This window comes from Centroberyx affinis, unplaced genomic scaffold (assembly GCF_046629955.1).
Source record: "Centroberyx affinis isolate AG114_WGS23_722 - 3 ecotype Tasmania unplaced genomic scaffold, CSIRO-AGI_Caff_v1 ptg002465l_1, whole genome shotgun sequence".
NCBI classification, from domain to species: domain Eukaryota; kingdom Metazoa; phylum Chordata; class Actinopteri; order Beryciformes; family Berycidae; genus Centroberyx; species Centroberyx affinis.
In genome coordinates, this window is record NW_027280698.1 from 52186 (window position 1) to 124274 (window position 72089).

Below are 72089 nucleotides of genomic sequence, written 5' to 3' on the forward strand. Positions count from 1 at the left end.
TTCATGCAATTCATATTAGAAAACTTTTTATTGGCACAATAAAAAAAACAAGTATAATGAACTTTTGTGCAAAACAGATTTTAGTGCAAATCAGATAGACACATATATGCATCCAAATGCTGCTGCGTTTTCGAGTTTGGCCCACTTTTTTTTTTTTTAATCCAAACACGTCTACCTCTTGTGACCGGCTGGTTCTCACTGTTCACGTAAAGGAGAGTGGATTTTTACCTTGCGAGGCAGCTGGATTCGCGAGATCACGATCATGCGAGACCATCTGGCGCGTCAGGTTAAGTGGATTTAGGGCAGGCATTGAAATTTGGGCACAACGATAAAAAGAACGGCTCACCAAGTACGACTCGGTTCCCTTCGTTCGTACCAAAGAGCCGTTGAAAAGAGGATTTGTAAGTATTTATTATTATTTTTTATTTTTTTTGTAATTAAATGTTTTTTATTTTTAGATTTTGAAGTTTCCCTTTTAGGGGGTGAATGACATACATAGAAGCATACAAAATAGTACAGATTACATTACATTTCATCCCCTACCCCCCTCCCACCTACTGTCCCTCCCTCCAAGGGGTACAAAAAAAAGAGAGGTCAGGTCCTAAAATAAAGGAAGCAATATCCAGTTAAATGTAAAATAATCAGGCTTAGGGTATTAAGTACATACAAAGTAAAATTGCAGTTGTACAAAGAAGAAAAAGGGGGATGACAAATAAAAAGAAAACACAAGGACACTTTAAATTCATGTCAATAGCATAGTTTTAACATCCTCTGCAGCATTCCTCCACATGTCCAATGTTTGTGTTTTAGCACTATTAACCCTTGCTGATGACAACTCCAAGTATATCACATCAAGGAGAGCTTGTAACCAATGCTTTAATGACAACTGGTGGGGAGGTAGCCAAAACTATGATTTTTTTATGATTTATTTATTAATTATTAAAGATGCAGATTATACCATTTTCTCATTTTATTTCACTGTCTAAGAGCTGCGATGACACATTGCTTAATTCAACCAGTGGCCTCAATTTTCTGCTTTGTAGTTATTCATTTTCACTCGTCCGCAAACATTTTGACTTTCTTTTTTGGTTGAGATGTGTGATACATAGGGACGGCTGTGGCTCAGGAGGTAGAGCGGGTCGTCCACTAATCAGAAGGTCGGTGGTTCGATCCCCGGCTCCTCCGGTCCGCATGTCGAAGTGTCCTGTGGGCGAGATTAGGGCTGGGCGATATGGACCAAAAATCACATCTCGGTATTTTTAGGCTGAATGACGATACACGATATATATCTCGGTATTTTCTACGAAGTGTTCAGTTGTAAGTAGGGCTGGGCGATATGGACAAAATCAAATATCACAATATTTTTGACCAAATACCTCGATATCGATATTGACAATATTGTAGGGATGACTATTGGTTTGCTTTCACAAAATATTTACACAATGAGATTTTTGATAAATAATCATCAGTAATGTGGATATAATGACTAAGTGGGTAAAGGCTAATAATAGAACAGCTAGAACAGTCTGGTAAGTTCAGAAAATGACATCACTTTACTGTAATGCAGCCTTTAAAACCAGGAAAAGACACTTATGCCATATCACCATATTACGATATCCAAAATATAAGATGATATCTAGTCTCATATCACGATATCGATATAATATTGATATATCGCCCAGCCCTAGGCGAGATACTGAACCCCAAATTGCTCCCAATGGTTGCGCCAGCACCTTGCGTGGTAGCTTGCCGCCATTGGTGTATGAATGTGTGTGTGAATGGGTGAATGTAGGCATATTGTAAAGTGCTTTGAGTGGTTGGTAGACTAGAAAAGCGCTATATAAATGCAGTCCATATGAGAGGAAATGATCAAATCTACTAGTAGATGGCCCTGAGTACTCATTCATGTTTAAATGTAGTTATTATTTATTTTTTTGTTTTCTTTTGTAGGAACATTTCTATGATCCTGTATCCCATAAAGGATTCATAGAAATGAAGCTACGGGATATCAGACAGAATCTAGAAGAGGGCCAGAGGCGTTGCGAGAAGAGGAAGTTGCCTTTGTAGTGCAGCGTCAGCAGCTCAGCCTTCAGCGGATGAAGACCCAAGTGAATGGTTGACTGTCATCAAAAGAATGAAGCCATCACCAGAGAACATGGGCCCGATGGAGACGGCGACGGAAAAGACTTTCAGCCATCGCAAAAGAAAAAGCCATCGTAAAAGAAAGCTGAAAACGTATCCCTTCACTTAAGCCTTTAACTCGCTCTGACTTTCCTGATACAGGCCTGAAACTCTTTTTTTGCACTTTGCTTCGCACTTATGCACTGCTGCACTTCTTTTAAAATGTTGTATTCTACTTGCTTTTATGCATTCTATGTACTCTATTTCTTAACTTTGTTTTTATTATTATTATTCAGTGGGTTTTATTTTCCATCTTACGTCATGCATTCCTCATTTTTATCTTATTTTTACTATTATTATCAAGTGGGTTTTATTCACCATCTTATTTTACATTAATTATGGAATTCTATCCCGGTTTTTATGCTCATTCTATTTTCATGTGAAGGTGCATTTTATGTATTCTATTCTCTGTATCTTAGTTTCACTATTATTATCAAGTTTTATGTGAAGCACTTGGTGCATGTAATTTCTTTGTTGTAAAGCACTTTGAGCTGCATTTCTTGTATGAAAGGTGCTCTACAATTAAATTTATTATTATTATTATTTTTATTATTGCCGAAATTGGATCAGCACCCAGTCACCTACAGTTGCAGACATTGTCCAACAGTACCCTTGTTTCATAGACATAGACACTCTCTCCTCTCTTCTCCGTGGGACACACAAACCACTCTCCAATTATATATTATATTATATATATATTATTATAGTAGTGGGATATATACAACCCTACACACACAGTGGTTGAGGCCTTAAGGCCGATATAGACTTCCACATAGGTTCTTCATCTGCGGGGGTTTGAGCAATTATAGTTCCACGAGACGTTTTTGCTAATCTCTCCTCCACATGAGAGCGAGGTAAATGCGGAAATGCACGGCTCAAGGCAAGTGGGCCAATCATAGCACTTGCGGTGCTGCGTCGCCCTACGCTCAGTTACATTTTGGGAGAGGTGCACATAGGCTCTGCCGGTAGGCTCCTTGGCCTACGCCAGGACCAGCGAGACCTCTGACGGCATTTTCACATTCGAGTATAAATTAAACTTTACTACTGCATTGTCCTTACTTTGAAAGATCATAACTAAACTAATAGAACTGAAGAAATCTTGGCAAATTGTAGGATATGTCTACTTTTGCAGAATTACAATCTGCATGTCAATATCAGTGGAATTCCTTTTTAAGCTGTTATGGGATCTCTCTTAACCCGGTATCCTCAGAAATGCAGAGGTTGCATTGTCTAACACTGACATCTGATGTCAGCGCCTTGATTTTTGCCTATCATCTCAAATGTGATTTACTGTTTGTGAAGCACATTCAATATTTGGAATGTTTTGGGGTTGAAACCACTGATAAATAAGTTTGCTGTGTGTGTTTTTCTTTTCTGCAAGCATGGGACCAGCATCCCCTCCCTTTGTAACAGCGATGGCATCCTTGAGGACCCATCAGCAGACCCATCAGCCACAGCTAGTGTGCATCGGCCATCTGACCAGCCAAGCACGCCAGTTCGTCATTGTTGCCAGAAGTGACAAGGTCGCCATTCCACTGCATGATGACAGCCTAACCTGTGCCTTGGATAAGCTGTTCAAGTTTTACTGGGTATGCAATGTTGCTTATCCTACTCAGCTTGCTTCAGTTTTCATCTTTCTCGAATATATCTATGACTTGCCAGTGTCAAAGACTGCGAGACGATCCAAAGTGTTGGAGCTCATTGGCAAGCTTCAGGCTTTGGCCTAAATCAACTCAGCATGTGTCATTGCCCTATATGCAGTGCTGGAAAGTAACTAAATACATTTACTCAAGTACTGTACTTAAGTACAATTTTGAGATACTTGTACTTTACTTGAGTATTTCCATTTGATGCTACTTTATACTTCCACTCCACTACATTTCAGAGGGAAATATTGTACTTTCTACTCCACTACATTTATTTGACAGCTTTAGTTACTTTTCAAATGGAGATTTGACACAATGGATAATATAACAAGCTTTTAAAATACAACACATTGTTAAAGATTAAACCAGTGGTTTCCAACCTTTTTGGCTTTTGACGTCTTACAAAAAGCAGTGTGTAGTCGGGTCACATTTCAGATGTCTATGAGTTGTTAACAGCTCCACCAAATAGTGATTTTTCTCTCTAAACCTCACATGGTTTCATTTCAATAAATGTTCAAATGATCCAATATTTCAGCAAAAATCAAAGATTAGAGAAAAAGTTAAAAAACTGAAAACAGATTTGTGTATCAGAACTTGTTTTTTCTTCTTTCCTCTCCCATTAATCATCTCACGACCCCTCAGATTTATCTGGTGACCCTTTGGAGGGGCCCGACCCCTAGGTTGGGAACCACCGGACTAAACTAGCTAACTGTATATAAAGTAGTTCAAACTAGCTCCACCTCCAGCAGCTACAACAGTAACATGCTGCTTACACACTGATGCTTCAGTATTAATAATCTAATGATGTCATATATTATAAAATATCAGTCAGAGGGACCAAACCACTACTTTTACTTTAATACTCTAACTACATTTTGCTGCTAATACTCACGTACTTTTACTTAAGTAGGACTTTTCATGCAGGACTTTTACGTAATGAAGTATTTTCACATTGCTGTATTGGTACTTTTACTTAAGTAAAGGATCAGAGTACTTCTTCCACCACTGCCTATATGTAAACAGCCAGTTCCTGGTGAGATCAGGAAACTTCGATGGCATCTCCGTGTAGTGCATTCTCTATCTGACAGTCAGGACTATACCATTATCTGCAGTATAATCTGCATAATCTGAATTCTTACTTGAGGCATCTTTTGAGAGAACATTCATCTGGGGACACTTACGCAAGCAATTTGTCTAACCAGACTTTAGATGACAATACAACCACCATCAGTGAAGAAACTGACGTGATACCGGACACTAAAACATCAGATGAGGATATTGATGTAGATACCGACTTGTCTTCATCTAAATCCAAAGGTCCTGCACTAAGTAGCTATGCACAGCATGGCCGCAGGTCCTTAAAAAGTCTTAAAATGTCTTAAATACACATTTACTAATAAAAGGCCTTAAAAAGTATTAAATTGTCTTAAATTCAGATTGGATGGGTCTTAAATGTTTTTTAGTCACGTCGTCACCGCGAGAAATTCCAATATGCGCACAATGCCCCTATTTTCGCCCCCTCTACGCATTTAGATCACCTGACGCAATGAGTCTGCAACGTTAAACTAAGGCCTTGCTAGCCAGCCTGTTCATTAGTTTATGGAAATGCAAGTTTAACGACAAATGGCTTGAGAATAACGATTACTCGTGGTGATTAAAGCCGGTGCCTGGAGATGCTTATGAAGCAAACTGCGCTGTTTGTCGAAGGGGTTTCAAACTTGGGACAATGGGGATCAAGGCGGTTAGTGTGGTACAGTGGCTTCTTTGCAGTCCAAAAGCTGCTGGAATTGTTTTTGTTTTTTCCTTCAAAAGAACAGTATTGTTCTAGTTACTTAATTTGATTAGCATTTTTTCAGGGGACCTAATTTTAGACCAAGGCTCCACATATGCCATTACATGGTGAAGGATCTGGTAAAAGCACTTTGGCCTTTGGTTTGGTTTGTACGGAGCCGCTAAGGGGACATGGGCAAAAAAAAAATCTTTACATTTCTGGTGCGCACAGAAAACTATCTGTTTTTTTTTTTTTGCCCATGTCCCCTTAGCGGCTCCATACAAACCAAACCAAAGGCCAAAGTGCTTTTTGCTTTTTGCTAGTTTTCCGTGTGCACCAGAAACTTAAAGATTTTTTTTTCTGAAAGAGTTTCTCGTGAGCACGGGAAACTTTCTTTAACTATCTGGTGCGCACCAGAAACTATCCCGTGCGCATGCAATACTTTCTCGTGAGCACGGTATACTTTCTAAAGATTTTTTTTTTTTGCCCATGTCCCCTTAAGGGCTCTGTAGGTTTGCACACAACTCTGTCAATTTTGATTTCTGGGTTATTGTCCACTGATATTAAATGTTCTGAGAATATTGTAATAATAAATATCATTTAGGACAAAGATGATATTTTTGTGTTTTCTGTTCACATTAATAAACACATTTGGACAATGTTCTTAAACTCAACAATTGTCATTTTACCTTACTGTTCATTTTAAACTGACATCAATGTGTTTACTTGGAAAGAGTATATTTTCACTTTGGAATGTCATGGTATAGAGATTGAGATGAAAGGAGAATTCACACTTAATGTATGGAACAGTGTGCCTGTTTACAGGTGACAACCTAGCATGTCATTCATTGTGTGGTTATTTGGAAAGCTTTTCTGCCAACAAGTTCTGCCATTTTTGCCTTGGTGATAAGAATATTCACAAATGGTGTTTGATGAAGATGAGCTTGAAAGGCGAAACAGAGACAATTACCAGCAGCATGTTGCTTTAAATGATGGAACTATGACAGGAATTAAAGTCGATTCATGTTTGAATACTTTGGAATACTTTCATGTAACAGAAAATGTGGGTGTTGAACATAATGCATGTCCTCGCGGGTGTTGCACCTTTAGAGGTAAAACTGTTGTGCCTGGAACAGTTAAATGAAAAATCGTCAGCTTTGATTATGGGTATTCAAATGAGAAAAACAAACCTAGTGTCATCCTCAATTTGAGGACATCCGAGACTGCTCTGATGACCACTTTTATGCTTATGCAGTGGAAAGAGCTGATGAGTTCAAACTTGTACAGATTCCTGGTGATTTGTCTGATTTTAGACCACTTGACTTTACATGTTTACATGTTTTAAGGGAAACCAGATTTATATCAACCCTAGATATATGGTTTTGTAAAGATCTTTTTTTTTATTTCATGGGTTTAAATGTTGACTAAATGTCTTTTTAAGATGTTTAAAATAATAAATAATTTCTCAAAATAATTCCAAGTGTTTTTTTATTCATCGTATTCAACCATTTGTGTAGAGTAACACATGCTTGTGTTGGGTGAAGTGAGATTTCTGATCACAATGTGTAATTTTGAGCAACACATGAATGTGTTAATATTTGCACATTATTATATATCAACAAACACATAACTGTGTAAGTATTTACGCATCATTACACATCTCTGTGTTAATCTATCTGACACAGTCACTGTGTTAATATCTTTGACACACTTAATGTGTCCCAAGTAAGATAACATGTGTTGTCCCAAATTCAACTCATTGATGTGTAGGAAATTAACACAGGTTGTGTTGATATTGACACATCTGAACTGCAGTTCAGTCCAATTCTGAGACAGAGTAAACTGTGTGTGTGTGTGTGTGTGTGTGTGTGTGTGTGTGTGTGTGTGTGTCTATGTCCTCATACCTCAGCAGATATTATCCATCCATTAGGGAACCAGACAGTTTGTTTCATTTTTTCTCCAGAACAAAGAAATAGGAGCTAGAGGCAAAGTGAGAAAGAAGGAAGAAAAAAAGAACAAAAGCAAGAGAGGTAGGAAAGAGAACAAAACAGAAAAAAGAGAAAGGAGATAAAAACAAAGAAAAAAGAGGGAAAGGAAAAAAGAACAAGTAAAACATACCAAGAAAAAGAAAAGAATGCAAAGAGGAAAGGAAACATAGCAACATAAGAAAGGAAGAGGAGGGAAGACAGAAAGAAGGAAAGAAAGAAATGAAGAAAGAAGGAAACAATAAAAGGAAGAAAGAAAAAGAAACAAACAAAACCAGAGAGAGACGTTTGATCCCTTCTGTCTTTAATATAGACTTCAGGAGAAAAAAGAGAGTATAAATAGCACTTACTGATAAATAAACAATATTGAGTTGTAACCAATATTTAGAGGGGCTGATATTGTAGTCAATTAGTGTAATAAATGAGTAGATGTTGCACCATAATGAGCAACATCTACCTGTAAGACACATATTTCATGTTTGTCAGGTAAATTAGCTGCTGATAAATGTGTAGAAAGATCCAAATAAAACCAGGAAACTAATGTTAAGATGTTGTAATATTAATGCACTGTGCTGCCTGCAGTCCATGTTACACATTACCCAACCAGCAACAGTAAACAATGTTTTTCCATTAAGTGGTGGGATGATTAAAGGAGCAGAATAAACACACACAATAAGCAAATTATAATTGCTTTTTTGTCATAGTTTCCAAAACAACATCAGTGTACAGTCTCAGTGCAGCTCTGCCTGATAGTGAAGTAATGAAGAGCAGCTTGTGTTGAGCTTCACTCTATAACAGAGCTACGTTACTCACATGTGCACTGGCACATTTGGGGGAAAAAACAGTTATATTAATCAAACAGTAGCGCCATGCATCTGCTTTCCACCCAGCAAGCCTGCAGGATAACTGTCCCATCAGGCTGGGATGTGTGTGTTTGTCTGGAACTGAACAAAGAAGTCATTAGCAGTGATGACAAATGAGGATAAAAAAAGCAGCAGTTCTCCAGCAGGATGACTGGAAGTTTCCATGAGCTGAAGTTAAAGTCCCACTGAAACGGAAGTTAGAGCGTCTTTAGCTTCTGTACTGTGACGTATTTCCCAGTGAAACAGAATATTTGAGCGGTGTACAGTTACAAGAGGGATTTAAATCAAATCCTTCGCATTTGATTGGACCGCTAGACAGTGGGCGGGGCTTAGAGTTTAGCGCGATACGGAGCAACAGAGAGGAACGGAGCTACAGAGGACTGTTGGCTCCACACACACCAGGTTGAAGAATGATTGATGGGTGGATGTCATGATATTATTGGTTGAAATCGGTTGGTTCATGCTTACGTAAGCACACGGCATATTTTGTTTTACAGGAAGAAAACATGATTGGATTTTGATATAAGAATACAAAGAAATGGATTTTTTGTAATTTTTGTTGCATATATTGTTAAATAGGTGCACAATATGACCGAGGATGTGATCTAAAAGGGTTAAAAATGCATTTTTCATTTCATCTCGACTTTAAAGCTACACCAAGTGATTTTTTCTGAACACTAGAGGGCGACAGAAACCACAACACATTCGTAAACACAGCAAAACTACCGGGCGACGGAAGCCCTTAAGGACAAACCGTGCATAAAGGCTAATGGCTAAAATAAACGTACATATGGAGAAATATCGCCAGTTACTAAGGCTGGGTATTGGCAAGAACCTCCTGATACGATACGTATCGCGATACATTGCGATACGATATATATTGCGATACATTGCAATACTCTACATAATTTACTGAAAATTAAAAAATAGAGCTGAAAATACAACTTGCTACGTACCACCTGGGTAGTCTAATATGTACATCACATTATATTGATAACTCAGCGGACAAATTGAGCCAAAACTATTTAATTCAAAGGGATTTGAGGGAAATTTAAGGACATTTTAAATCCGTTTAAAACATGAATAATTTTTTTTTATGTATCGATACGAGGGGCTGGAAAATCGATACAGTATCATGGAAAAAAATATTGCAATACTCAGCTGTATCGATTTTTTTTGCACAGCCCTACCGGTTACCAGTCTCACTTTGCCAGATCTTTCTCCCGCTGAAGGTCACATGTCCCACAGTGAGGAGTGAAGAGGCAGGCAGCAAGTTTACTAGTTGAACAAGTTTACTCGCTCGCTTCAGCTATGACTCGGGCCGGACGTGACAACAAGCTTTAGGAAAGAGGTGAAAACAACAACACAGCAGCGTACTGCCACGGGTGAATTAAGAGATATGGTGCTAGCAGCTGATTTCAATACTGAGAGTATGGCTTATCATTTTGAAATTTTGACTTAATTTATTTTTATATATATACCTGGGTGGCGAAGGTATGTGTGCTGGTGTGTGTGTGTGTGTGTGTGTGTATGTGAGTATGTAGTTTATGTATGTATGTATTTGCATGTACATCTTTCTGTATACATTTTTATTTTGCCAATATTATTATTATTATTAGAATTGTATAATTTATTTATTTTAATTTCTGTCTGTTACTATTTTTAATTTGTTATTTTTATTTATTTATTTTTTTTTTCTAAGATGAACTTAGTATAAAATGTCAACCTCTTTTGCACATCATATTTCTGCTATGTTATGTTTACCTTTTTAACTGATTGTATGTCTGCACTGAGCTCCACTGCTCGTCTGTTAAATGAAAATAAAGTGTGTGTTTAGTTGGGTTTCTCTCTCTCGCTGCTGTGGCAGTCCCTACAGGGGTCAGAGGTCAGAGGTCTGATTGTCTGATGGAGTTGGTGCAGTGTATTTCCAGTCCACATCCTTCTAGCAGACTGGACTGTGCTAGTCTTGTTTTCTGATTGGTTGTTCCGATGATTCATGACTTTCCTGACATGACTCATGCCGTCATGTCATTTCCACTGGGAGTCTCTGTAGGAAGATGCTTTCAACGAGCCTTCGCATTTTTCAGTTATTCTTAAAGGATGAGGCTGGTGTTTTTTAATACATTTCTTACCGTCAACAAATCCTATGAAAATAACAAAATCAGCAATGAATTTGTTTTTGAAGTCTCGTCCATGTAGCCGGTGCCCAATGCAGCCATGTCTCAGCAGCCATAGAACTTCATTCTATTAAAAAAACGATTAAAAAACCGTCATATTTCATCATCACGATGCACCTTTTGTTTAGTTGTTTGACTTTTTCCTCAAACAACTTAACAAGCTGGCTGTAAACACTTTGCAATCTCAGGAAAGTAGTTCCGTAGCACAGAAAATAGTCCCCGGAGTAATGAAGAATTTGTTCCCATTTGAATTTGATTTGGTAATAACTACAACAGCCTGACTTTTCGTGGTAACAGTTAGCGATTTTTAAAATTGAAACTACTAGTGCAGTGCCCGTTCAAAACATGCCTGTTCAGAACGGGCCGATTGCTTGGCCTCTGGTGTTGCTGCTTGCAGCTTTCTGGAGAACCGCTCATCCAAACAACTTCACACTCCGCATCCAGTGGCTTGCTTTGAGCCCCGCTGCTGCACAGAGCGCTGTTCGCTTGTTTATTCAAAGTTTATTCATATTGAACGTGTCATGTGTCCAATCTGACACTGCCTGTCCTTGGGTCCCCAGCAATACACCCGCCGAGTGTGAAGTAGATCGGACGAACGGTTCTCGAGATATGCGAAGGACACACATACAGACAGAGATTCCTTGCTTTATAGTATGATAAGTCTCCCTCTTGAGCGATGAGGAGCTCTGTGACGAGACGATGAAGCTGTCGGCGCTCTGTTCTCCAGCAGAACATCATGAACCTTCATCCTCCGTTCAGAACTGACTCCTCCTCCTCTTCTTCAACAGCAAGCAGAGCATTCGCTAACTTTCTCTGCTCCACTTTTATTTTCAACAACGTTATCCTCTTTGGTACTTCAGGACAACGCTAATTAACGCTAATTAGACAGCTTGCAGGTTGTCAGACTGTGTTGAATAGCAGAGTGATGTAACGCTCCTTTGACCTCTTCCTCTCTCTGTTAACATGAAGCTCACAGCTGAGCTCAGCAAACCCTTCTTTTTCTTTTTCTCATTATCTTCAGTCGAGAAGACTTCGGCTGCATGCTGCCCAGACTGGAGAGAGCTTGAAGTTACAAATACTTCACCTTGAAATAACTTCAAACTGTTTTCTGTAGTTTCTAATAACAACAGGAGCTACGAGGAGCGCTTCTACCAAACGACTTTTACATTTGGCACCTAAAAAAAAAAAACAAGAGAACAATTTCTACTGTATTTCAGGATTCAAATATATTTTCCCCATGCTTCACTACAGTTTGCTCATCCTGGTGACAGTACAGGTTGTTCTCCTGCTTTCTGGGTTTCCTAAAGAGCTGTTAGTCATCTTTTCCTCTCTTTCTTTATCCCTCCCACACAGCTCGTATTGCCTCTCTTTTTGTTATCAGTTGTTTGTGCCGATTAAACCAAACTGAAAACCCAAACCAAGCTGCCTCCAGCCATGACAACATTGTGTGAATAAGTGGTATTCCTCTTTAATTTGCTTTCATCCTTGGCCAGCTGAAGTCTTCACTGCTGTTGCTAAGCAGCCACTAAATCACTGTCTCCTCCATTATTACTGAAATCACAATATTTCCTCATTAAAATATTTTCTTATTAAAGAAAACATTCGCCAGATTCCTCTCACCCAGCTCACCTCGCATTTCAACTCTTGCACTTGGAGCTTGAATAAAAGGAACAAACTGAACTGAAATTATTTTTTAGTTTTGTTATACTGTATTTCATTAAGACTTCACACATTTGATTTGGTTGTTTGAGGCTGTGTGCCGGTTGAGTCCGGCTCCATTTTAAACTAGTAAAATTCTTTGTTTATTATCAGTGGTGGAAAAAGTCCTCAAATCCTTAAGTAAAAGTAGCAATACCATAATGGAAAAATACTACAGTAAAAGTCCTACATTCAAAAGTTTACTTAAGTCAAATCTTCTTTTAATGCAATATATGAATTTTATCTTTTTCACTTTGTCTCGATGCTTTTAATGTTTTATGTAAAGCACTTTGAATTGCCTTGTTGCTGAAATGTGATATATAAATAAACTTGCCTTGCCTTCAGTAAGAGTATAGAAGTATTAGCAGTAAAATGTACTGAAGTATGGAAAGTAAAAGTCCTCATTCTGTCAGAGAGTTAAATTATTGAAGCATTAACCTGTCACAAGTATTTTAATGTTGTCGGTCTAACTGCTCCATATACTGTTGGGGAGTTTAAACTCTAACAATGCAACATATTTTATGAGCTCATCTTACGTTTTGCGTGTAAAACCTTATTCTGCAAAGTAACTAGTAACTCCAGCCGGCAGATAAATGTAGTGGAGGAAAAAGTACAAGATTTCCCTCTGAGATGTAGTAGGGGAAAAGTAGAAAGTCTCACAGAATGGAAATCCTCTGTTTATTTGTGGGTTGATTTACGCTGCAACACACAAAGTGAAACTCATGACTTGTGACTGACCTGGAGAGGCTGACTCAGCGGACTCAGGTGCTGGAGCTCATGTCAGCCTGCAGGGGAACGAGCCGGTGACTGGTAGAGAAACACCAGGAGGGAGGATCAGCGGTGACTTTATTCCAAGGTATTTCTGCTTTATTAGAGAAATGCCTGGCAGAGACACAGGAGAGATTAGGCTGCTGTGCGGCTGAAGGAGGACTCGTCTCTTCAGGACTCGTAAGCTGAGGGATCAAACTCCTGAGGGCCGAGAACACAGAACTAGAATGGATAGAACGGTCCTTCCACTGTTTGCATACTTGCCAACCCTCACGATTTTCATTGCCCTGTCCTGGTTTCCTCCCGGGGTCACAATTCTCATGTATTTCTCCCGATTTATGCCAAATTTTCACACTTTTTTTTCCTTTGCGTTATCACGACCTGTTTCTGGCACTGTACAGCGTGTATAAGCCCTACGCCTCTAAAATTATACTGTTTCCACCCAGACAACGATACAGCTACACCAAATGTATCGTTTCCATGGCGAAGAGAGCCTCTCGCCTCGTCCTCCTCAGTGAGTGACTGTCTTATTGACGGAGAGAGAAATGGAGAGTTCGAAGAGAAAGAAATACTCGAGTAAATTTCAGACGTCCTGGAAAGAAGAATTCCCGTTTCTTACGGAAAGTTTTAAAGGAAAGGGGCATGCGTTTTGTAAAATCTGCCGCATTGATTTTTCCGGCGAGCATAACTGTTGTTGTGTACTTATTATTTTGTTATTTTCATTCTTTAAAAGTCACCAGAATGCAGGAAACGAAGTCTCTGAAACTCAAATCTTTCTGGCCCCCTGACCCCCCCGCTTTGGTTTCGAAATCCTCCCTATTTTTGAGGTCTCAAGGTTGGCAAGTGTGCTGTTTGTCATGCTATTTTGGCTAGTACAGCATAAAATTACAGCAATTATAGAATTTTTTGTTGTTAGTTGCTATGGTGACAACACTGTCTGGACATTAAGGCTGTAAAGTCTGTCACACTGAGAACTGTGCAGATGAGTCTGTTAGCAAACTGTCAAAACTCAACTGAAAGCTAACGTTAGCGACGAGGCTAACGTAGCTTTATCACAGACTGTTCTCTCTCTAGCTCTTCTAGTCAACATTAGCATGTTAGCGTTAGCATGGCAGCAAGGAGACAGAGAAGTTGCTTTGGTTCTTGCTGTAAAACCTCTCAGCTCAGTGACTTGCTGCGAGTCGCTTTATACAGAAGCTAGTCCAACGGGTCACAGAGATTGGGTGTGAAATATCAGGAGGCAGGGCCGACTGATTGCAGGCCATGAATCTTTCTAACTGCAGGGAGAGAGTGTATTTTCAGAGCAATGGACCTTCGGAGCAATGGGCGTTTGTTTTCGGGATAACGGGCTGTCGGAACAATGGGCAGTCCCTGGACAGACAGCTTTGTCTTCGTCTCCCTGCTAACATGTCCATACAATCTCCAAAATAGTGATTACATCTGCTGTATGTTGAAATATACACTTGTCCATTCTGGCCTCTAAGGGCAGATACTATTCTAGTGATTGTATTTCTATGTTGAACTAATTATTACACCTTTTTATGTCCAACCCTCAGATGGAGGCATGAGCTGAAACCTCTGAGTACTTCTTATGCAAAGATCACTTTTATGTATTTCTCAGTTCCGCATGGAATAAAGTCTCTGTCATTTAAATCTCAGCTCTCTGCTTTTTTCAAAGCTGTGTGCAGGAACTCTTTGTAATCCACAACCATGCTAGGAAACGTGAAAGCGCTCATAGCACTGTGAGGCACTTTGGGGAAAAATGGCCCATCAAAAGGCGTGAAGAACTGGCTGACAGACAAACTTGAGCTTCCAGCACTGAACACATGGTACTGTTTGTGCTATACAATAGAGCGCCGGACAGGGATGACATCCATACTTTTAAGGAAAAAGGCATCAGAAAACTAAGACTATACTTTTAAGTCACAAAGACCTTTCTCTGAAACTTTGCATGAAATCAAAGTGGTGTAGAGTTGTTTTGTACTGTTATATTTCTTTTCACTTTGCATCAAGGCACTTGCAGTATGAGAAATTAATGAGTTCATTCCTCATTTAGCTTGTGGACTGAGCTACAGTTATTTCATGTGATGGACTCCAGCAAAGCCCCTGCAGTGATGTGTGATGTTAGACTACAGCAGGTCAATAACACAAGATTGATCTGAAAATAGAGGAGACGGTGCTGAATTTCCCACCTGGTCAGTGTTCACATGTTCACAAACAGTCTTCTCTCCAGGTTTTCTGTACAAAGTTTTATAGAAATGCTAATGACATTATTAAAAGAAAACCAGTCAAGTCTAAGGACATAAAACTCACCTTGGAAACCACAGACTGTCTTGAGATCAACACAGAAAAGAAAACATTTTATCACAAGGTTTTAGTCCGGTCTAAGGCCATAAAACCTCCACCAGAAACTTTATCACGAGCAACCAAACGACCTGGAATCAGTGTCAAATCAATCTAACTTTTTATGACTAGATTATTGCACCGTAAATCAGGCTCTACAAAGTATTAAACTCCCACTGAAACTTGCCTGGTGAATCTCAGTCTTAAGCACTTTTTTAATATACATGGTGATTCATAGCAGTCTGGACCGAGCCTATCCACTGGCATCTGATTGGATGGCAAGACAAACCTACTTATGACGTTGTTACAGAGGGACAACAACGACAAAAATGGCAGCTAGCAAAAGAATTGGATAGATTTAGCGATTATGTCAGTCATTAAAAAAACATAACGGATCGATGAATTAAAACAGGAACAATCAGCAGTTTAAAAGCTGGGAAGTGAAGACTGTTGTTGCTCTGAGGCGTTTCCACATTACATCGATCTGCTTTGCTGCTGTGATTGGTCAAAGATTTTGATAACTGGCAACTAACGGGAGAAATTCCCTCAGTTGAATCAGTGGTGGATAGGCTTGACCGGACCGACATGAATCAACATGCAGATTCTGACCTCAACCTGAAATTCGTGATTTCAGGGTGAAGTCAGGGTGATTTTGAGAACATTTCAGGGTGAGGTCAGGGTGATTTCAGGGAGATTTCAGGGTGAGGTCAGTGATTTCGGGGTGAGGTCAGGGTGATTTCAGGGAGATTTCAGGGTGAGGTCCGTGATTTCGGGGTGAGGTCAGGGTGATTTCAGGGAGATTTCAGGGTGAGGTCAGGGAGATTTCAGGGTGAGGTCCGTGATTTCGGGGTGAGGTCAGGGTGATTTCAGGGAGATTTCAGGGTGAGGTCTGATTTCAGGGTGAGGTCAGGGAGATTTCAGGGTGAGGTCTGTGATTTCAGGGTGAGGTCAGGGTGATTTCAGGGAGATTTCAGGGTGAGGTCTGATTTCAGGGTGAGGTCAGGATGATTTCAGGGTGAGGTCTGTGATTTCAGGGTGAGGTCAGGATGATTTCAGGGTGATGTCAGGATGATTTCAGGGTGAGGCAGCGTGTTTTCGTAACGTGTTCTTGTGATGCGCTCTGTGTTCCCCTTCGCTCAACACCACTGGGTTTTTACAGTTCTTCCTCTGTGATCTTCCGCTCCATAAGGCTGCAGTGAGGAGTGTGGCTCTGGACAGGCCGCTCTCACACACACACACACACACTTCAGTGAATGCTGGTTTAACCTGAAGTCCTCTGTAATGCACTTCAATGGGGGAGAAACCCTGTGTATTTGAGTGTGCATGTGTGTGTGTGTGTTTGTGTATGTCTTTGTATTGTGAGTGCATGTGTGTCCATTTATGTGTGTGTGTGCATGCACATGCATGTGTTTATGTGTCTTAAAGTGATGTGTATGAGTGTATTTTAGTGTGCATACGTGTGTTTATTGTGTGTATAGATAGGTGTGTATGTGGCATATGTGCACATGCAGTTGTGTGCATTAAGAGTGTATGTTCATCTCATGTTTTTTTGCGTGTGTGTATTGTGAATGCGTGTGTGTGCATGCGTGCATGCTAATGTGTGTGAGTGTGTGTGCATGTGCAAGTGTGGATTTACGTTGATGTGAATGTGAATCTTTGTGTGCGTGTTTTTATCTTATGTGAGTGTACGTATGCGTGTTTTGCGTGTGTGTGTGTGTGTGTGTGTTCTGCTCTTTCATCTGGTGTACTCTGGTTGGTGTTTTGAAGCGGAGGCTGTGCTGCATCCTGTAATTACTGTCAGATCAGGTGAGCCGGCTCCGCTTGACACGGCACACTGGCTGAATTGTAAAGGCAATTTCCCCTGTTTGGAGTATGATGTGCTAATGAGACAACAGCATGGGACGCTTCAGCTGTTTGACATTCTGTTTATTATTAGGAGCGCAGGAGGGGATGATGGGATACACGTCACGCCGCTCGCTCCTCAGATGGTAACAGCATCTGACTGTTCCTTCAAATTTACCTCAAATTCCTAAGTGGTTTATTTCCTTTACATTACCTGAGCTGCTGCCTGAGGTCGTGACAAACTGCTGTGAAAATTTAGACTTGTGAGTGCTGTCTGCTGTGCTGAGTGTAGTCACACTGATCAGACTGGTAATACATCTGATAATTACACTGTTAATACATCTGATAATTACACTGTTAATACATCTGATAATTACACTGTTAATACATCTGATAATTACACTGTTAATACATCTGATAATTAAACTGTTAAAGTTCCTGTGAAATTAACTCCCATTACTTTAGTTCCTGGAAAACAGAGTATCTTTAACACACGTTCATTGTGTATAAAAAATGAATGAAAAAAAGCTTTAATGGTTACCTCAAGTTTCTTGGTGATGTTCTCTCATTCAGACATTGTTGAAATGCCTAAATTAATAATTGATTAGGTGAAATTGTGCGCATGACTTTGTCATGTCAATTTTGTTGCAACATTAAATCATCCATGCAGTGGTTGTTTATTGTTATTATTATGGCTTTATTAATGTCCATTTGGGGTATTTAAGGTACTTTGGTCATTTAAATAACATGGGTTATCTCATTATGTGATGAATGTCGTTTTATAATAATATGACACCACCCAAATATGCAAATATTTTCTTCTAATACCCATTTTCAGTGTCATTTTAGACTGATTTATACTGACGTCCATAAGCGATTAGTTTTCTTAAAGATACTTAGATTATAAAACAAGAGGACCAAAACAATTTTATGAGTTGAGACATTCATTTGTGAAGACAGTTTGTACTAGAAATGTGGTAGCCAGGCGCACGGGTAAATTTTACTCGTTGGCGGTTTTGGGTAAACAGCGACCCCCGGTGGTTCCAGTGTTAACGGTGACAACATGCTGCACCAGGAGGCGACATAAAAACTCCAACCAATAAAACATCACAGATTTTCGTGTTCACACTGTGAGCGGCTCGGTCGATGTGTCGCTCTGTCCTGACAGGTTGTGGGCGGGGCCAGAGGCTGCAATTTCACCTATGTAGCGGTCTGCAGCTAAAACGTTTTCAACAAGCAAATCATGTAGTGACTGCGTTCTTTTCTTTCCCATTCCATTCCAGCGACACCAACACACACACACACACACACACACACACACACACGTACAGGTTTCACTTTCTACTGCATGTTTCCTGAGCTGCTGCAGCACTGTGGCTCTCTTGTCTCTTTTTGGCCGTAGGAAGTTAGATTTAAAAGTCTGATGCCTCTTATAAAACAGATGAGACACGCTCCCTGTGGGGAAATTGAGTTGTTTCAGTGGCACAAGATTAAGATACAGATAAAAGTACAACAGAGGAGAACAAATACAACATCTGTTACTGAAGATAATATCAAAGACAACACAGCAACTGGAGCATATCACAAGATAACACAATAAAACCTACTGAAGATAAAGATGAAGAATTGTCTGCGGCACTAATGCAGTCCTGATGCATGAAGGGAGATTTCTCTGCTTTACTTTGTGGGATTTGAATGAATCTTTTACATTGTGGTGAAGCTCTTTGTGCAGCACAGCACAGTACAGTAATAATGATAATAATAATAATAACTTTATTTACATAGCACCTTTAAAAACAGAGTTTACAAAGTGCAAAATAAAAGAATACTCAAATTATGAATTTAAAAGGCAATAAAACAATAATAAACAGGGATTTCTTTCTTTTTTTTGTACTATCTGTCTTATGTTGACAATGTTTTTTTGTGTGTGCGTTCTATCTCTGTTGTATTGTATATGTGTTTTTAACAGTGTTTTTACAAAAGCCCATCTAGGGATAAACATTGCAAATTAGCTTAGCCTATAAATGTTATGATATGTGACATCAGACTATTTTTGTTTAAATGTTCTATGTCTATGTATCTGTCCCTATTCAAATAAACATTGAAATTAAATTAAATTCATAGGACAGAGGTGAAAAAGAGCAAACATTCAAGTAAATAGTGGTATAATCGTAGGATGAAAACTAAAACAAAAAAAAAACTAAAAGAAAACTAAAATACATAAAATAATAGAATAAAAGTAAGATAAAAATTAAGATAGAGTAAAGATAAAAGACGTAAAAAGACAATAGAAAGACAATAAAAAGATGATTAAAAGCCGATAAAGAGACAATAAAAAGCCGATAAAAGATAAAAAGACGACATCACATAAAAGCAAGTCTATAAAAATGGGTTTTAAGAAGTGATTTAAAAGAAGTCACTGATTCTGCAGCCTTCTCTCCTCAGGCAGGTCGTTCAGAGCCGAGGGGAAAACCCTGATGGAAAAAACACGGTCAGCTTTAGTTTTAAGTTTTAAGTTCAGCACAGTACAGTACAGTACAGTACAGTACAGTTCAGTACAGTGCAGTACAGTTCAGTGCAGTACAGTGCAGTACAGTGCAGTTCAGTACAGTACAGTACAGTACAGTACAGTGCAGTACAGTTCAGTACAGTACAGTACAGTACAGTTCAGTGCAGTACAGCGCAGTACAGTACAGTATAGTACAGTTCAGTACAGTACAGTGCAGTACAGTTCAGTACAGCACAGCACAGTAAAGTATAGTACAGTTCAGTACAGTACATTACAGTACAGCTCAGTACAGTACAGTACAGTTCAGTACAGCACAGTACAGCACAATTCAGTACAGTATAGTACAGTTCAGTACAGTTCAGTACAGTACAGTACAGTTCAGTACAGTACAGCTCAGTACAGTACAGTAAAGTACAGTTCAGTACAGTACAGTACAGTACAGTATAGTACAGTTCAGTACAGCACAGTACAGTATAGTACAGTTCAGTACAGTACATTACAGTACAGCTCAGTACAGTACAGTACAGTTCAGTATAGTACAGTTCAGCACAGCTCAGTACAGTTCAGTACAATACAGTTCATTACAGCACAGTACAGTTCAGTACAGTTCAGTACAGTTCAGTACAGCACAGTACAGTACAGCACAGATCAGTACAGTACAGTACAGTACAGTACAGTACAGTACAGTACAGTACAGTACAGCACAGTTCAGTACAGTACAGTTCAGTACAGTACAGTGTGGTACAAGTCAATTAAAATGTTCCTGTCATGTAACACAGCACACAGCTTCACATCCTTCACAGGTCAACACATCAAACACACTCTGATCTCAACGTAAAATCACTGTCTGTAGGCGGAAATATGTAAATGTTAAACAGGAACGTGATGTCTGTTAACCTGTCAGCTGGTGTCAACATGTCAGTACAAGAAGCTTATAGGAAACTCTCCTGCATAACAGCATTAGCTTGTGTTTTCAGACTGAACGCGATGTCACTTCAGGCTCAGGACGCACTAGACAACTTTTAAAATCCTAATCGATTTTGAAAACTCAACACATCTTTAAATCACTTCTTAAAACTTACTTTTATTGCGAGGTGTTTCTGTGATCTTTGGCTTTTACTCATTTCATCCTTGCTGCCTGTTATCTGTTATTTATTCATCCCTTTTTTCTTTTATCTGTATGGATTTTCACTGTTTTGTACCTCATTGTTCTTTCAGACAAAACAGCATGTTTAGCAGCCGACTTGGAAGTCTGGATGTCGGACTTTCCCACCAGAACATGAACGCACAATCAATCCCCACTGTGAGATTTCAGTTTCTTACAGGGCGGAACCAGCATATCTTGTCAAACACTACCGAATGATGATTGGACGAGGGAGGAGCTTAGAAGCGGAGGAGGGGCTTCAACAGGAACATGCACTGGCTGTGCTCTGGTTAACACTACAGACTCATAGGATAACATTAAAAACATCAAAACTCTCCCTGAAACTAGTCAGAAGGCAAAAACATTATGTTTCGCTAATAAATACCTTAAACAGAGATGTTGCACCGGTTTAAACAGTGAAATTGAATGTAAAACTGGAAAGTTGCAGCTGAAGTTGGTTGAAAATGTCAACTGTCAACTCCATGTTTACCTTCTCTGTGTTGCTGCAATGAAACAACACACTGGAAGTGGAAACAGGGAGTGGGAATCTTCCACTCAGTAACTTAACTTAACAGTAACGGAAATTTTGACGATAAGTATTCCTTGACGTCATTTTATTTCATGACTAAATTGTAAAGACAACGTAGATGAAAAAAATATTGACAACAAAAATGACGATGAAATCTCTGTTCATTATGCTCTGTTCGGGCGGACAACCTCAAAGCATTGGCTGTTTTCCTTTTTAACCAATCACTTATCTGCAAGTGCAAGTCAAATTCTCACTGCCCCTGGTGAGCGAGCGACAGAGAGAGAGAGAGAGAGAGCGAGCGAGATACAGAGAGAGAGAGTGAGTGACAGAGAGAGAGCGAGAGACAGAGAGAGAGAGCGAGAGAGAGCGCGCAGACATTTTCTAGCAAACTTTAGGCATTCATTTTTATATGATATATGAAAGAAGTACGGTGAGTCAGTAACACATTCTCAGCCTAGATGACTAAACACATAGTTCAAGGTATTCTTACTTCTCATTGGAATTTCTACAGCCAGGAGAAATATCCTTCAGCAAAATCCATTACAGTATCATGAAACTGTCTGAGAAAATTATGACTAAAACCCAATTAGACTAAAATTAAAACTGAGCTCCACTGACTAAATCTTGACTAAAACAAAACAAAAAAGAGGCTAAAATGTGACTTTAAACCAACAAAAATTTTCAGTAAGCGACTAAGACTAAAACTAAATGTAAAATTCTCCTCAAAATTAACACTGCTTCTGAAGCAAAAATGTATATGTATACCTATCTGGCCGAGAAAAGGCGTTGCTCTCCAACCAAGATTTGTAACACTGATAAAAATCTTCAAACAAAAATCGAATCAATGCTGCAAACCAGTTTCTTTCACCACCTAAACACGCTGAACTCACTGTGCTCTACCTCAGCTCTATTAAAGGCAGAACCTGAGGTGTGCACACTTCACACTTCACACTTCACACTTCACACTTCAAGATCAAACTCCGGGTAGAAACAGAAAGAGACGACAATAAATAATAGACTCATGTTGCTTCTGACAAGCGGTGGAAATGATTCCGGGAGATAATGACGAGGAGACGACCGCGGGTTACGACTTCCCGTCTTCACCTCGTTACGCCCATCGCTCCCCCCCCCCCCCCCCCGGAGGAGAAAGGCAATTACACCGCCGCTTAACCTCAATTAACCAGATCAAATTAGCCGGGGAATCTTTGTCAGCCCGCGGCCCGAATCAGACGTTTAAGTCTTTTGTCTCTGATTCGTTTCTGTTGGAAATGTTTTAATTACTCTTGATTCGGGGCCTTGGACAGCAGGTTAAAACACTGGAGCAACAGTTTATTGATGTGGCGTACCTTCGGGCAGCAGAATACCTATCAGCTTATCTTATCCGTCCGCACACATGCACACACACACACACACACACACACACACTTTGAAGACGATGAAAACCTGTTGAAGTGTCCTTGAACAAGGCACTGCATCCCTATTAGCTGTTTGGTAGCTGACCTCTGACCTCTGACCTCTGACCTGAGGGATGAAAGTGAAAAGGCGATTTCCCTGCAGGGGATGTGATCATGGTCTTGAGCCATATAAATAAATGAATGAATGAATGAATGAAAACGCCTCTTAAAGACGCATGTTAAAGACCCATGTTGTGTGGCCGAGCTTTGTTCAAGCCCACAGCGCTTTATTTTAATATTTAATAATATTTTTAAAAATGTGTTTATAGTCAAGATCCCAAGGTTTCCAAAGATACCAAACATGTCAGGCTGAATTACAGGGAAAATGAAGCACAAACAAAAAATAGTTTTTCCATTTGCTGTAATGTTGCAACGTCTTGGGTTTGAATATTTCTCTCAGTCTCAGCAGCTGGAGTTTCAGTGAAGAGCTGGAGCAGCAGATACAGAACATGGAGGAGACGATGTTGTACAGCACAGAAACAATTAGCTATTTAATGAATGAATGAATGAACTTTATTTTGGTTGTTCACATTCAAAAAAAAAAACTACATTTCTCGAGATTAAAATTATTATAACCAAAAAAGGGTTGGGCAGAAGCAATGCTTTTTTTAGCCCACCCTGTACATTACATCAAACAACTCAACACACTTTCAAACAATTTTTTTTTTTTTCCCCATTATGCTCACATTCCTCCATAACAATATGTAAATTATATTCTTTATTGAATTATTCTCCTATTTAATGGGAAATTTAAGGGGAAAGTCAGGGTGTGAGGGGTTAACAGCTTCAGAGGTGTTTCATCAGCCTGGTGGGGGTCAGTGGGGAGTTTTAGTGTCCCATGATGCTCTAAATGATTCACAGGCTTTTCCACAATGAAGAGAAGAAAATTATGTGGAGAAAAACAGAATCCTTCAAATCATCACCTTCAAAAAACATCGGCTATCAGCAGCTTTAAAGAGCCCATGAAATGTCATTGTCACTTCCTTGATTTGATGCATTTCCTGTTGAAACAGGATGTAGGGGGCAGGACATTATGCAGGGAGGGATCAGTCAAAAGTCTAAACCAATGGGAGATCAGTTAGGGAGAGTAAGGCAGTTTGATTTGATGGGAGGGGCAGAGGGGCGGGACTGTTAAAAAATTGTATATTTTATTGGTTGGAGTTTTTATTTACGCCTCCTCGCTCACGATGATGTCACCATTAAAGATGCTCTGTTTTCCAGGAAAGGAAAAGTAATTTGAGTTCATTTCATGGGGACTTTAATCCAAAAATATCAGTACTGGTATCAGCTTTCAAAAACCCATATCAGTCAAACCCTACAAAATACAGTAGTATCATATTAATATCAGCAGTAGGGACAAATACAGAAAGATGTCAAATAAATGTTGAGCCTGGACTTCCAGAAACTGAAACCATGTCAGAACTGAAAGTGCTTAAATCACTACTTTGCTGTGAGTTTTAATCATAAAAGCTTTTTTTTTTCTAAAACGAGGCTCCTGGTTGGACGCAGCAGAGGGGATCGGGAGGCCGAGTCGTTCAATATTTCAAGGACGAAGCCCAGAGAGCCGCTGCTTAACGGGTCCAGATGGAGCCGAGGTTGAAAGAGAATCTGAAATGAAAAGCCGGTGGGAGGCCGAGACGAGGAGGAGCTGAAAGAGCTGATCATCTCCCGGCAGCTCAGTACCCAAGATCCTGAGCGAGAGAGCGAGAGAGCGAGAGAGCGAGAGAGCGAGAGAGCGGCAGCACTACCGGCAGAAAATATCGTTTCATGAGTGTCACATGTTTGAGGAAGGACCGTAAGCTTGTTGTGAGTGAAAGAGTAAAAAGAGTTTCACCTGGGGGCCATACTGATAAAACAGAGTTTTTTTTCCATCAACCATTCATTCCAGAGAGCCAGTTCAGGAATATTTTTCAATATTTAAAGGGATATTGAGACATCCAAAAAGGCTTCAGTGCAGGTCACATCGTGTCAAACTCTGTACCAACAAAAAGCTTTTTTTTATGAATGTTTCAGTCCTGCTGGATTTTAAGCCGTAAAAAGAGAAATCCACCACTGGAAGAAGTTAAAACCTGCTGTTGTAAAATGATTCTTGGCATGAAGGCGAATGATGGGTTACTATGGAATTCACAGAGGTGTAACCAGGTCAACTTCGCTCGAGTCCCAAGTCAGTCTCAGGTCTTGAGGCACAAGTCTAAAGTCAAGTCCATGTCAGTAATGTCAAGTCTCAAGAACAGCAAGTCAAGTCAACAAAATCAAGTGTCCAGTATCAATTTAATATCTTAAAGAAAACTAAATATCTAGGACTTTTCAATGCAATATGGTTTTAATAGGATAAAAACTTGGTAAGAGCATCATGAGTTTGATTTCTATAATCAGTTTCAGCTTCAATAAATTCAATCATTCCATACAAATTCAGAAAACAGAATTTAAATTCAGTCGTCTGCTGGAACAAATCTCATCACTTTCGATCTGAGTCATTTACACAAACACAAGATCTCAAGTCAAGACTTTAGAAACCTTTTCAAGTCATCAGAGTACAAGTCAGAGTCAAGTCCCAAGTCACCAGAACCCAAGTCAAGTCCAGTCTCAAGTCTTCTCTTCACGCATCAAGTCAAGTCTCAAGCAGTTATAACTGTGACTCAGGTCTGACTCGAGTCCCCACCTCTGAAAACTCATAAATCATCTTAAAACCTTTGTTGTCTAAATAGTTGTGTTTTTGTATGTTCTGGTGCACGCTAAGTAATGTTGGTGTCTTCCTTGTATGTTCTGTTGGCAGGTGAGTAGACATCGACGTTTCTGCTTTAGTTGTTTTGTATTTGTCTTTGTTGTTTTTAATTTATGTTTGGTTGTTTTGTTTGTGATAAATGTATGAGATGTTTTGTGTTTATATTGGCAACTAAAATAAAAACTTATAAAAAAAAATAAAAAAAAGTTAGGTTTTTCAGGATAGAATCATCTGTGCTATTATTATTATTATTATTAAACCTTTATTTAGACAGGTAATCTCATTGAAATACTGACTGAAGAATTTCAGGAAATGATCCTCTTCCAAAATAGCTATATAGCTTTTTGGAATGAAATCAAACAACTGAAGCAACAGTCTTCTATACGGCGATTCATGGCTGAATTTACATGCAACAGACAGGTGTGTACTACAAGCTGATAACAGATGAGGTAGGTTGAAAATGTATAACAAATGAAAACACACTGTCCACTTTTTGGCTACATTGATTGATTGATTGATTGATTGATATGTTTATTTGAGTGTCCTGCACCATTTATGGTGCCCAGCCCATATGGGCTTACAAGACACTAGACAACAACAACAGTCAGGATGGCCACATGACACATCATAATATACAGTTCCACAAATTCAAAAAGAGAACACTTCATAAACATTCAATTTCCATGACAGAAATGACCTATGTTGGATACAATGTTCTCTGTCTTAGTTGCCATGCATTTTCTATAAATCTTGCTAAAACAAAAATCTCCTCATTAAAGAACCAACTCAACAGGAGCAAGTGAACCTTTTCTTCATAAGTTTTCTAGAAATGAGGATCAAATTGTGGTCAGACAGACCTGTAACCATATTGTAAGTTTTTTGCATTCTCTCATATTTATTGATAAAAAACCAAATCTATGTGTGTTTCTGGTGAGCTACTTATTCTAGTAGGTCCTTGAATAAGTTGTGAGAGATCAAAGCTACTTGTTAATCGTTTTAGGCGTTTCCAATTGGCTTTATCATTCCAGTTAATATTAAGATCGGCAAGTAAAATAACCTCTTTCTTAAAATCACATTCTTTAAGGATCGCATTCAATTCCTCATAAATATATTCAGGGTGGCAGCAGGACAAACAGCCACATGCATCAGGATGAACTTCTGTTGTCATTCTATTCCTGCACCAATCTTACCAAGACAAATTCATGTATTTTCCTTGGCAGATATGATTCTTATTTGTCTTTCTATTTGAGGATGATACTGAAGTTTGTATCGAGAGCGCACAACACAATCCATTCCTCGTGAATAACAGCCAATCCCATCACAGGCTGTGTGTCATCCTGTTCAGACTGGAGTGTTGATGTTCTGCTCTGATGGCGGGTCAGCTCTCCCAGTCTCCATCATGACGCTTTGATGGATGTGTTTACCGACTCATGCTTACCATGACCTGAAGAAACGCCTGGGTCCACTGAGGGCGATTTGATTGGCTGACAGCAAAACCATCTTATCCCCCCCCCCAAACACACGCACACACACACTTTGAAGAAGGTGACAATCAGCTCAAAGCGATTTAAAATAGCAACACAGTTTTGTTGTTAAATGTGAAGGAAGTCTCCTCCCTGAAGAGTGATGCAGATGAATGATGGCTGATGGTAAAGTAAATTGCTCCAAAATGGAAGAATGATGGACAATATTAATTTGATTCAACAATTTTTTTTCACCTTTTATTTTTCAAGGGAAAGCCGACGGAGCACGCACTGTTTCATCTTTTTTCTGCTTCACATTCACACAGTTGCACATATTCACACTGGGACCTTCCCAGTATGATTGGCTAATTTATAACCATTTGGGTATATACAGTATATAGAAGTGATTATGGCTTTTCAACGATGTACATTATTAGTGCCTATACAGTATATTATATAGACACTAAATATTATATATATTATATTAGTGCCATTACTAGTGTCCGTTAATAAGAAAACTGCAAGTACTGCTCCCATTTAAGAAGATACTTATCAATTCCAAAACCTATACAGGAAGACAAACTGCTATCCCACGACTATAATTGGAGAGCGGTTTGTGTGTTTGTGTGTCCCACCATGGAGGAGAGGAGAGAAGACAAGGAGAGGAGAGGAGACAAGGAGAGGAGAGAGGAGACAAGGAGAGGAGAGGGGGAGAGGGGAGGGGAGAGGAGACAAGGAGAGGAGAGGAGGGGAGGGGACAGGAGAGAGGAGAGGAAGGGAGAGAGGAGACAAGGAGAGGAGAGGAGGAGAGGAGACAAGGAGAAGAGAGGGGACAGGAGAGAGGAGAGGAGGGGAGAGAGGAGACAAGGAGAGGAGAGGAGACAAGGAGAGGAGAGGAGGAGACAAGGAGAGGAGGAGAGGAAAGGAGAGGAGAGGAGACAAGGAGAGGAGAGAGGAGATTATAAATTCTAGTTTTACTAAGGAGAAGGTGCCATTCACTTACAGAAGCTACATGGGCAGACTTCCAGTGGAACACCAATAGTCTCCTCCCCACCATGATGGCAGTTTGAACAAAATCAATACACGTGATTGGGAATTCCTCCTCCAAAGTGGAGTGGAAGTATAAGTATAACCTCAGTCTGAATATCTCAAAATGTCATGCCGGTCTGCAATTAAACCGCTGGTTATATAACACATATATGACACACATACAATACAGCTGGAGAAATGAAAATTGCTTTAATTATATGACATCTGTATTCGGTTTTACAGTACTGGGAAGACTAATCATTATAAATGAAAAAGAAATACCCGAGGCGAGCAGTCTGACCCTGGCAGAGAGTGAACCCAAGATATCAAACATGAATGAAGCCTCCAGTACACGATGTCAGTAAAGTCTTACAGAAGACCTGACACCAGACAGACCGGTCAGAGGAACAGAGCAGAGCCATGTTACAATGTGAAGGGGAGAATACAGCTGTCAGGTGTTTCCTCATTGACTGCATTTACATGCACATGCAACGCATTTCCCGTTTCAGGGTCCCGTTTCACATACATGGCTTAAACAATCCATGATAATTGGACGCGTGCGTTTACAAGGTTTTTGTAAACGGGATATGACATTTACATGCACCGACACAAAAATGGGATACTCCATTAACCTAAATATTAACGGGATATTGGTGAGCATGTAAATGCAGGTAGTGTTTGTCCTATTCTACTCTGTGTGTATAGGACAAATCAAAATGTTGGTAAAATCTGCAAAAGGCTTACCGATACTTCAGTGTGGATAACTTGGGAACAGAACAGGAGTAACACAGTGGTAAACGCAAGAAACACAAAGCACAAGCTTAGCTTCAAGCTAGCAACCTGAGCTACAAACGTGCCTATTGTGCTGTTTATGGTAACAATGCCTTAGCACGCTATATACAGTAAGTGTGGCAATCAATAAGGGTTTTTCCATTTTCCACAGCACTGTCCACACTGATTGATTGCCAAGTGAATTCAAGATATTTCGTAAAATAAGTACGATAAAACTATAAAGTATAGTAAATGACATTGTGACATTGTGATAGAGAACTGAGATATAAAATACAATAAGTAAAATAACACTTAGCAAATGAAAACATATATATACGTATATATACAGTATTTAAAACAACATTTCATAGTTGACAGGCTTCTGCTGTATTTCCTCAGTGAATAAGAAACTACTCCACCTTGCACAAGGACACTGACATGTCGTCGTGCCACAGCCTGAACCCCGGGTAGAGCGGCTCGCTGAAGGCTGAGTGGAAAGTGTACAGATGACTCAGTGTGGTGGAGGACACACTGTAGAAGGACAGAGTGCCTGCTGGCCAGTCCAGATACACTCCCACTCTCTTAGAAACTGGAGACGGTGGAGTTATGGGGTCGCCTTTTTTATTGTGCCAGGCATTGTAGCAGCCGTCATAAACACGGAGACTCCAGGACTGGTTGTTGTATCCCATCACACAGTCGGTTCCCTCCCCTTTCCTGCAGATACCTTTGTAGGACACACCGAGACCGGCGGATGTCCCGGTCCACTCCACCTCCCAGTAGCAGCGGCCGGTCAGCCCCTCCCTGCACAGCATCTGGCCCCAGTTCTTAAACCTCTCTGGATGGTCCGGGTACGGCTGCACCGCCTTCCCTCGAGTCATCTTCTGGTTGCCATCAGATAACAGAAGGTACCTGCATGCTGTGTTTGGGTCCAGTGTGAGCTCACAGGCGTCTGGTGACAGGAGGAACATGCAAAGTATTACAGACCATGCTGAAGGAGGTTCAGCTGAGGGTCAGCCACCCCACCCCCAACCCCAGTGGATGATAACCAACAGTCACACACAAAAACTTAATATCTACTGATCTACTGTTAATAGAAAAATAACTCTCTCAACTGTAATAACTTCAATACATTCAATTGTAGACAGTGTGTATGGTTTGTTGCTGTGCTATATTGCCTGTCTGTCAGTCCACATAATTGTCATAAACAACAACAACCCAGATTTAGCCTTTTCCAAACTTTTGAAATTAAAATAACATAAGTCTGTATGGGAGAAATCTCTGCCCCTTCAATCATATGAACAATGATCGGTAATTGCCTCATGACATAGAAAAGCCACTTTGCTTAAAAATCAACACATTTATGGGCCATTAGTCTACCTTTGATTGTGGGCAAAAAAATGCATGGACAAGAGCGCATGATTAGAAATAGAAAAATAGGCAGAAATAAATGAAACGCACCCTTACAATGTTTAATTTTATTTTCATAAGTGCCAGGGGGATAAAATCAAATTTAAAATGATAGACTGCTGAACAATCTGTTGAGATCAAAATTAAAAAGTGAGCAGGAACATTTGATAACTAAACCTAGGATATTTAATTCATATTTTCATAATTTCAAATTCAGAAGCCTGAATCTAAGCCTACATACTGCTTTGAGAATCAGTCTGGACGGAGCGTCAGAGTCTGTCTCCACGGAAACTGTCAAAATGGATTTGTCAAATGACAGCTGCTTGGTGTAAGGGCATACAAGTGATCATACACCACTTTCCTTGTATGCTTTTAAAAATCTAAAAACACTAGTTTTTAAATGTCAAATGTCAAGATATTTCAATTCCACATATCCGTCATTTGAAGGCTTGGCCTGCCTATTGCTAAATGATTTTTAATATTATTAATATTATTATTATTATTGTAAAGTTCCTTGGCCTAAAAGTAATCAAACAGCAGTTCAGTTCCTCATTTGGAAAGATTTATTGAATTTTAGTTAAAAAATGCACATTTGTTACACACTTACATTTCTTCAAGCCAGATTTTAACCAGCACTCTCCATCATGGTCCACACTGTGGAGAAATGATAAACAAACACACACACACACAATTATTACCATACTCACTTCCCTATTTAAATCTATTTTTATTTTATTTTCCCATGTCATTTTATAAATCTCCTAGCTCTACCATTTTCCAACATGTGCTCTCCCGCCTGTGATATCTCCTCACATCTCATGTTGTGTGTCCAGCTCACTAAAGCAGCAGGTCTCACCATCAATCCAGGAAAATATGCTTTTGCCCACAGAGATGTACAGTACCTGGGGTGCAGGATTGGGAATGGAATGATCAGTGGGGAGGTGGGGAAGATGGAGGCAACCCAAGAGTTCCTAGTACCTACAACCGAGAGGAAGGTAAAATCTTTCCGGAGTTAGTAGGGTGTTAAAGGAGGTTTATCCCTAACTTTGGATTCAGCTCCAAACAGAGTGAGATGGTCTGATGACTATGACAGGGCTTTCAGTGACCTGAAAGGAGCCATTTGTGATTTGTCAGTCCTCCGTACCCCTGACTTCTCTACGCCCTTTAGCCTGCATACAGTGAGTGGGCCTGGCAGCTGTGCTGCTGCAGGAAGTGGATGGGGAACAGAGCTATGTACGCATGCTACAATCATTCAGAGTAATTAATTGTAAATATATCTGCGTATGTGTCAAATTGTATGTTTAAGTTATATCCTTGTTGGAGCTCTTTTACGGCCCTGCTCCACTACTTCCATCGGGCGTCAGTCATTGCCATCAGCCGTCAGCCATCGAAGGAATGATTCCTTTACCAGCACTGCTCACGTTGCATTCGTGTTGCGTCCGCATTGCATCCGCGTTGCGTCCGATGGCTGCGTCCAAGCAAAAAAAACGCTGAGGTTCAATTCTCGATGGCTGACGCACCCGTTCTCCCTCACTGAAATAAAGTTGAATTGATTGTTTTCTGGTGAATCCATTCAAAAGTCAACACGCTCTGTGGAGCAGGGAGAACGTCACGCTGGCGTAATGGTGATGGCAATGCGATGCAATGCTGGTAGTGGAGCTCTAACGTAAGGCACCTGGGTAGTAGGGTATATAAGTGGTGGCTGTGTGTGGGGACTCTAAGGGTGCTTGGGAATGCTACTTGGCTGGTAGTACCTGTAAAAGTTGTGTGCACAGTCTGAATTAAAGTGCCCACACTTAAAATGATCGTTGACCTGTGTGATGTAACAGACTAGAAAAAGGCTGTAAATTGGGAGGGCTTTTATTTTGAAGTTTGGGCTTTTATTAGGGAGGTTTGCAATCCTAATCCATCCGTCGTCTGTCTTCTTCTTGTGGTATTGCCAGTAAGTATGTTTTTGTTTAGGAACCTGAGAAATATATTAATATTAATATTAGAATTAAATTACCTTATTTTATATTATATTTGTTTATTTATTTGTGTACTTACTTATTGCTAGCCTGAGTTACCTGTGAAGGAAACAGGGAAATATTTTTTATGGTTTTCTGTAATACTTACCTGTGTAATTGTTTTTATTTCAGTTTTACCTTTTCTCCATTAAAAATCTTGCCAAGTACAACACGTGGCCTGTTCTTTGGAGGAGCTCTTTGGAGGAATGAGTTATCTAGCTGTTTCATTCTAGCTTAGATGAGAACAGTATAACCTGCCTCCTCACTGAATTTCCAGTTTAGGCCAACTTTACAAGCGGTGTCAGAATGTTGGCCGTTCTGCAGTAAAGTGGCAAAATGCTAGGAAGAAAAGAGGGTAAGTCTGAGGGACTAGAGATTGGAGGGCTGGTGGCAAGCTCGTCAGATGACCAGGGTGTGTTGCAAGAAGATCCAATGTCTGCAGTGGCAGAGCTTGCAGCAGGAGTCAAAGCGCTGGTGCAGACCCAGAAGGCAAGGAACAGCAGAGCGGAAAATGACAGAGCTCGCCAGGAGCGAAGATGGCAGCTGTTGTAGCACCAATTCAACCAACTTCAGGCCCAGGTCCGGCTGCATGGAGGAGAAGGGCAACGGGGGCAATGCAGGAGCTAGCCAAAGGACCATTCAATTACACCAAGACGGTGAGCTGTGGAGAGACCAGGGGGAACAGGAGTCAGAGGAGGAGCTAGCAGGAGGCAATGACAGCTGCCTTGAGCCAGCTGATAGAATGTCGGGGGCGCCACCGAGTTTCAGAGGGCCCAAACTCCAACACCCCTTTCTCCTGATGATGACATTAAGCAATACTTCACCACTTTTGAAAGAGTGGCTACAGTTTGTCGTTGGCCTAAAGAAGACTGGGCCATTCATCTGATCCCTCTGCTCACGGGCAAAGCAAGAACTCCCTATGGCTATGGACAATGACCATACACAAAATAATGAGGAAATGAAAGAAGCAATGTTGTCTAAATGTGACATTATACCAGAGACATACAGGTGGCAGTTCTTTGCCTTAGACATTCAGGGTGGAGAGACCAAAGGAGCTCTATGTGAGGCTTAAGGAGGCTTAATTTCACAAAATGGGTCAAGGCTCAGCAATGTTCAGTTCCGAGATCATGATCTTGGAGCAATTCCTCAGAAGGGTCAATCCAGAACTGGGGGTTTAGACCCCAAGAGTGCAGAGGAGGTGGCTTGCCTTGCTGAAGTGTTTATGTCTGCCAGACAGGGAAGCAGAAGAGACAATAGACACCAGATCAGCAGTAAGTCTGCGGGTGCAGGGGGGGTCAGAGTCGTGTCCATCGTAGTGCTTCTGCCATCCAGTTCAATTCCCCTAGTGGCCACAGTTCAGCCATCACATCATCATTAACACTAACAAAAAAATGTAGGCGAGCAGGCCTTCCTTCGCTCTGTAACTAGGCCAGTCCGATCAGAGGATTTGGTGGGGGATACTCGTTATTTTACAACAGTGCTTGTTAATGGCATGAAACAGACAGCTTTAATAGACACAAGGAGCTCACAGACTGTTGTGCTAGCAAGCCTGGGGAAGGGTGTAGCTATCAAGAAGGGGTTGGAGTAACCTGTATCCATGGTGATGAGAAACGTTACCCCAATGCAAAGATTTACATGACAGCAGGCGGCCAAACCTTTTTCCTCCCTGTAGCACTAATACCAAAGCTACCTTACCCAGTTGTGTTGGACTGTGACATCCTGACTCTGTTGAACCTATTACACAAGCCTTAAGCGTGTAATATGGTCCTTACAAGGGCACAGTATTGTATTGAGTATTGTTGAGGGTCTCAAGGAGTTACCTTTTGATGGCACTGAACTGGAACCGACCCCAAAAGGATGAAATTAAAGAGCCAGAAGGTTAGTGACAAGTTTCTTGTAAACTTGAAGATTTGAAGATGAAGATTTACCCAACCCCACCCTCCCTGTGGAGATGCACATTCCATTTCAGGCATTGTGCCTTTTGACCCTACATTGTTGGCATGGTTATTGGCATTGTTAATTGGAGGGAGACATTTGTTGCACTTCCCACGTTCCCTTTTTAGCCTTCAAACTGGCAGTCAATGGCTCCAATTGTAAGTTAAAAACCTTTAAATACAGCTCACAAAGACATAGTTTACATTTTAAAAATCGCTAACTGTTACCATGAAAAGTCAGGCTGTTGTAGTTTTTACCAAATCAAATTCAAATGGGAACAAATTCTTCATTACTCCGGAGACTATTTTCTGTGCTAAGGAACTACTTCCTGAGATGGAAAACGTGTTTACAGCCGGCTTATTAAGTTGTTTGAGGAAAAAGTCGGCCTGCCCGGTCCATTGCGATTATGACATATGCTGCAGAGTAACAGCATGAGCATTTTTTTTAATACAATGGAGTTCTATGGCTAATGGGACATGGCTTGATTGCGCATCGGCTACATGGACGAGACTTGTTAGCAAAACAAAATCATTGCTGATTTTGTTATTTTCATAGGGTTTGTTGGTGGTAAGAAATGCATTAAAAAACACAAGGCTTATCCTTTAAGACCCTCCCACCGACGGAAGTCTCAATTTAAGATCTAGGAAATCTTTGTGAAAATTTGCTGGAAATATCACATCTATGGTTACTGAATGGATCTATAGCCACACCACAACAATCTTTTTCAGGTATCTATCTTTTTCTTCCCTGGTTGTTATATTTTTAGCTATTATTTGCACACAGCCAATTCTCCATCGGACCTCCACATGATAGCAGCAGATATGGTTGTTAGGAGATTTGTGATGCAACTGCAAACCCCCTATACCTTGACATTTAGAGTTGCCACACATGAAATTGCTTGAAGAGAGTAAATAAAACTCCAAATGCCAAAGTGTCCCTTAAATCAAATGCGTCTTTCTCATTGTTATCTGCTTTACCTGAGTTTCTTGAGTTTAAAGAGCGGATCATCGAGCAGAGCAGAGAGCAGCTTCACTCCGGAGGCTCCTGGGTGGTTGTACGTCAGGTCCAGCTCTCTCAGATCAGATGGGTTTGACTGAAGAGCAGAAGCTAGAGAAGTACATCCTGCCTCTGTGACGCCACAGAAAGACAACCTGCAACCACAGCAAATGTCACTTACAGCCAAATCAATATCTTTGTAGCAATAGTAGCACAGATGTGCCCCATAAAAAGTATTAGTACTACTACTGCTACCACTACTACTACTACTGCTACTACTACTACTACTACTACTACTACTAATAATAATAATAATATATTTGACATGTCCATTTAACTGCAATCCACTTGGACAAGTTCCTAGTAAATACACATGTACTTGATTAAATTCTGTGATTCTGATTCTCAGTAATTCAAAATTGTTTTGTCTGCAGCCCACAAAAAACTAACTTGAGTGTCTCTAGTTTGCAGTGGGGACTTGCTATTCCAGGAGACAGAATCTCGATTCCAGCGTCTTGCAGGTCGTTGTCACTCAGGTCCAGCTCTTTGAGCTGTGAGCCAGCTGAGCTTAGAGCTGAGGCCAAGGCTTCACAGCATCTCTCTGTCAGATTACAATCACTCAATCTGTAAGATTGTTGAAAAAAAGACAACAGTTTAATACTTTGTACATTACAAACCTATGTTTGATACAAGTTTTTAAGAGTCTGGGCACTCACTGAGCTGTTCTGGAGGCTTTAATCACTGGCAGTAGCCTCATAAGACCCTCGTCTGATCTGGAGTACATCTTCAGGTCAAATGCATCCAGATCTTCCTCTGAAGTCAGCAACACAAAGACCAGAGCTGACCACTGCGCAGGTGAGAGCTGAAACTCTGGGAGGTTTCCTGAGTTCAGGTAGCTTTGGATTTCCTCCACTAGAGAGTGGTCATTGAGCTCATTCAGACAGTGGAACAGATTGATGCACCTCTCTGGGGAAGAGTTCTTCCTAATCCTCTCTTTGATGTACAGGATTGTTTCATCTGTTGCAGTCTGCGAGATGTTCCCTCTTTGTTTCAGAAGGCCACAAATAAGGGTCTGATTGGACTCGAGAGAGAGACCGAGAAGGAAGCGCAGGAAGAGGTCCAAGTGTCCGTTTTCACTCTCCAAGGCCTTGTCTACAGCATTTCTGTACAAGGCAGTTAGTGGTTGTTGGACAGTTGCCTGTTCAGGGATCTGGAGGGCTTTGTCATCTGTCTGACCAACCATCACATTGACATTTGTATGACTGAATGTGTGAAACACATACAGAGCAGCGAGGAACTCCTGGATACTTAGGTGCACAAAGCAGAACACCTTCTCTTGGAACGGCCCACACTCCTCCTTGAAGATCTGTGTGCACACACCTGAATACACAGATGCTTCTTTGATGTCGATGCCACACTCTCTCAGGTCTTCCTCGTAGAAAATCAGATTGCCGTTTTCCAGCTGTTCATAGGCCAACTTCCCAAGTTTAAGGATCACCTCCTCATCCATGTTAATCTGTGGTTCTGCAGCCTCTCCTTTCTCTGGACCGCGGTTGTACTTTTCCTGCTTTACCAGAACGTTGAAGGTCAGGAAGTGGGAGTACATTTGGGTCAGGGTTTTGGGAATCTCTCCACCTTCTGACTGAGCCAACACCTTCTCCAGAACAGTGGAGGAAATCCAGCTGAAGACCGGGATGTGGCACATAATGAAGAGGCTCCTTGACGACTTCACATGCTCAATGATCCTGCTGGCCAGGGCCTGATCACAGATTCTTTTACGGATATACTCCTCCTTCTGTGGGTCGTTGAACCCACGAATCTCAGTGACGCGGTCCACACAGTCTGGAGGGATGTGATTGGCTGCCGCTGGTCGGGACGTTATCCAGACCTGAGCTGAGGGAAGGAGTTTTCCCATTATCAGGTTCGTCAGTAGCACATCCACTGAGTTTGGCACAGCAACATCACACGTGATCTCGTTGTTCTTGAAATCCAGAGGAAGCCGACATTCATCCAGACCATCGAAGATGAACAAAAGTCTGAAGTGTGAGAAGTCCAAAATTCCCTTTGTCTCTAGGAAGAAGTGATTGAGAAATTCATTCAAGCTTAAAATCTTGCCCTTCATCAAATTTAGCTCTCGGAATGGGAGTGAAAATATCAGTTGGATGCAATGATTTGTTTTCCCTTCGGCCCAGTCCAGCGCAAATTTCTGCACGGAAACAGTTTTTCCAATCCCTGCAACGCCCTTTGTTAGGACAGTTCTGATAGGTGAGTCTTGGCCGGGCAGTGGTTCGAATATGTCATCACATTTGATGGATCTCTCTTGACGTCCCAGTCTTCTGGATGCTGCCTCAATCAGTCTGACCTCATGTTCAGTGTTGATCTGCCCGCCCCCTCCCTCCACGATGTAGAGCTCGGTGTAGATCTTATTGAGCAGTGTTGGGTTTCCTTGCTTGGCAATACCTTCAAACACACGCTCACATCTCCTCCTTAGATTGGACTTCCGTTTGTTTTGACACACAACAAACTCACCTAAATGGCCTGATAAAGCAGGAAGTAATTACTTCAGTATAATATTACAACTCAGATTTGTTCATGGTTATCAACTATAGTTATTTGAATACAAAAACATGCATACAGGTATACATATAGTCATGGTCTACACATTAGTGTGTTTGTGAGCAAGGAAACCTTAAAATGCTTGCATTGGGGCCAACTTAGATCATTAACAACCTTCAGAATATAGCAGTTAGATTTTCAAGTGTTGCTCATAGGAAATTATAAAGCACCATAAGCACAACAAAAGTACATAATAATGCATTATAACCATTATAATCAGAACACAATATGATATGCAATAATATACAAGCACTGTGTTATCTCTAGATAGCTAATATTTTGAGGGCAACTCTAAGCAAATAAATAATATCATAAAGTAATTCTAAATGTATAACATATTATAATAATGATAATAAGGCATCTTTTTTTCAATGTCTCACAATGGACTATAATTAGTCATTCTATATGTTAAATATATAAAAAATATTTAAAAAAATGCAATACATGTAATAGTAAAAAAGTTTTAATAATTGACTATCAAAATCTTTCACCCAGTCGGTAAATCATTCATTTCAGCGACTGTCCACCACACACTTACTCTTCTCCAGTGAGTCAGCGAGCGCCGTCTGGTTCATCTGTCTCAGGAAGAACAGAGCGACCCTCAGGACTCCCTCTGTGGCGCCGGCATCCCTGTTCCCACGGTCAGGTTCCACTGGGACCTCATGCTGCCTTTGGCTTTCAGCTGGACCTTGGAAAGCCGGACTCAGGATACTCTTGAATCTCTCCAGTTCGGTCCTCACAAAAGCAATGACGGTTTCATCAAGAGTCTTCAGGGTGATGGAGGAAAAAGTTCCAGGGTTTGGTGATTTTCAGGTGGTTCCATGATCATTTTTTACATTTAGGCCTTTAGCTGATGATCTCATACATCTTAATTTACAATGAGTGCAACAGCATAATAATAGGGATGGGATGATATGCTTATCTCATTGTAAACCACAATATGATGTAATAAATAAAAGTTCAATGACAAAGTATGACTGTGCAAAATTATGTTTATTTCTGAGCCACAAATCTTTCTAGCGATGGCATTGGCTGCTAACCTGACGCGCCAGGTGGTTTGTTACACAGAACCATCTGGGAAGTCGTCCTTGGAAACTGTTTGGAAAAGGGCAGGCACTTTCAAAAAATACTTGACAGTTGATTGAATGAACCATCTGTCTATCACCGTCTATCACAGGCTAACTTCAACCAATCAGATCAACGAACCATATGACGTAGTAGGACAGCGCCGAAGAGGAAAAACAACAACAAATTATGTATTTCGCATGTCGGTAGACGATTCTTGCCGTATTTGTAAGGAAAATCTTTGTTTGGATGGAGAGCTTGTGAAATTGTGATGGGCAAGCAGCCTCATTTGTGATTACTATGGCAGAATAAAATGGAGCTAATGCATAAAAAGGGACTCCCTACCTTGAATATTGATGTCAGGTCTTGAGTCTGGGCAGACTGGACAACAGGAATCTCTGAACTGTCCGATTGGTGTCTGTGGACAAAGATTAAAGTTGAATTCAGTTGGATCAGTTAGACAAAATCAAGTTCAGATTCATTATGGGTAAATGGAAGAATGAGGTGTAAATTCCATGTAATGAAGCTTTTTCAGTGTAGTCCTGTTGGATTCTTACGGAGCGAGTTGAGGACATGAATCTCCTTTACTGAAGACTAATGGTGGATCCATTGACCTGTTGGTCTTTGCAGACACACAGCTGGGTGCAGATGATTCCTGTCTCTCCTGCTGCAGGTTCCTGTAAAACAAAGAGGGTTTCTGAGCTGCTTCAAGCCACTAGGTTTAACTGTCCATTAGCATCATATCACTGAGCTTGATGGTGAGATCAGACATGTGGACTAGGTGTAGGAGCAATGTTCGGGTGGTGTAGGCATGGTGTAGGTGTGTTTAGGGGTGAAGAGTGTTGACAGCTTGTTTGTGTGTGTGTGTGTGTGTGTGTGTGGCGAGAGCATGACTTCCGGTGGCAAGTAGCGAGAACGCCAACTCCTGCTACGCCGTTCCCTTTAAACTAGTTAATTCGAAATTAAGGCGCCCTTTCAACCGAATATATTTTGGCGGAATATTTTCTGGACACTCTTATGCCTTGTAAATTACGCAGCAGGGAAATGGATCCCGAATCTCTTGGCAAAATGATCAGAGAAATTGTCCGAGAGGAGATTTCATCTGCGCTCGACAACAAGCTCAAACCTATCCACGAGGAACTAGAGAAGCTCGAAGTTACTATTAAATCGTGCAGTTCAAAAGTGGAAGATTTGGAATCTGCGGCGAATGCTATGGAGGGACGAATGTCCACAATGGAGAAACAATACAAGGCCCTGCTGGTCGTGAATGAACAATTAAAAGAGAAGACCGAAACACTTGAAAATCACAGCAGGAAATTTAATTTGCGCATAATGGGACTACAGCAAGGAATTGAGGCAGGTAAACCTACCGTGTTTGTCAATAAACTTCTCTATGAACTGTTTGGTGAAGACGACCTGGGGCCGCCCCCCTTGGTTAGTATTGCTCATCGCACCGGTCCTACTGCCAAAGACGAGAGCCGCTGCATGATAACCCGGCTGCACAGTTTCGAGGTGAGACGCACCATCCAGTGCCTGGTCGGAGCAATGGGAGGTAAACTGTATTTCCGAGGACAAAGAATCAGCATCTACCCCGATACGACCATCGAGTTGCGGCAACAGCAGGCTGAATTTAACGAGATCAAAGCACTCCTACGTAAAGCTAATCTGAGATACGGCATTGTTCACCCTGCTAAAATGCTGGTCACTTTCAACAACAAAACTTTTTTTTGTTTACTCGCACAGCGGAGGCTATGGAATTGTATGAGAAGCAAGTGAGGCCGTCTCTCACTAACTCCAGCTCCGCTACGGAATCAACATCAACAGGCCAGTAGGCTGTTTGCAAAGAAGTGGACAAGACTGTTTATCTTCCCAGCTTTAAACAAGTTATTTCTAGTTGAATACTGACTTATGGCAGCCGACCAGGTATGAGAAATACCCACAAATGATTAGGCTATGATTGAATATGAGAGACAATTAAGTGACTCTATATAGCTGACTAGTTGGTCGTTAGCTGATTGTACAATTGACTATATAATATGGGTTCTCACTTTTTCAATGGTTTACAAAGGTTGGGTTGGAAAGTAAATAGTAAATAGGCCCACTATTACCCTGATTATCACTATTTTCATTATTATTATTATTATTATTTTTACTAATAATATATTCCATAATTAATAGGGGTTATTGTAATCGGATGAGGGGAGTTAAAAATGAGGAACCTTGTGAAGGGGATTGTTCTAGTCTGTCACAGCTCCGCAAGTGATGTGGAGTAAAAGGAGTCAACAAGATGGAGTAACTAATGATTTTGATTATATAAATTCTGATTTGAATTATCTCAGTATTTTTACCCGTTCTTGTGTTAGGGTTATGGTAGGAAGGGGGGGTGGAGTCAAAGGAGAAGGTTTGGGGTTCAGGGGGAAGCAACTGGCTGGAGGAGAGGGAGGGCAGGGGAGGTTGGGTGTTTGCTGGTACTAGGTTGGGTTGGGTTTCATGCATTTATTTATGTATGTATTTTTTTTTTCTTTCTTTTTCCTTTTTCTTATTATGTTACATACTACTGTCTACTCTAGCACTGGGCGATATGGTTGAAATCAATATCACAATAATCATAAGAATTTTTCTCGATATCAATATATATCACGATATGGTTCATGCAAAATCACGGTAAATAATCAAATTAATGTTCATCTCATTGAACCGAATGGTGATGTTAGGTGTGATGTCAAACAAAACAGAAATATTCAAATAATATTCCTACCATACCTCATTTTATGAGAGTTTTTAAGTAAAATTTGCTTGTCAATTCAGACAGCAGAAATGTATGTCACGATATTAAAATATCTTATCATATCATCACGATATGATTCCACTGAAAGACAATAAACGATAATATTGAATTATCGCCCAGCCCTAATCTACTCCTTTATATTAAAGTAGTTTAATGGTGGCAGGCTTATCTATTCTTTCTTGGAATGTACAGGGCATTAATGAAGCAAAGAAGCGCTGCAGCTGTTTAGATGTCTTAAATTAAAAAAAAGGTAGATATTGCATTACTACAAGAAACTCATTTAATGCAGCAAGATGTAACGCAAGTTGAGAACAGTATCTTTAAAGTAGCATCATACTCATCAGCTAGTAATAATACAAAGGGAGCAATTATATTATTTCGTTCCAATCTTAAAATTAATATTGTAGGAAAAGGCAGCGATCAGGAGAGGATTGCTTATGTGAAAACTATTATTGAAGGGGTAAAAATCGCTTTTCTTTCAATATATGCACCCAATATATATGATAATTCTTTTTTTTCATCTCTATATCAAATTCTTCATAAAATGAATCAATTTAAAGTTTTTTTAGGAGGTGATTACAATACAGTTATGGATCCCTTAATGGATAAAACAACTAAGACTAATAATGTATCCTCAAATACTCTTGCCCTGCGGAATTTAGTTTTGGATTATGCCCTTTCGGATATATGGAGAACGCCAATCCTACTATAAGAGAGTATACATTCTATTCTGGTAGACATTTCTCCTTCTCAAGGATAGATTATATTCTAATTTCTTCTCAGTTGGTACATCGAGTTCATAAAGCAGAAATAGTACATCACTTTCTGACCACCATGCTAATTTCTGTGTTTTAATGCTAACTGCATCTCCTAGTCGTGCAACACGCTGGCGGTTTAATATCGGTCTTCTGCAAAACACTGACTTTGGTAATCAATTTAGAAAAGGGTTAAGGGAATTCTTGTCCATTAATAAAGGCTCTGTTTCTGATGCTAGAATCCTGTGGGATGCCACAAAAGGTTTTATACAGAACAATTCAATTGCGTTTGCTTCTGGTCAAAATAGAAAGCAACTTGAGGAGATGAACAACTTAGAACATTGTTATTCTTAATTGTCAGCAACACAATAGCTTTTCTGCTGAAAGGGAGAAAGAGCTATCTATGACTCAATTAAAACTAAACTCTCTCCACAGACAGAGGTCTGAATTTTTAATACATAGAGTTAGGTGATCCCACTATCTTGATGGCAGCAAACCTAGTTTTTTACTGGCCAGTCTGTCTGTCGTCTGTCTGTTATATCTTCAGTACAAGCCGAGGATGGCTCTATTCTATATGACCCTCAATTGATTAACCAACAATTTAAAAAATTTTACCAAAAGTTATACCTAAGTGAGACCGATGACTCATCCGAACTTATGAATTCTTTTTTTGAAGATTTGAATTTACCTTAGCTCTCAACAGATGAGGCTAACGCCTTAGATAAAAAAATAACACTAAATGAATTATTTGAAACACTGACACAAATGAAAAGAGGCAAATCGCCTAGATTAGATGGCATTCCGCCAGAATTCTATCTTGAGTTCTGGTCGGAACTAGGACCAATTATGCTTGATATGATCGATACATCTCTCCAGAAGGGTTTTTTCAATAGAGACGTCAATACAGCTATCATATCACTTTTATGCAAGGTAGATAAAGACCCCACAGTTTGCACAAGCTATAGACCAGTATCATTATTAAATTCTGATGTGAAATTGTTCGCCAAAACCCTAGCTAATAGATTAGACCCAGTAATATCTAAGATCATCCATCTTGATCAAACAGGTTTTGTTAAAAATAGATTAGCATCAGACAATGATTACTCCATATTATACATGCTGCACCTAATATGTCTTCTCTGCCTGCGATATTATCGACTGACGCGGAAAAGGCGTTTGATCGTCCTGAGTGGAGTTTTCTGTGGTTTACACTGGAACATATGGGTTTTGGTGGACAATTTATACATATGTTAAAAGTTTTGTATAGTAACCCCTCAGCTATAGTGTTGACTGGAAACCATTGCTCCATTCCTTTTCCTGTAGGCAGAGGGTCACGTCAAGGCTGCCCCCTCTCTCCACTCTTATTCGCCATATCATTGGAACCCCTGGCTCAAAAAATTCGCCAATCTCAAAATATAGGTCCTATAGTCGTGGGGAACACACGCCATGTTATCTCATTCTATGCGGATGATATTTTATTATATTTCAATAATGTAGTATTATTTGGCATATAGTAATGGAATATTTTCATTGTTTAGTAGGTTTTCAGGCTATAAAGTAAATCTGAACAACTCCGCACTTTTACTTTTGAATAATGCTTTAGGTTATTCAGATTTGGATACAGAAATACCAATAGTTTCTCAATTCAAGTATCTTGGTATAGATATTTTCTCTACTCTTGATAAAATTGTCAGAAAGAATTACAATCGTTTACACGACTATCGCAAAAGATCTGGAGAGATGGTTCAATCATAAATCACTATCATTATGTAGTCGAATATCAGTTATTAATATGAACATCTTACCTAAGATTAATTTCCTATCCAGTAAGCTTCCTTTACCCTCACCTCCTCGGTACTGGGACAGGATTCAGAGCCTTGTATCTAAGTTTCTCTGGAGAGGGAAACGACCAAGACTTAAAAACACAATACTCCAACAGGGCAAACATTTGAGGGGTTTTGGCTTACCCAATTTTAATTCCTATTATCAATTATTTATGCTCCGCCCTCTTAAAAATTGGTTGTCTCAAGATGCGAACATGCCTTGGCTCCAGATTGAACGCAGTGCGGTTACCCCTTATTAATTGGAGGAACTAGCATTTTGTGGCTTACCCCCTAAAATATTGCCAAAGAAAAATTTGGCCCTATTATTGCCCATTCCATACAGATTTGGCAACAAGTGGGGAAATTAGGTAACTGGGAGATGCAGTGGCACACTCAGACGCCAATATTTCAAAATAAATTCCTTTGTTTAGGTGGGGAACCTATTGTTTATCCTACATGGTCTAGATCTGGTATTCGCACTGTCACACATTATGGATGATGGAGGCTTAAGATCATTTGAAGATCTTAAAAGCGCATGTAATTTACCCAGAACATCTTTTTATTTTTATTTACAATTGAGAGCTGCTTTTCGAAGTTATGGAGTCCCATGTAATAATTCTCTTTCTATACACCCGCTGCTTAAGCTTTTAAGTATTAAACCTAAATGTGGGGGTTTTGTATCCAATCTGTATAAAAAGTTACAGGAAGCTACAAGTCCTATTATGGGGGTGACCAAAGTCTAGAATGTTGACTTAAAGGATTGGGAGCAAGTTATTAATTGGAAGAGAGTATGGGGAAATATCAAAGTTTCATCACGAAATTTTAGCCATCAAATGATTCATTACAAATTTATTCATAGACTGTACTTCACTCCCAGGAAACGCTGTCAACTTCAACTTTGTTCTACACCTATTTGCCCTCTGTGTAATAATGGAGAAATAGGAACCTACTTGCATACAATGTGGCAATGCCCAGATGTGGAGTTTCTCTGGTCTCAAGTGGTATCCCTGAAGGGAGGTATAACTGGAATCTATGTACCTTGTACTCCGACTATTTTACTTTTAAATGATTATTCTTCATTATCTCTTAATTTTTCTCAGAGAAGATTGTTATACCTAATACAGAGGTGGAAGCCCCCACATACACTCCATATTACTCATTGGATTGTCCTGTTTTATGACATAATCTCTCTAGAACTTTCTATTGCCCGATCAAATGGGGCCAGGGCAAATAAAGTTGAGGTTCTGTCCAAGGCAATGGAGAAGGTTAAATCTATCTATATGAATCAGGTTGGCCAATAATGTTTGGTTCGCTATGCTAAATGTAATTTTTTTGTGGAGAGGTATGTGTGTGTGTATGCATAATTATACAACAGGTAGTTCCGACCAAGCGATCTGATTGGTCAACTAGACATTTAGAACGTGCTCAAATCAGCATGACAGCACACCTAGCCATGCTCATCACTAAATATTACTCCGCCATATTATCATACAATATATTTAAATATAACGCTACGCTAACTCTGTTCAGCCTTGATGTTACCAGACGCTCTGGCATCCTCCATCAGCTGTGCCGGTGAGTCGGTGACACGGCGCTACTAGCTTAAAAATACATGTGAAGTTCGCGGACATAGTAGCTAAATCTGTCCATGGAAAAATTATTTTTTTCAGCAGATATCTTAGTTACAACAAGATTGAGCTAGCAAGGCAGTTTTGTGTTTATATGTGTGGTATTTATTCAGTTTGGGAAATCCCGCGATCTCTAGAAAGCATTAGCTCAAGTTGGCTGGCTGACTCAACAGGGACTAGAAAGCGTCTCTGTTGCTAGGTCGTTACTAAGGCTCCGCCTAATTGCTGGAGTAGTAATCTAGGTTTCATTACATAGGAGTCTACTGACGTGACTGATTGTTTTCCAGTTATTAGTCAGACCCCATGTATTTCCAGGGAAACGGAGATAACACTAGCAAAAAGTTTTTTATTTTGAGAGCGAATTGCCCCACAATATGAATACATTTTGTTTATATCTTTTATTTTGTTGGTAACTGTTGTATAATCGCAATATTACATGTAATATAACATATAATATTGCTTAAATGTATTTGTATGTATATGGGCATGTATAGGCATGTGTATGTACATGTATACAGTATGTGTGCACATACAGTATATGTGTGTATATAGCTATTAGTAGTAGTCCTAGTATTATTATTATTATCATTATTATTATTTGATTAGATTATTATTTATGTATTTATTTGTTCCTCCTTTTTTTCTTTTTATTTATTTAATTTATTATTGTCATTATTATTTTTCGCCTATACTATATGCCTAGGTATCACATAGGCATTCATAGGGAGTTATCTGAAGCCAGCCAGGGGAGGGGAGGGTGGGCTAAAATGTTAGGTTTCTTTCTTTTTTTTTCTCTCTCTCTTGAATTACACTGTCCGCAGCATTGTGTTAAGGAGATGTATAGACACATATGGATGTGATACATGCGGGTATGTGTATATGATTTACTATCATTAAACTGTAAAGAAACAAAATAAAAATTTGATCACAAAAAAAAAAGTTGAATTCAGTTGGATCAGTTAGACAAATTCAAGTTCAGATTCATTATGGGTGAATGGAAGAATGAGGTGTAAATTCCATGTGATGAAGCTTTTTCAGTGTAGTCCTGTTGGATTCTTACGGAGCGAGTTGAGGACATGAATCTCCTTTACTGAAGACTAATGGTGGATCCATTGACCTGTTACTCTTTGCAGACACACAGCTGGATGCAGATGATTCCCGTCTCTCCTGCTGCAGGTTCCTGTAAAACAAAGAGGGTTTCTGAGCTGCTTCAAGCCACTAGGTATAACTGTCCATTAGCATCATATCACTGAGCTTGATGGTGAGATCAGACATGTGGACTAGGTGTAGGAGCAATGTTCGGGTGGTGTAGGCACGGTGTAGGTGTGTTTAGGGGTGAAGAGTGTTTTACAGCTTGTTTGTGTGTGTGTGTGGAGAGAGCATGACTGCAGGTGGCAAGTAGCGAGAACGCCAACTCCTGCCACGCCGAAAAACGTTCATGTAAACCGCCTAGTGGTGATTACAAGCAGGACATGGAAATCTTTTTGTAGGCTCTGTGTCGGCAGTCAGTCCAAAATTATAAAATCAACAAGGGACAAACAAGAAGTGTTGTCCCACCTTTTCCGTAATCTGAAATGTCGTTGTGTTTTGTGAAATGTTGTTGTGTTTTGTGAAATGTTGTGTTTTCTGAAATGTCGTTGTGTTTTCTGAAATGTCGTTCTGATGATCTTCCACCAGCAAGGCTCACCTTTCTCTGTTCTCTATATACTGTGTGAGTAATAACCAACTGATATACTAAACACTCCTCCTGCCTTTCTCATACTCTAGTGGTTCAAATGTACAACTACAGCTAAACATATATACCTGAGGGTGTTTTCACACTTGGTCCGTTTCAGCCTCTCAAGTGGACTCAGTCCAATGACTCAGCAATTCTTTGTGCATAATGTGAACAGGCCAAATGCACTCAGACCCTCTAAAACGAACCGAAGTCAGACCCCAAGAGGTCTGAGTTCAGTTTGTTTGTGGTCCGTTTTGTGGTCCAACTGATTCCCATTGAAAAGAGAGCTGAGTCAGCTGTCGACACAAAGCGGACTGAGTTCATATGCAACTGGTTCACTTTTTGGTTCCACTTAAAAACCACAGTTTGGTTCTTTTAAAGAGAACTATATGTGAAAACGCTCTCAGTCTGACTCATGTACACGGCATGTTGTTATGACTGCTTGTTAGATGATAAAGTAGCTAATGGAGCCATACAACCCAGTCCCCAGTTCAACCTGTCCTGCAAGTTTTTGTCCCATATTTACTCTTGCACAGCTGATCCGTGCACAGATAAGGGCTGGTCCTGTTCAGGTCCATCTGTTTGTCCTTCGGTGGATCAAGTGCGCAAGAGTAGAGCTGGAGCAAAAACCTGCAGGACAGAGGGAACTGGGGAACTCCACTTTTCCAAGTGCTCTCTATCTGCCATGACTCATTCACAGAAACATTTTCACTACTGAAAACTGTAAATTACGACACATGACAGGTCTGAACTTTGCACCACTCACTTACCTCAAAGACAGTTTACTCTACATAACATTAACATTACATTAACGTTGTTTATTTTGTTATTTTTTATTATTCGTGTTTACATTAACGAGTGTATCATATCCCGTATTAAAATCTTGATGCATCGACTTGATTTTCAAATGAAAGTATATGATCACTGTTAACTTATTCAAAAGAATGCAATAATTACTAAAAAAGAACAGAGTATACACGAGTTCAGATTCATTATGGGTGAATGGAAGAATGAGGTGTAAATTCCATGTGATGAAGCTTTTTCAGTGAAGTCCTGTTGGATTCTTACAGAGTGAGTTGAGGACATGAATCTCCTTTACTGAAGACTAATGGTGGATCCATTGACCTGTTACTCTTTGCAGACACACAGCTGGATGCAGATGATTCCCGTCTCTCCTGCTGCAGGTTCCTGTAAAACAAAGAGGGTTTCTGAGCTGCTTCAAGCCACTAGGTATAACTGTCCATTAGCATCATATCACTGAGCTTGATGGTGAGATCAGACATGTGGACTAGGTGTAGGAGCAATGTTCGGGTGGTGTAGGCACGGTGTAGGTGTGTTTAGGGGTGAAGAGTGTTGACAGCTTGTTTGTGTGTGTGTGTGTGTGTGGAGAGAGCATGACTTCCGGTGGCAAGTAGCGAGAACGCCAACTCCTGCCACGCCGAAAAACGTTCATGTAAACCGCCTAGTGGTGATTACAAGCAGGACATGGAAATCTTTTTGTAGGCTCTGTGTGTCGGCAGTCAGTCCAAAATTATAAAATCAACAAGGGACAAACAAGAAGTGTTGTCCCATCTTTTCCATAACCTGAAATGTCGTGTTTTGTGAAATGTTGTTGTGTTTTGTGAAATGTTATGTTTTCTGAAATGTCGTTGTGTTTTCTGAAATGTTGTGTTTTCTGAAATGTTGTTGTGTTTTGTGAAATGTTATGTTTTCTGAAATGTCGTTGTGTTTTCTGAAATGTCGTGTTTTCTGAAATGTTGTTGTGTTTTGTGAAATGTTATGTTTTCTGAAATGTCGTTGTGTTTTCTGAAATGTTGTGTTTTCTGAAATGTCGTTCTGATGATCTCCCACCAGCAAGGCTCACCTTTCTCTGTTCTCTATATACTGTGTGAGTAATAACCAACTGATACACTAAACACTCCTCCTGCCTTTCTCATACTCTAGTGGTTCAAATATACAACTACAGCTAAACATATATACCTGAGGGTGTTTTCACACTTGGTCCGTTTCAGCCTCTCAAGTGGACTCAGTCCAATGACTCAGCAATTCTTTGTGCATAATGTGAACAGGCCAAATGCACTCAGACCCTCTAAAACGAACCGAAGTCAGACCCCAAGAGGTCTGAGTTCAGTTCGTTTGTGGTCCGTTTTGTGGTCCAACTGATTCCCATTGAAAAGAGAGCTGAGTCATCTGTCGACACAAAGCGGACTGAGTTCATATGCAACTGGTTCACTTTTTGGTTCCACTTAAAAACGACAGCTTGGTTCTCTTAAAGAGAACTATATGTGAAAATCCTCTAAGTCTGACTCATGTACACGGCATGTTGTTATGACTGCTTGTTAGATGATAAAGTAGCTAATGGGCCATACAACCCAGTCCCCAGTTCAACCTGTCCTGCAAGTTTTTGTTCCATATGTACTCTTGCACAGCTGATCCGTGCACAGATAAGGGCTGGTCCTGTTCAGGTCCATCTGTTTGTCCTTCGGTGGATCAAGTGTGCAAGAGTAGAGCTGGAGCAAAAACCTGCAGGACAAAGGGAACTGGGGAACTCCACTTTTCCAAGCTCTCTCTATCTGCCATGACTCATTCACAGAAACATTTTCACTACTGAAAACTGTAAATTACGACACATGGCAGGTCTGAACTTTGCACCACTCACTTACCTCAAAGACAGTTTACTCTACATAACATTAACATTACATTAACATTGTTTATTTTGTTATTTTTTATTATTCGTGTTTACATTAACGAGTGTATCATATCCCGTATTAAAATCTTGATGCATCGACTTGATTTTCAAATGAAAGTATATGATCACTGTTAACTTATTCAAAAGAATGCAATAATTACTAAAAAAGAACAGAGTATAAACGAGTTCAGATTCATTATGGGTGAATGGAAGAATGAGGTGTAAATTCCATGTGATGAAGCTTTTTCAGTGTAGTCCTGTTGGATTCTTACGGAGCGAGTTGAGAACATGAATCTCCTTTACTGAAGACTAATGGTGGATCCATTGACCTGTTACTCTTTGCAGACACACAGCTGGATGCAGATGATTCCCGTCTCTCCTGCTGCAGGTTCCTGTAAAACAAAGAGGGTTTCTGAGCTGCTTCAAGCCACTAGGTATAACTGTCCATTAGCATCATATCACTGAGCTTGATGGTGAGATCAGACATGTGGACTAGGTGTAGGAGCAATGTTCGGGTGGTGTAGGCACGGTGTAGGTGTGTTTAGGGGTGAAGAGTGTTGACAGCTTGTGTGTGTGTGTGTGTGGAGAGAGCATGACTTCCGGTGGCAAGTAGCGAGAACGCCAACTCCTGCCACGCCGAAAAACGTTCATGTAAACCGCCTAGTGGTGATTACAAGCAGGACATGGAAATCTTTTTGTAGGCTCTGTGTGTCGGCAGTCAGTCCAAAATTATAAAATCAACAAGGGACAAACAAGAAGTGTTGTCCCATCTTTTCCGTAATCTGAAATGTCGTGTTTCGTGAAATGTTGTTGTGTTTTGTGAAATGTTGTGTTTTGTGAAATGTTGTGTTTTGTGAAATGTTGTTGTGTTTTCTGAAATGTGTTTTCTGAAATGTTGTGTTTTCTGAAATGTTGTTGTGTTTTGTGAAATGTTGTGTTTTCTGAAATGTCGTTCTGATGATCTTCCACCAGCAAGGCTCACCTTTCTCTGTTCTCTATATACTGTATGAGTAATAACCAACTGATACACTAAACACTCCTCCTGCCTTTCTCATACTCTAGTGGTTCAAATGTACAACTACAGCTAAACATATATACCTGAGGGTGTTTTCACACTTGGTCCGTTTCAGCCTCTCAAGTGGACTCAGTCCAATGACTCAGCAATTATTTGTGCATAATGTGAACAGGCCAAATGCACTCAGACCCTCTAAAACGAACCGAAGTCAGACCCCAAGAGGTCTGAGTTCAGTTTGTTTGTGGTCCGTTTTGTGGTCCAACTGATTCCCATTGAAAAGAGAGCTGAGTCAGCTGTCGACACAAAGCGGACTGAGTTCATATGCAACTGGTTCACTTTTTGGTTCCACTTAAAAACGACAGCTTGGTTCTTTTAAAGAGAACTATATGTGAAAACGCTCTCAGTCTGACTCATGTACATGGCATGTTGTTATGACTGCTTGTTAGATGATAAAGTAGCTAATGGGCCATACAACCCAGTCCCCAGTTCAACCTGTCCTGCAAGTTTTTGTTCCATATGTACTCTTGCACAGCTGATCCGTGCACAGATAAGGGCTGGTCCTGTTCAGGTCCATCTGTTTGTCCTTCGGTGGATCAAGTGTGCAAGAGTAGAGCTGGAGCAAAAACCTGCAGGACAGAGGGAACTGGGGAACTCCACTTTTCCAAGCTCTCTCTATCTGCCATGACTCATTCACAGAAACATTTTCACTACTGAAAACTGTAAATTACGACACATGGCAGGTCTGAACTTTGCACCACTCACTTACCTCAAAGACAGTTTACTCTACATAACATTAACATTAAATTAACATTGTTTATTTTGTTATTTTTTACTATTCGTGTTTACATTAACGAGTGTATCATATCCCGTATTAAAATCTTGATGCATCGACTTGATTTTCAAATGAAAGTATATGATCACTGTTAACTTATTCAAAAGAATGCAATAATTACTAAAAAAGAACAGAGTATAAACGAGTTCAGATTCATTATGGGTGAATGGAAGAATGAGGTGTAAATTCCATGTGATGAAGCTTTTTCAGTGTAGTCCTGTTGGATTCTTACGGAGCGAGTTGAGGACATGAATCTCCTTTACTGAAGACTAATGGTGGATCCATTGACCTGTTACTCTTTGCAGACACACAGCTGGATGCAGATGATTCCCGTCTCTCCTGCTGCAGGTTCCTGTAAAACAAAGAGGGTTTCTGAGCTGCTTAAAGCCACTAGGTATAACTGTCCATTAGCATCATATCACTGAGCTTGATGGTGAGATCAGACATGTGGACTAGGTGTAGGAGCAATGTTCGGGTGGTGTAGGCATGGTGTAGGTGTGTTTAGGGGTGAAGAGTGTTGACAGCTTGTTTGTGTGTGTGTGTGTGTGGAGAGAGCATGACTGCAGGTGGCAAGTAGCGAGAACGCCAACTCCTGCCACGCCGAAAAAGGTTCATGTAAACCGCCTAGTGGTGATTACAAGCAGGACATGGAAATCTTTTTGTAGGCTCTGTGTGTCGGCAGTCAGTCCAAAATTATAAAATCAACAAGGGACAAACAAGAAGTGTTGTCCCACCTTTTCCATAACCTGAAATGTCATTGTGTTTTCTGAAATGTCATTGTGTTTTCTGAAATGTCGTTGTGTTTTCTGAAATGTCGTTGTGTTTTCTGAAATGTTGTTGTGTTTTGTGAAATGTCGTTGTGTTTTCTGAAATGTTGTTTTGTGAAATGTTGTGTTTTGTGAAATGTTGTGTTTTGTGAAATGTGTTTTGTGAAATGTTGTGTTTTGTGAAATGTGGTTGTGTTTTGTGAAATGTGTTTTGTGAAATGTCGTTGTGTTTTCTGAAATGTATTCTGAAATGTTGTGTTTTGTGAAATGTCATTGTTTTTTCTGAAATGTTGTTTTCTGAAATGTTGTGTTTTCTGAAATGTCGTGTTTTATGAACTGTTGTGCTTTTTGAAATGTCGTAGTGTTTTCTGAAATGTCGTCGTGTTTTCTGAAATGTCATTGTGTTTTGCCCCTCAGGGCCACCATACATTTCACATCATGACACCAGTCCTGAGTGAACAGGACTTTTTTCTCACCTGCAGTTTGTATTTCTTCTCTCTTTTTTTTTTTTTGGCAGATTTTTATAATTTGGATGTGCAAATAAACTAAACCAAAAACTAAAAGCACTCAGACTATTCGGATTCTTGTATGAAGGATTACGAAATAATTCTGTCATGGTAGTCATGCCAGGATATGGCACGATTCTCTCAATGCCAACAAACCGGTATTCTGTGAGTATTCATCATTCCTTCTCCCAATTTTGGAATGCGCTACCTCACTCTTCTTTGAGTCGTATTGCATCAAATTCATGTGTTTTACAATCATTTAATTGAATAATTAAGTGTACAAACCTTTGATTGGTATTCATTTCTTTGCTGAAGTTGTATGCAGTGTCCTTTGAAAGCGTGCTCCTCATGGAGAGGCAGCTAGGTGAAGGTGAGTTTGTTTTTTCCTTCTTGATTGTTCTGGAACAAATCAGAGAGTCAGGCGTCGCAATCCTGTTATCTGCTGCGATGAAGTTATGTAAATCAACCAGGAAAATGCATAAAGCTGTTTAGAGAAATGCATAGATATTTCTCTGTGTCTCTGGCTATCTCTCTCATACACAGCCACATACACACACACACACAGGTACTCACACAAACATAGACAAACTCACAGAGAAACACAGATACACACATGAAAAATTACACACACTCATGCACTTACAGAGAAACATCCATGGACACATATACACACACACACTCAAAAACTCAAAAGTCAGAGAAACACACACACAGATACACACATCCATAGAAAAACACACAGACTCACATTCACACACACACACAACTCACAGATATACACACACACACTTAAACTTGCACAGAAATACATACACACACTGAAATACAGAGAAACACACACACACACATATATACACCACACAGACGCATATTCACACTCAAACTCCAAGAAACACACAGACACACACACACACCAGTGACTCACTTACCCTCTGGTGTCATCATCAGTCTCAGGTTCTCCCATGTGTTTCCTCTCATCTCTCTCTTCCTCCAGACTCATCTCTCTCTCTTTATCTCTCTCTCTAATTAAAAAATTGCTTCAGTATAAACAGACTGACACTTTTTTATCATGATGGTTTTGATGTTGCGGATCAAACCGGCGCAGCTCTGGACACAAGCTGAGTGAATTCAGTGATGGCCGATAAGACTCAGAAGGTTTGACAGGATGAAACTATAAAGTAAAAATCTGTGACATTTTCATATCAATAAATGTCCGTTCTGCTCCTCTCTATCTGCTTGCCAGTTGATGAAATCTTCTACACTGTTTGATTGACAGGTGATCTGTGGGAAGAGCAGTGCAGAAACACCACAGTGAGGCTGAGGGACAAAGATGGAGACTGAATAAAAAAAAGAAACATCTAATTACCATATTAGCGCTCTTTTCATCTCCGTTTTGTGTCCTGAACTGACCCGTGGTTTAAGAAACACTGTGCTAAATTTAGAGATTGTTTTTCTCTTTTTTTCCAAGCGCTCTCTATATTCCATGACTCATTCACAGAAACATTTTCACAGCTCTGACCTTTGACCTCCTCACTACTAAAAAATTGTAAATTGTGACACATGGCAGGTCTGAACTTTACGCTGCTATTTTTGATTATTTGTGTTGAGATTAACATTATGAGTGTATCATATCCCATATTAAAATCTTGATGCATCAACTTGATTTTCAAATGAAAGTATATGATCACTGTTAACTTATTCAAAAGAATGCAATAATTACCAAAGAGAACAGAGTATAAACAAGTACTTAGTTACGTGCCTGGGTGTTCAGAGCAGACTCTGCTCCTCTGACTGCAGTCTGTCTCCCCGGCTCTTTCACTACTGCTGACAGGAAATGTTGACCAACATCCACTTTAAAATTAAAGAGACAGGCTCCCAGTAATCAAACAGTCATTTATACTATACACTTTTCCTATTATTAAATGGACTGCATTTATATAGCGTTTTTCTAGTCTGCCGACCACTCAAAACGCTTTACAATATGCCTACATTCACCCATTCACACACACATTCAGACACCGATGGCGGCAAGCTACCACGCAGGGTGCTGGCGCAACCATCGGGAGCAATTTGGGGTTCAGTATCTTGCCCACAGGACACTTCAACATGCGGGGATCGAACCACCGACCTTCTGATTAGAGGACGACCCGCTCTACCTGCTGAGCCCCCATATACTACACCTGTATCATCTGTATAACACGTTTTTTTTTTTTTTTTTTAATTGTTTTTCCTGTAACTTCCAGCTTGTAGAGCCGGTTTGTACTGACTGTGAACTCGGGAACTCGGAAAACGGACCTGCAGTTCAACTATTGACCTTATTCTAAATAAGACAATATTTCGATTAAGGTGTTTGCATGAGTTGCTTATAGAATATTCCATTCATATTCCTGTTGATGACTGAAGAAGCAAGCCCACATGACGTCCTGCGTCCGAGTTTCCCTCCGGAATTTAACCTGAAACCCTTTCTGACATGTTGCTACCATGGTATACCCTTATTATAAACCTTTTTGAAAACATCCCCATTGCGATGTTCGCGCCCATCCAAACTTAATTTCCCTCAAAACACTGAGCATGGCGACAGTTTCAGCCTCACCCCAAAAATGTTGGGACTTCTTATTACCAGTGCCAGTCATCTTTTCCTACGTACGTGTCACAAAATGCTGTGAAAAGTCTGATAGGACGTCGCAGTGTGATTAAGGTGTTTACATGTCTACAATGCACTTCAGTAATGCAACTAAGATCAGAATACTCCACGTCTTAATTCGGCTATTGCTTACTCCGACTATGACCTTATTCTGGTTAAGGTAATCAGAAAATGCTGTTTACATGGCAGTGTCTTATTCAGAGTATTGTCTTAATTGGGTTAATATCAGAATATTGCAGTCCATGTAAACCTGCTCAGTGTGACATGTGGAAGCTGCAGAGAGATGATCTTCCACCAGCAAGACTCACCTTTCTCTGTTCTCTATATACTGTCCTATATACTCCTGCCTTTCTCAGCTAAACATATATACCTCAGGGTGTTTTCACACTTGGTCCGTTTCAGCCTCTCAAATGGACTTTGTGCATATGTGATCAGGCCAAATGAACTCAGACCCTCTAAAACGAACCAAACTCAGACCCCAGGAGGTCTGAGTTCAGTTTGTTTGTGGTCCGTTTTGTGGTCCAATTGATTCCCATTGAAAAGAGAGCTGAGTCAGCTGTCGACACAAAGCGGACTGAGTTCATTGGTTCACTTTTTGGTTCCACTTAAAAACGACAGTTTGGTTCTTTTAAAGAGAACTATATGTGAAAACCCTCTAAGTCTGACTCATGCACACGGCATGTTGTTATGACTGCTTGTTAGATGATAAAGTAGCTAATGGGCCATACAACCCAGTCCCCAGTTCAACCTGTCCTGCAAGTTTTTGTCCCATATTTACTCTTGCACAGCTGATCCCTGCACAGATAAGGGCTGGTCCTGTTCAGGTCCATCTGTTTGTCCTTCGGTGGATCAAGTGTGCAAGAGTAGAGCTGGAGCAAAAACCTGCAGGACAGAGGGAACTGGGGAACTCCACTTTTCCAAGCTCTCTCTATCTGCCATGACTCATTCACAGAAACATTTTCACTACTGAAAACTGTAAATTACGACACATGGCAGGTCTGAACTTTGCACCACTCACTTACCTCAAAGACAGTTTACTCTACATAACATTAACATTACATTAACATTGTTTGTTTTGTTATTTTTTATTATTCGTGTTTACATTAACGAGTGTATCACATCCCATATTAAAATCTTGATGCATCAACTTGATTTTCAAATGAAAGTATATGATCGCTGTTAACTTATTCAAAAGAATGCAATAATTACTAAAAAGAACAGAGTATACACGAGAACTTAGTTACTTGCCTGGGTGTTCAGAGTAGACTCTGCTCCTCTGAATGCAGTCTGTCTCCCCGGCTCTTTCACTACTGCTGACAGGAAATGTTTTACTTTCACTTTGAAATTAAAGAGACAGGCTCCCAGTAATCAAATAGTCATTTATACTATACACTTTTCCTATTACTACACCTGTATCATCTGTATAACGCGTGAGAGTGACAAAAATGTAATTATGAAAATGTCTGTATCTGTCTCTGTTTTTTTGGGGGGGTTTTTTGTATTTCCTGTAACTTCCAGCTTGTAGAGCCGGTTTGTACTGACTGTGAACTCTGGAGGGAAACGGAGCTGCAGTTTCAGTCGGTGTGACATGTGGAGGCTGCAGAGTGAGAGATGATCTTCCACCAGCAAGACTCACCTTTCTCTGTTCTCTATGTACTGCACTGGCGCCGGAAAAGGGGGGACAACGAGACTTTTTGTGGGGAGGCGCGGACATGGCAAGACTCCATACATGCTCCCGAGCCTTTTGACGTCCCACAACTCCGTGCTCAACTGTACGCGCGTCACGAAAGTCACCAAAATTGACAAAATTGCGGCCGGTGTTTTTAGTGAGGTGGACAAGCTGCTGCGTCTCTACCTCACTGTGCCGATGTCCGATGCCACGGCTGAGCGGAGTTTCTCAAGTCTCCGTCGTTTGAAGACCTGCATCCGATCTGCAATGACAGAAAAACAATCTGCTTTTCCTGATGACTTGGACATGAACAGTGTAACAGTTTTTTGTGACTGCTTACACACTTGTTGTGGAATTTGGCTCATTGTGTCAAAACTCTACACACAAGCCAAATAAGACACAACACTTGGAGATAAACATCTCACTTCTATGTCAAAATGAAACTCCGCAATCAAAACCTAACAATCCTTTTTCAAAATGGCATTTTTGCAACAAAATAATACACACATGCACCATTTGAATTACTCTTTCAAAGCAGCAACAACACACTGATCTACTTTATAAAACACTATATACCTTTTTAATTTTCTCATACAGGCTTCTGTGAAAGATTGTTCCAGTACAGTACATCTACTCACATTTCAATGAACACAAAAACAGAAAGGCTTCAGAAAGAAATACAGTACTGTGCAAAAGGCACCCAAGAGTTTTTATATAAATTGTGTCTTAGATGTTTATTCATTTTTTATCTGCATTAGTGTGTCAGTAGACTGGTCTTCATAGTACATTTTTTGATATTTACAAACTTTTCATTTAATTATTTTTGAAAGCATCTTCTCTTTATTTTTTTTCTTTTACATGTGCCTAAGAATTTTGCACAGTACTGTATATATATATAATATAATTATAATATATATAATGTTGCGTGATCTGAGATGATTTGCTCTCATAGTTGATGTAGGCGGATGGTGTTGTTTGCCAACGCTATGTTGACAATGTCCAGTTCCTGTTCATGGGTGAACAGATGGTGCCTTCCACCCTCAGGAGGTCGTCTGGCAGTTCTGTAGAAAATGCACGAACATGATGTCATTGGTTAGGTTTTTTTTTTTTTACATACTCTACTGTCATACTGTACAACAGTAACGTCAAAACTGTATTACATGTAGTTCACAGCACTGTACCTATTTTTTTTGTTCACTGAGGAGCATATACCTAATACTGTTGGACTACATTGTATTGTACTGTGATGCAGAATGGTGTGCAACAATTACATAGGTACAGTCTAGTGTAGAAAGGTGAAGCTCTCTCTCTCTCTCTCTCTCTCTCTCTCTCTCTCTCTTCAGTGGGTAATCAATCGGCAAAAACTGTAAATAGCTTTTGCTTTGGGAGTGATAGGCGCACTCACTACTTTGGAAAATAAGCCTAGGGGACTAAACCTTGCTCTGCTGCAGTGCTGTCTATATGTATGTTAGTTGGCACACTGGATGTAAAGACTGTAAGTTCAGTATTGTTTGTTAAGGTTGCAGAGGTCAAATTATGCGACAGTTTGATCTCATTTTTTTATTTTCTTGAGGTATTTGTTAAAGCAGCATTTGTTAAAGTAAGCTCTTTTCCTTGTTAAAAAAAATAAGGAATAAAACAGACTCCGTTTTAATAGGGCATGAATTTTGATTCTTTTTCTAACCTTATTAAAAAAACATATTGACTGGTTGGTTGGTTGGTTGGTTACAGTGTAACAGTTCTCAGAGTGAAAAACACAAGGGTCTGTATCAGCAGGAGCCAGGACGCTCCTTTTGAGTCAAACCTTTTTAGCCGCTGGCTGGCGGACCACTGTGCTAAAAAAAAAAGCTGCTACCATTTTGATCTGGAAGTAGCCTACCCTGATGAGAAGAGGGAATGCATTTCTTACCATATTTTAGTTGTACAAGAACGGTAGGCTAGGCTGAGATTGAAAGGAAGTTGACGGTAAAAGAGCAGTGCAGAAACACCACAGCAACGAGGCTGAGGGGCAAAGATGGAGACTGAATAAATAACTAATAAAAAAATAGGAACTGGAGGATTACCACTTTAAAGAGAGAGTAGTTTTACAAAGGAAGACACTTTTTTCTCCTCTTTAATTTTCACTGCACCTCTCTTTGACTAACTACGGAGCCCGGGAGCGGCCATTGGGAGAGAAAAAAAGTTATATTGAGTCCACGATTTACTGTAACGTGCGCACGCTTTAGTCAATTCGTGCGCATTCGTGCAGTTTAGGAAAAAATGCAACTTAAAAGGAACCTTTTAGGTATTGCAGATAGGCCTAGTAAGGATTAGGTATGTTAATATCCATTGTCTGTTTACACTGAATAGGCAAATCCCCCAAATATTGCATCATATTTAGCCACTTAACCTTCAGGCCATCTAAACACAATCAGGTGTTGCAACACACCCAGGACAGGCCACATTTAAACATAATCACCAATATGTGCACTGACTCTTTATAAGCTCGTGAAGAGAGCATGGATTATATATCGAGAGCACTTTATCACTATTTCGAGGGCACGTTTTGGCAATTTGTGCCAAATAATAAATAATAATAATAATAAATAAAACGAGAGCTCGAATTGCATATCGTGCGCACGTTACAGTAAATCGTGGCCACAACATTAAATTATTTTTCTCCCCGATGGCCACTCCCGGGCTCCGTAACTAACAGACTTGTACTCATCCTTGTGCAGAATCTTATTTGTTGTTTTTTTTTTCATGACATGGTACAGAGTGTGTTTTTATTTTTTTTTTTATTTTTTTTTTTTTACATGACATGGTACAGAGTGCTCATTAAGGCGGCTGACTCACTGCTGACCTGGGCAGAGCAGAAGCCTTGGTCAGTGTTAGAGACACCCGCTCTGCTCTGCTGGGTGTCACGGCCTGCTCACATGTTACAGCTAAAAATAATAATAATCATAATGTGTCTGACTGACTCATGATGGCTCCTTCAGGTGTTTATCAGTTTTATTACAGTTTCCCTTCACCCTGCAGCTCTGATACTGTGTGTGTGTGTGTGTGTGTGTGTACAAGGTGTGTGTGTGTGTGTGTATGTGTGTGTTTCTCTCTCTCTCTATCTGTGTGTGTGTGTGTGTGCGTGTGTTTCTCTCTCTATCTGTGTGTGTGTGTGCGTTTCTCTCTCTATTTGTGTGTGTGTTTCTCTGTGTGTGTTTCTCTCTATCTGTGTGTTTCTCCCTCTCTATTTGTGTGTTTCTCTCTCTCTATCTGTGTGTGTGTGTCCTTGTATTTCTATACTTATGAGGACCAAAAAAAAGGGGAATTTGCACTCTCAAAAAGATATCTTGTTTGGTTTATTTTACATGTTTCAAATAAAAAAATATACAATTTAGCAAACTCGCTGCAAAAACTGACAAACTTGTTAATTATCTTATCTTGTATCCAGACTTATCAAGCTCATTTTAGGATTTTTTATTTTCAGTGACATCATCTTGCTGATCATTTTACCGGTTTCAACAAAGTGAAATTTATTGAAACCAGCAAGATTATCTGCCAGTGCAGTGAGATCATTTGAATAAATTAAAAATTAAAAATATCATGAAATAAGCATGATAGATCTGGACACAAAATAAAATCACTGGACAGATTGTCATTTTTTGCATTTTTTTTTACATAGGCCTGCATAAGCAAAAAAGACCTATTTCTGTTGTTGACATCATTCCTAAACCTATAAATGGAAGACACATAAACATAATCATATCATAAACATGACAATATATCAGTATATTGTATATATTAATAATATATATAATAATGCCTTTGAGGCAGACTGATGACGATCAAATGTCCTCATAAGGATAGAAACCTGAGGAAAATCACTTCTGTACGGGGCTAGGTCAGGATCAGAAGTTGGGTTAAGATTAGGTTTAGGTTAGCGTTAGTTTTTAACATTAGAATTTGGGTTGAGGTTTAAGATTATAATTAGGGTTAAGTGTGAGCATATGCGTGTGTGTGTGTGTGTGTCTGAGAGAGAGAGAGAGAGAGAGAGAGAGAGAGAGAGAGAGAGAGATAAGCCCTATCTGAATGCACACTGTGTAAACTGTGTATTGAAAATAACAGAAAGTCGTGTTTGAAGAGCTCATATCTGGCTTTCTCAAGAACTCTCCTGTAAGTATTTGATGTAATAGGAAACACTTCACCTGATGTCAAGAGTCACACTTTACTGAACAAAACACACACACACACACACACACTCATGAAGCCACTCATCATTACTTCCCAGCCGGTCGACTCTCTGTCTGTAACAAAGCAGCGCAGCAGAGACTGAAATGTCAGACGACTTTCCAACAGCCGCTTATCGATCAGGTGACTCAGTGACAATTCAGAGAAACACTAACCAGCTTTAGAGGTCTGCACAGGCCTGGAGATGAAGCCAGAGCCCGACGTTCAGGCCCGACCCGAAACTAAGCCCGACTGTAACGCAACATCTGAAGCCCAAACCCGACCCGAAACCCGAAATCAAAACGTTCCTATTTAAAAGCCATAGCCTCGTGGTCCGTGTATTTTCTGGTCATTCTATTTTCTTTTCAGAAACAGAAATTTTAAAATCCACATCAAAATCCACAAATGAAAAACGGAAATAGAAGGCATTTTCCGTTTTGCTGGTCAGAAACGGCAGATACTACAACATTTATAAAGGACTAGATTTTCCCTTTATCATTTGTAAAACAGAAAATGAAGTAGTAAAACACAAATGAAAAAAGCCCATTGTGGTACTGTAGCCGCTGAGAGAGAGAGAGAGAGAGAGCGAGAGAGAGAGAGAGAGAAGCTGTGTGTGTGTCTAGCCTGTGTGACACAGAGCTTCAGGAGAAAGCGAGGAGCATAAGACATTGTGCTTTTTTCCACTCATGAAAAAAAAAAAAAAAAAACGAGCCCGACCCGAGCCTGAATTATTTATTTCAAAACCTAGAAGGGCACTCGGAGAGCGCAGACCTCCGCCAAGGTTCGTGCTATTATTGCTTGTTCATGAGTCGGATCCGGATCCGCTCCAAAATGTAATGGGTTCTTCCTCGGCCCATGCTGCACCCTTCCATCAAGTTTAATGAAAATCGGGCCAGTAATTTTTCCATAATCCTGCTAACAGACAAACAAACAAACAAACGGCACCGAAAACAAAACCTCCTTGGCGGAGGTAACAAGCCCGACCCGGCCAGTACCCGACATACAGTCTCGGGTCCCGTCGGGTTCGGGTCGAGTTGCAGACCTCTTATCAGCTTTCTGAGGATATTCTGGGTTTTTATTTTTGGCTGGACCGCAACAGCGGGGCCAGCCCTACAAACGCAAATGTCTGTCACTCACTGACTGACTGACTGACTGACTGACTTGAGTGATCAAGTTACACCATTGGTCGGCCGTGGCACGTGGCACACTCATACAGGTCCAGCCATATACCAGGTTTTGACCCAGTCTTGTTTTATTTTTACTTAAAGCAATATCCCACTTAGTTTTAACATGGGGGTTATTTGTCTCTTGACCACCATGAAAACCAGAATATAAACTACTGACCAAGATCAGATGCAGCTGGACCAGTTTGTAGCGTTCAGATTATTTCTTTCTTGAACAGATTCAACATCAGATGAAATGTATCATTGCGAACATTAGTAGCAAGCTATATAATATTATTATAACAATAACTTTGTTTTTATTTTGTCAGCTGACTTGTTTTCCACCTAAAAATGATCGCCTAGTAAATCAAATAAATGTAGGCTATCCAGTATATCCATTCATTCACTTTATGAATGGGGGGGGGGGGACTCGTGGCCCAGCGGTCCGGGTCGGTCGGGTCTTGGCTGGTGTGCTGTGATGTTCCCTGTGTGCACACTTCTGAATGGGATGTGTCATCTTTACAACACACTAGTGGTTCAGCAGCTACCTGCTGCATTTATGAACCGCATTTATAATTTAGCTTTTCTGCTGACACTCCTGTCCAGAGCAACTTAAGCCCTGGACTAATATCACTGGGAGACCTCCAGAGATTTGGAACTGCAGAGACTGAAGGTCATAACTGTGGACATTGGTGATGTGAATAATCTGTAAATTAAAATTCCGGCGCAAATTACCTGCTGTATTTTTGTGGAGACAGAGGCACCTTTTAATATTAATCTACTGATCTAATTAAACTCTCTGTAATTTGAGCCATAACTTGTTTTTGGTGTTGTTGTTTTTTTCTTACTACTTTTCTTCTTCCGGATGTGAGATTTCTGTTTTTCCTGTTATGAAAAATGGAGGCAGCAGTGGAATCTATAGAGGAACCTAACCCTAGCAAAAAAACAAAAAAAAATAAAGTTTTGCTTTGCTGGGGTTATTTTAAAATCTTGATCTCTTATCTTATACAACTGTATCCAAGGCAGCGGTGACTTCAGCTTTAATTCAAATGCAAAATTCACAAAACGCAGAGATTGGAGATGGTTAATTAATTACACAAGGTCCCCACATCATACCAGTCCCATGCTAATAGGGCAGTAAAATAAGCTTCAGTTTCTAGAAGCTTCAGTTAACCAACATCACAAGCAGCCAGTAGAAACAGGGCAGGAGTCAGAGGCTCAGGCTCCTCACAACACATCTGACAATATATTCCTGTGGCAGTAAAGATGATGTAGCATACAGAATTGCTAGAGAAATGCTCATACATTTTTTTTAAATAAAAATAAGAGCAAAGGAGAGAGGTAGAAATGATTTTTTTTTAATCACAGTGAGTGTTAATATCAACACATTGTGAACATGTTGTTAGTTTCACATCTGCTACAGCAGTGGTTCTCATCCTGATCCTACACTGCCAGATCGTTAATTAAAGTTAATTGTGTTCACCTTGCATCCCAGGTGTGAAGTATTTCCTGATTGGACAGCCGCAATGAAAACCAGCAGGAGTCCTGAGAACCGCTGTGCTACACAATATTTAGTTTAAAGCAGCATTAATCAGTGACTTCTGTCATCCTCTGTTAATCTCCTGCTACACAAGTCTCTGGTTCAGAAAGCCAGAAATTTCAGCAGCTGGCAAATTAATCGTTCAGTCATTGGTATTGATCAACAACTCTATCAAACCCTGCTGATATATTATGGTCTGTTTGTGCTATGGGACAGAAAAGCCTGAGTTATTGCCCCTTTAAAGAGCAGATCAGCACTAAATCACATGGAGCAGAACACTGCTGCTGCATTCAGTGTTGCCAACTTGTTTCCAAGGTAAGTAGCTATTGGCTGCTCAAAAAGTCACCAGAAGTCGCCAGATGATGTCATATGCTAATTTGCATATCAATATACAGTATAACCTACAGTCTCCGCTCGCAGCGGAGGGAGGGGGGCTACGCTGTGTGTGGGAAGCGCTGTGATCATCAGACCTCTCTGGATGACAAGCAAGTAGAGCAAACCGGCATCAGCCGGACCAATTTATTGGCAAATGCTTTGAGATTCAACACTTTAACATTGTTCCCCATGGTCAGAAAAAGTTGCCAGATTTTTCGCTAGTCGCTTTTGAGAAATAAAGTCGCCAGGGGGTCTGAAAAGTCACTAAGTCTAGTGACAAAGTCGCCAAATTGGCAACACTGGCTGCACTGTTCTCTGTGGGGTGAAACTGTAGCATGTTGCTCTTCTGGCCACGCCCCAATCAGTGATGTCACAGCAGGTATTTTGCCTTTGACACCTGATGTGACATCAACCTCATGCAATAGAAAAGCTGTGAAAACTTTAAATTTGTGCTCTAAATTTAACATCTTAATATAATTTTTACTGCACCATTTTCATTTTGTATATGTTTGTGTCAAACTTTGTTTGTAACCCCTGGCGCTGTATATTTGTATGTCTGTTATTCTTTATTACTGTTCTGTTACTGCATCTATGCTTTTGGATAACTTTGTATATCTGATGCTGATGATAGAAATAAAAAAAATAAAAATAAAAAATAAAAATAAAAAAACCCCGATGTGACATCACTGATTGGGACATGGCCAGGAGTGCAACATGTTTTAGCAGTGGTTCTCAACGTGGGGTCCGGTTACCACCAGGGGTCCTTGAGGGGTTCCAGGGGGTCCCAAGCAAACTGATTTACTGTTAAACTTCAGCATTATTTCATTTACAAGAAGTTAACACAATTAGAGAATGTAGAAGAATGACTATTCTAGTTTCTCTGTTATCTCTCTACCTACAATACAGATAGTCATGGGATTCTGGACAAAATCATATCTAACAATAAAGACATTCTCAGATTTGGGGCCCAAGAGACAGAATCTCATCAAATGGGGGTCTGTAGCTCTAATGTGGACTAAATTAGGGTCCTTGATATGAAAAAGGTTGAGAATCCCTGCTTTAAAGTTTAAACCCATAGAGAGCAGAGCAGCAGCACCATGTGATTAAGTGCTGATTTGCTCTTTAAACTAGGAAAGCTTGCACTGTCCCTGTGTTGAGGTTTGGATGTTGGAAAATGGCGTCTCTGCTGTGAGAGTGGAGGCTCATCCCTGCAGTCTGGACAGAGAGGAGAGCGGAGCGGTGTGTTTATCCCACTGGGTTCCACTGCAGCACCGCTGACATTTAACAAAACCAGACAGCAGACCGGACTGTTGACGCCTGCAGAGACTGCAGATACAACACTGACTGAGCTTAATCTGTGTTAACGGCGAGATCACACTCACTGCGCCAACTTTAAATCCTTTCAAATGTTGCATCACTCCGCTGCAGACGCAACGCTCCGTGATGCAAGTGTTGCACACGCTGGATTTATTCTAATTCTGCGCTGATAAGGAATCCTGAACTGATGAAAGCATTTTGTCAGTGAGTCAAAGTTGCATTATGTTGTAACAGTACAATCGATGACCACATCTGATCAGTCATCAATCAAGGCCTTTTTCTATTAGGCTTTTTATAATGATTTTACATTCTGGGAGCGTATCTATGTTCCCAGGGTCCTATATGTTTAAACCTAACCATAACTAACCATATTAAGCGAATACAGAGCTGGGGAACATCTTTTTCAGGTTCCCATTATGTGCTATATAGAGCTGGGGAACATAGGACCCTGGGAACATAGGACCCTGGGCACATAGGACCTTGGGAACATAGGACCCTGGGCACATAGGACCTTGGGAACATAGGACCCTGGGCACATAGGACCTTGGGAACATAGGACCCTGGGCACATAGGACCTTGGGAACATAGGACCCTGGTAACATAGGACCTTGGGAACATAGGACCTTGGGAACATAGGACCTTGGGAACATAGGACCCTGGGCACATAGGACCTTGGGAACATAGGACCCTGGGAACATAGGACCTTGGGAACATAGGACCCTGGGCACATAGGACCTTGAGAACATAGGACCCTGGTAACATAGGACCTTGGGAACATAGGACCTTGGGAACATAGGACCCTGGTAACATAGGACCCTGGGAATATAGGACCCTGGGAACATAGGACCCTGGGAACATAGGACCCTTTGTCATGTTCCCATTATGTGCCATATAAATCGGGGGAAGATAGGAATTACTCCCTTTTGTTTATTTATTTGTGTTTATTTTCTCTTCCTTGTTTTACCGTTGTCCTATTATCTACCTAATTGTTCTTATTTTAGTTGTGTTTTTATCCACACTAGCTTATATTTTAGTCAGAGCTTTTATCTGTTGTGAAGCACTTTGTAACATTTGTTTTGAAAGGTGTTACATCAATAAAAGTTTATCATTATTATTATTAGCAGTCTTCTCAGTCCTTCTGCCCAGGACTCTGCATGCAGGAGGATTAACTGTGATCCTGCTCGTCGGCGCGTCGCTGGTCATATTGAGCGAGGGGGGTGAAACAATTTTCCCTTCATCCCTTCGGGTTTTGATCATGACAGTGATGGTGACATTTAAAAAATCTGACAGCAGGGTCGTTTCTTTGCTTTTCTCCTGACGCTTGAAGAAGCTGAACATACAGAACTGAAGGATAAAACAAGCAATCTAACTGCTCAGCATAATCTATTGGTTTAAGCGTGTGTGTGTGTGTGTGTGTGTGTGTGCATATCTATAATTGTGTTTGAGCATGGAAGGCCAGCGTGAGATTGGCTGCTGGTAATGACAGTGATTGAGAAATGCAAGCCTGTTCTGCTGCAGTCGGGCCCTGTCCACATATATACGGATATTTTTTCCTCTTCCATTTTCAAAAAAAATCCTGTCCACACCAACAGTGTTTTAGAAAATTGTTTTTGGGTTTCCGCTCAAATGTCATTATTTCCTGCGGCAGAGCGTGGATTTCACACTCACCGACGGCTGCACGGAGGATCGCGGATTTTCCCCCCCCGCGGCTGGTCACGCAAAGAGTGGGAAACTAGAGCGGATAAGATCCACACTCCGTGCTACTTTGGTTACCTGGCAACAAACTGAGCGATCTGCTTCGTTTCTGCCACTTTTTTTCCAAAAGCGAGGCGGAAGTAAGAGAAATACAGCAAGGTTGACTTATAAACACGTATCTGAACCAAGTGGTGGAATGTAACTAAGTGCATTTACACTGTACTTAAGTACAATTTAGAGGTACTTGTACTTTACTTGAGTATTTCCATTTCATGCTATTTTATACTTCTACTCCACTACATTTCAGAGGGAAATATTGTACTTTTTACTCCACTACCTTTATTTGACAGCTTTAGATACTAGTTACTTTGCAGATTTAGATTATTAATACAAAATATAAATCAACTAATAAATTATGATATATTTTTATAGGTTAAGCTACCCAACAGTATATAAAGTAATTAAAATTAGCTCCACCTTTACCAGCTGCAACATTAAAGTGATGAACACATTAATGCATCAATAATTATAGTCCAATAACATGATATATATGATTCTGAAATGGGCCATTCTGCATAATGACTACTTTTACTTTTGCTACTTTAAGTATATTTTGATGCTAATACTTTTGTACTTTTACTTTTGAATGCTTTTACTTGTAACAAGGTATTTTTACACTGTGGTATTTCCACTTTTACTTAAGTCAAAGATCTGAATACTTCTTCCACCACTGACTAAACCTAACAGTACTGACTACATGTAAGGTAGTAGGCTCTTAGGTTCCTGACACATGCTCAATACAAATAAAACAGCAATTGCCATGCGCAAGTTGAGGTTATGATGTCAGCGTTTTTCAAAAGCCCCGTTTCACCGGTCCACATGAACACATGGAAATGGAGTTTGGAAAAATCTCCACCCTGGAAGGCGTTTTCCAAAAGCTCAGTTTTCAGTGACCTAAGACACAGTTTTCGCGTGAACGGGAGGCCAAAACACAGAGAAAAAAATACTATGTTTCCCAAGAAGGTCCTATGTTTAACCCTAACCCTAAACATCTTTTTCAGGTTCCCATTATGTGCTATATAGAGCTGGGAAACATAGGACCCTGGTAACATAGAACCCTGGGAACATAGGACCCTGGTAATATAGGACCCTGGGAGAGCACATATGTAGAACTTGGGAACATGGGACCCTGGTAACATAGGACCCTGGTAACATAGGACCCTGGGAGAGCACATATGTAGAACTTGGGAACATGGGACCCTGGTAACATAGGACCCTGGGAGAGCACATATGTAGAACTGGGGAACATGGGACCCTGGGAACATAGAACCCTGGGAGAGCACATATGTAGAACTTGGGAACATGGGACCCTGGGAACATAGGACCCTGGTAACATAGGACCCTGGGAGAGCACATATGTAGAACTTGGGAACATGGGACCCTGGGAACATAGGACCCTGGTAACATAGGACCCTGGGAACAGAGGAATGACACAGTGTGGATCAGAGCTGCAGCTGAATGGCAGCTTGTTAATGGAAACATAACGGGTCGTCCTAACAAAACACAGAGGAGATGAAAATCACACATCCTCTTCAGGCGAGCACAGGCAAGGCACACTGTCAATGTGATGTCATTGTACCGGAGTGATGTTACACAGAAGCCCGACTGGACTGTCAGGTTTATAAAGTTTCATGACCGACGACATCTTAAAGAACCGGCAGCACCTCTAGAAATACCAAGAATTTACATCGACTTAGTGGAGAGTCACGCCTTGTTTTGATTGATAAAGAATTCCATTGATAAAGAATTCCATTCATTCCTATGAGAAACAAACGCAGCTCCCTCATTGGAAGAATTTAAACCAGAAGATACAGTAAAATGTCTTACAAAAAAAAATATTATTTCACTATAAATTAACTTTTAAATTCTGAAAAAAATGTCTTATGATTTGGTGACAATGATAATGTTATGTATGACAGGCTATTATTTTGCTTTAACCAATAACATAACCTCCCTCCAAAATGTATTTTTCTATTATTTTGTGAATAAAATAAATAGCCGTCCCACTCCAAAGAGGAATTTCTTTCAAGCTCGTCTGACCAGCTGGGGGCGACGCTGAGCTGGAGATGACAAATTCAACTGTAAACCAGGTGTTAGACACACGTAGAGGTAATGTTATAATACTACCTTCCATTTAGCTGTCATGTATATGTAGCGTTCACATAGCATAATTGACACCTGCTAGATTTCACGCTACACTTCTTCTTCTTCTGCTAAAACAATCCGTGCCTCAGAAACCCGACCATTCAAAGCTGTGTGTGTGGTGTCATGAACCAAAAACACTCTCAATCCATTTTTCCACGTTCATTTCCCAGCATCTCTCTGAGCCTTACCAAGAACAGGCCGTTTCTGTCGCCGTGTCTTTAAGGCTCATTAATATTAACGACCCCTCTGTTCCGATTGGCTAACCGTTTCGAGAGTGAAACGTGAGACGCCACGGCCCGGCAGCTACAGGTAGGGAAAACTCTCCGGTAATAAACAATGACAACCGCTCAACCGCTCTTACAAAAATGATAATGAGCGAACCTTTGTGACGCCACAAAGTTACGGAAGTCCAAACGGCTCGTTTAGAGGCTCGCTTTTCTAATATGGATTGTGTGGATTTAGTTTTGATACTTTCACCATGTTTAGATAGACCATCCAACTCCTTTATCATCACAGAGGCAAGGGGGATCGAATTTTGAAAATGTGAATACCCAGAAATCATGTAACATGATGTCAGCATGTGATGCTTTATACTGAAGGAAACCAAAGAGACGAGAGACACAAAAGATCTGTGTCTTCCTTTCAGGGAACCTGAAATCTCGCTGTGTGATCTTTCTTTTCAAAGTGTTTCCCAGCTTTGATTCACCACTTCTTCTCGAGTGCAGAAGATTGACTCACTTTGTGATTCAGACTGGTAAAATGAGTGGATTTGTACATCAAAAGCTTACACTGTGCAACAGGTCTGAAGCCTGGACCCTGCTAATGCTTGAGGATATATTTACTTTTACATTTGGAAAGACATGTACACTGTTGATTTCCTCTGGTCTTGACTTGTTCTTCAGCCCCTTTGGATCTGGTCTTGACTGAAAATCGACCTCACCTGGTCTTGTGATCTTGACTACAGCCTGGTTATCTCCTTCGTGAAATCTGCATGCCGCCTGCTTTGAAGAATAGCCTTAAAGGATAAGGCCGGTGTTTTTTAATCCATTTCTTACCATCAACAAATCCTCTGAAAATGTGTGTATGTGTAGACGTGATCTATGGGGATGTTGTTGAGAGTGATTAGGGAATACTGTGTCGAATTAGCTGGAGATGGTTTCTGATGTGAAAAAATCATGAATTTGGTTTTGGAGGCATTCAGTAGTAGTTTGGATTCAAAGAGTGTTTAGTGTGTGTGTAGTGTTGTATGTGTGTAGTGTGCGTGTGTGGTGATGTGTAGTGTAGTGCTGTGTGTGTTGCATTGCATTGTGTGTGGTGTCCTCCTCCTCCTCCTCCTCTTTTGAAGCCAGCTCTCCATCAGTGTTCCCTCCTTTATTTTCTGCTTCTTTCTTCTCTGATGTTTTCGCCTTGAAGTGAAAACCCATTACCTTCCACTTCCCCGGTGATGTCACAGCCATTCAGGTCTCCACGGTAACGGGCTGAAGCAGCCTATGTGTCCTGCAGTCTCAAGTGAAAACCTATTGGAAGCAATTACAGCTGTAATGGACCTAATAATATTACAGTTCTCCATGGGAGGAAATGGCGCTCCCACGGACAATTTGATAAAAAAAAAAAAAAAAAATTCATTTAAGCATATAGGCCATTCTGAAACATCTATGCAGTCATGGTACAGTAACATAATGGTTCCCCTCATTTATTGTAAGATCGCACCATGTGATAGCACAAAGATAAGAACGACTATGAATTTTGAAGATGTGAAGACCCAGAAATCATGATGTCAGCATGTCAGCTGTGTGATGCTTTACACCGAAGGAAACCAGAGAGACGAGAGACGA

The 72089-nt window shown here is 40.3% G+C and overlaps 1 protein-coding gene across 2 annotated transcripts; it reads right to left on the reverse strand.

Annotated features, from left to right (window-relative positions):
- Positions 1-28032: 28032 nt before the first annotated feature.
- LOC139656372 (NLR family CARD domain-containing protein 3-like) lies at positions 28033-55296 on the reverse strand. Of its 2 annotated transcripts, none has more exons than XM_071533925.1 (15): positions 55203-55296; positions 54373-54724; positions 53729-53842; positions 52403-52522; positions 50596-50715; positions 48703-48822; positions 46978-47097; positions 39481-39600; positions 39269-39341; positions 38397-38625; positions 35959-37771; positions 35693-35866; positions 35224-35397; positions 30913-30959; positions 28033-29847 (listed from the first exon to the last, which is right to left on the reverse strand). In XM_071533925.1, exons 2-15 carry the CDS (start codon positions 54441-54443, stop codon positions 29309-29311), a joined length of 3834 nt encoding a protein of 1277 aa, XP_071390026.1. In that variant the 5' UTR covers positions 54444-54724; positions 55203-55296; the 3' UTR covers positions 28033-29308. The 2 variants fall into 2 exon arrangements, with proteins under 2 accessions (XP_071390026.1, XP_071390025.1); XM_071533924.1 differs by having other exon boundaries at positions 35959-37780.
- Between the last annotated feature and the right edge of the window lie 16793 nt (positions 55297-72089).

Coding starts and splice junctions, on each gene's coding strand:
- LOC139656372 (XM_071533924.1), bottom strand. CDS start 54,443: ATGAGTCTGGAGGAAGAGAGAGATGAGAGGAAACACATGGGAGAACCT. Junction 38,626..39,268: donor ACCTGACATCAATATTCAAG/GTAGGGAGTCCC, acceptor ATCACCCTGAAG/ACTCTTGATGAAACCGTCAT. Junction 30,960..35,223: donor TTTAAACTCAAGAAACTCAG/GTAAAGCAGATA, acceptor ATTTCTCCACAG/TGTGGACCATGATGGAGAGT.